The sequence below is a fragment of the Mustela putorius genome, unplaced genomic scaffold (assembly GCF_011764305.1).
Source record: "Mustela putorius furo isolate JIRA1106 unplaced genomic scaffold, ASM1176430v1.1 tig00003909_pilon_pilon_pilon, whole genome shotgun sequence".
NCBI classification, from domain to species: domain Eukaryota; kingdom Metazoa; phylum Chordata; class Mammalia; order Carnivora; family Mustelidae; genus Mustela; species Mustela putorius.
Genome location: NW_025422057.1, coordinates 16,149,384 through 16,221,472, shown reverse-complemented (window position 1 = coordinate 16,221,472; position 72,089 = coordinate 16,149,384). Strand labels below are relative to the sequence as shown.

Here is a 72,089-nt window from a genome sequence, read left to right as displayed (position 1 = left end):
AAGATAAAAAGGTCTGGAGGTGGACGGGGGTGATGCTTGCACAACAATCTGAACGTACTTAATGCCACTGAGCCATACACTCCAATATAACTAAAATGTCAAATTTTATGTCAAAGGTTATGTGTATTTTACCACAGTTTTTTTAAATTTTTAAAAAATGAAGTTTTCTCAATTTTTTTCTTCCAAAGGAACTAGCCTGTTCCTAAAGCTCAACGGCCACAGGAAAGTGTCCAGGAGACAAGGAGCTTCTAAAGCTTCTAGGGCTTTCTCCGCAGTCACACCCAGAATCCACGATTCATGGCGGGTCTCGCCGGCTCGGAATTCCAAGTTGTGTTAGGTCTTTCGTCGGAGAGAAGGAATGAGTAACTGGAAGTAAGGGGAAGAGGAGCAGAGCCTGCTCCCTTGGCCAGCGGGGGGCTCCTACGAGTCCTGAGATTCGAGGAGGGTAAAGATCAGCTCGCTTACTGCTCACTGCAGCCCCGATGTACCTGTGGGGGCACTGAGGCACAGGCACTTCAAAGTCGACTTGCCCGCTGTCACCCATAAGCCAGTAAGCAGGGCCAGGACCCAGATCCTGAGGCCACATTCTTAACCACTGCACTGTTCTGCCTCGGAGGAGGTAAGGGACCCACAGCCAAAGGCGTGAATGCAAATAAGGGACAAGAAGATGAGGACCAGCCCACCTGCGCCAGGGCAGGTGCGCGGATGTTCATGCATTCAACCATGGCGCCTGCTCGAGCAGGCAGTGCTGATCTCTGAACCCATTTTACAGACCCAAGACCTGAGGTCCAGAGACCATTAAGTCAGCTTCCCTAGGTTCCCTAGCCAGTGAACCCCATCCCTACTCATCAATCCTGGTTTTTCCCCAGTTGCTGGTCTTAGTTTGAAAATTACGGGAAAATCAAGGGTTTCTCCGTGTTTTGCTGTTTCTCGGAGGCAGAACTGGCCCAGCTTGCTAAAGCTGTTTTCTGCATTTTTAACTTTAAAATCCCAGCCTTTCCCAATTGTGGGCGGCTGTGAGGCACTGTGACCTCTTCACCTCTTTCCCAAAGATCAAGAGTCAGGTGAGCAATGGTGGCTGGAAGGGCTGTGTGGCCAAACACAGGGAGGGACAGAAGCGACCAAGGTCAGGGTGATGGGCAGTACCAGCCTGAGTCCCGTGTTCTTGAAGCCCAAGATCCTGTTCCGGGTGGAGGAAATTATGAAGCTAGAGGGAAATGTTGAAAATGGGAATCCACCAACGTGGCAGGCTTTACTCAAGATTTTTTAGGCTAAACACTGTAGGAAATAGCAGCAGATGGGGCCACCATATTGCAGGGAGCACTGTGGAACTTGGTCCAATGCGAGGAAACTCATAGGCTCCAAAATCACGTAAACGCTACTGGGGAAAAATGTGAAATAATTTGTTGTGGTTGAGAGCAGTTAAACTTGTCACACACACTAATGAGTTCAGGATACCCAAGAAACAGACCTCCAGCCAAATCTGGCACCAGCCAGAGGCCAGAAACAACAGGGCTTCTCCCAGGAGCAAAATTCAGGAATAACAAGGGCTTGGGGACTTTTCCAAAAGAGTTGTCTTGGATGAGCCAGGGAGGGGGGTCGCTCCCATCAGCCACGATGGCGGGAAGAGTAAGCGCAAGGCTCTGATGCCTGGACAGAATCAGCTATAAAGTCTGGTCGGGCTCCCACAGTCGTGGCATTCCTCTCGGTCCTCCCCGCCAACCTCCACGTCCCGCCCCCCGGCTGCCTTCCTGAGCCAGATGTCCATCACCTCCCATCTGCCGCCAGATGCAGCCCCCCTTTGCCACGGGGACTCCCCTGTTCACAGACCCACAGGGGCTCCCCACTTCCTCCAAATAAATGTCCAACCCCTCAGTTGCTCCCCCACACACTTCTCAGACCAAATTCCCATAGCTTCCAGGTCATTCTCGCTGTTTCCAGGTTTCATTGTACAGTTCCATGAGCATCCCAGAGCAGGGGTGCTGTCTGCCCATGCCAGATTCTCACTGCCTGTTTCCTGGGTGGGTACCGCCAACCTCACGTGCTTCAGAGTCGGCAGACTTGGGTTGGAATTTCAACTCCACCACTTAAGAGCTTTGTGATCTTCGGTCAGCTAACTAACCTCTCTGAGCCCCCCTTTAAAGGGCAAGGACATCTTTCTCATAGGCTCATTTCAAGAATGAAGTAAGATGAAGTATATCAAATGCTTAGTCAATAATTACTTCTCAATAAATGCCTTAAATAAAAAACCCTTCCCCTGCTTATCTGAAAGCCACCCCCACCACAGCACTTGTCTCCCTCAAGAAAGGGACAGGGAGAAGTACCACCAAATACAAGATCTGGGGAGCACTGATGAAAGGTACTGTTCTGTTGGAGTGTCCAGCGTTAGTTATTCCATAAGAAAGAAAGCAGACAGAAAACAGGCTAGAGAAGGAATTTTCAAAGGATTGGATGAAGAGGAAAGAGAAACAAGCCAAAGATAATTATTGATTCCAAAAGAATTAGAGACGTAGCCCAAGTGTTTGGTCTTCCAGGGAGATCATAAAACTGGCTCGGTGTTTGTGCACTTCAGCTACTCCAAGAGAAGTATTATCAAATCCAAGGGCAGTAAATTTCGAATAACTGAGAGCCCATTTGCTTTATGAGGCTGGGCTTGTTCTATTCACTGGGAAGCAAGGGAAATTCCTCTCGCTCTCATCCCTTCAGCCACCCACTCTGCCAAACCACAGGGGCCTGGCTTCCTCGTTACACAGGACCAGCCCAGACGACTGTCATCCAAGCCTTGGTGGAAATTAGACAAACAAAGGTCAGAGCGGGCTCTGCATTGCTAAGAAGGTCCTCACACCCTCCTGTCCACCACCATCTACCCCCAGCTCAGCCCCTCTATGATTCTCCCCTGCCCTAGTCCTCCTGGATGGAAGGCGTTGTCCTCTCTTCTCCCAAAGTATTAACATTTTGAGAAACTTTTTTTTTAAAGTTGCCAGATGCAACCCATGAGTGTTGGCAAAATCCATTCGGTGGATTGCAATCAACTTCTTTTTTAATGAAACAGGAAATAGCATAGTGCACCACACATGGTAATGTCAAGTACCATTCGATGAAACTTTTGTCTTCGTTGTTTATATACAGTAAGTCGTATTTCTTCCTGCGGTTCTCAGTTGAAAATGTTCCAAAAACTGACTTGGGTATCTATGCAAAACTGGTTATACTCTTCATGTTTGAGTCCTTCACCTACCTACTACTGCACCTACCTTAACACAAGGAAAGGTCCATGAAATATTTGTGCACGAGTGAATGAGGAAGTACGGGATAGCTGGAACCAGAACTCAGTAAGAGGAAAAAAGGAAGAGTGTCTTTGGGCAAATTTCTCTGGCTTGTAGGGAAAGTTGGCTCATCTCAGGTCTCTAAGATCTGGATCATGGGGCATAACTGAAGTCTTAATTGGACAAACTATCCACTTAATAGCTTCCCCCCTTCCGGATGTGCTTTATATCGTGTGGACCTAATGCAAGTCTATTTCAGAACTTGGGCAGTGACACGAACAACTCAAAATCAGGAGTGGACCAAACTGCTATGACATGTTTTGCTTCAAGTTTCCAGTGACAGCATGCATATTATAGCAAAAACTGGAAGAGACCGAAATGTTCACCAGCTGATGATGAGGTGAACAAAGTGACCTAGCCATACAGAGGAGCACTCCTCAACAATAAAAAGGAGTGACTTGCTGATTCATGAAACAACATGAATGAACCTTAACAACATGATGCTGAGTGAAAGAAGCCAAACACAAAAGACAACATATTGTATGATTCCATTTATGTGAAATTCCTAGACAAAAAACAGATCAGTGGTTGTCTGGTCCTGTGGGTGGGAGCAGGGATTGACTGCAAATGGGCCTGAGGGAACTTTGGGGGGGGGGTGTTCTATAGCTGGATTACATTGGTGGCTGCACAACCGTATGAATTTACTAAAACTCGATCTGTGCACTTACAATGGGTGGGGTTTTATGCCATGTAAATTACATCGTGATGCAGCTATTAGGAAAATCACAGGTGCTTTGAATGCCCCCCTAACTGGACAATACAGAGAAAACTCCCCTTGTACTTTTCAAATGTGGTTTTATTTATTGGAAAAGGGTCTGGATTTCTCTTAAAGTCAGACTATTATATAGCCTGGCCACTTGCAACACTTTTCCAGGACTCTGGACAGAACATCAGCATCCCCCTGCCTGCTGGTCAGCTCCATGGGCCTTAGAGACCATACAATACCACCCGACATGCGGGGCCCTGCTGATCACTGAGCAGCAAGGATTTGGGGGGGGGGGTGGGAATAACTCCTTTGAAGCCGTGTCTGTACTGTTGTGCTCTTTGGCAGACAGGATGGAGGGTCCTTCCTCTGCTGCCCAAATCAGCGGCAGTTGTCTAAAAGAAAACACCAGACCAGTATAATAAAATTTGTGGGCTTTTGCTTCCCCAAATAACTCATTGGACATTCAAAGTACAGAGCAGTTATAATACTTTCAACCTTGTAACCTAAAATCATACATCTATTCAAAGCTAATGATCAAGGCAGATGGTATTTTAAGAAAAAAAAATTGCTATTTTTCCTTTGTACTGTTGACATAATGAAGGAATGTATCTTAGACATCTGTCACATTGTCCCACTCCTCTTCCAATTCCTACCCTGAAACAGCCCCAAGTGGGCACTACGTCCTGCATAAATACTTGTTGATTTGATTGATTCTTTGTCTGCTTCAGTGACAATGGCCAGATTAGAATTGATGGGACGATTTCCGCAAGGCTGGAATGGAACGCCATGTACACCGTGGTCTCAGTAATTTGATTGATGGTGATGTGTTTTATAATGATCCCTCTCAAATCTCAAACCTCCAGAGCCTCTCAAATCCAAACCAGGAAAATAAATTTTTTTTTAAGCTTCACAATATTTTAGTTCATGCCAAAACGGCAGACTGAATCCAAGTAGGTGAAAGTTATTATAACTTAGAATTATATGACAATCAATTTCAGTTTTGCTGATGGTTAAAACAGACAAGTGCAGAATTCAATTTTTTGTTTGTCTATTAAAAAAAAAAAAACTGGCACCAGAGTTTCTGTGCAGTTTGAAATTCTAATTCAAAATAGCCAAAACATACATGGCTAAATCCTTGGCAAAAGGCACAGAAGACAAACTAAGATGACCAATAAATCGCAACTTGATAGTGAACAGGGGTGACATTTGTGCTATTTTTTAACTTTTCTGCGTATTTCTTTCAAAAACCCATTCCTGGCTGCCCTGGACAGCCATATTAGATAATGGGAGAGTAACACAGATGGTCCCCATCCAGCCCGCTCAGCGGCTGAACGTGAAAATGATCCCTGGGCTCTCTCCACCAGGATCGTCAGTGACCAAGCATGCAGCAAAGGGCCCTCCCTCGCTTGAAGTGAAGACAGCCTGTTAGGGAGAACTTTCTCCATTAAAGGCTTCGAGCCATAGAAACATTCTCTCTGGAGATGAGGAATGTGGGCTAGAAAGAGAGGAAGGAGCCACCTACTCACTGGAGTTCTTCCCCCTCAATGGATGAAGCTCAGGCTCAAAATCCCTTGCTCTCAAAATAAATAATTCAGAGAGAGCTGCAAACAGCATCTCTTTCCACACACCTGTGGTTTATTTCTATCGCCTTTATTTGGTATTTACTGAAAGTCTGCTTTCAGTAAAGTCTGGGCAGCCCTTGTGTAACACACTGAGGTTTGAATATGTCTCCCTTTTGACTGTGTCCAGCTCTCAGTGCTTTGAAATGGTCCTTGAGGAGTAGAATTGAGCCTTTCCATCTTTGTTGCCTTGGTCTCCAGCCCAGGCCCTGGCAGAAAGTATGAATTCAATTAGTGTTGGTAGAAGGGATAGATAGGTGGATAGGCAGATGGGGGGGTATGGGGGGTAAGTGGGTGGCTAGACGGTGGACAGATGGACAGATGGACGGATGAAGAGACAGACCGTCAGTCAATAAGTTTCCCCACTTTTGAGGTCCTACATATCAAGGTGCCCTGGTATACAAGTGTTATATAAATGTATGGCATTATCAGTAAGTTCCAGACATCCATCTGTTTTGATGATACACACGGTGGGAATATGCAGGAAAAAAGTCCCATGCTTCACTGATGCCACATGTAGAAAGCTCTTTGCCAACTGCACTATTTATCACCTGAAAACCACTCTTCCTGGTATCTTACTCCATTTATAGATTCGGCTCAGAGTGTAAGGTTCTATTTTTTGAATTAAAATGTGATAAGAAACATTTCAGTTCCCAGAGTCTCTTCTCTGTCTGTAGGTCAGAAGTTATTGGCTAGAGTCCCAGCATCTCCCTTGAGCTATTGCTTCTGCTGACCAAACCTCCGTAGCCTTCAAATCAAATGATGTCATATTCATTCTGATGTATTTTTCTCTAACAGTGGGCTGACATCTACGTACGTGCCCATATCTTTGATTTCCCAGTGCTACTGGCAAACAGGTGAGCAAGTTTTAATTCTACAGGATGAGTGCTTCACAGTGGGGTTTTGATGATAATACTAATGAAACCTGTGTTGGCATTGGTCGGACTACTGGTAACTACACGGTTTTGTGGTATATTATATATCATGACGTATAATCACTAACAGAACAATGTCTCAAAGACACATTGCACTTCTCTAACAGAAAAAAAAAAAATACGGTGATAATTACTATTCATTAAGCACCCACCCAACACCAGGCACTAGGGAGGGCTCTTGCACATACGAACTTGTTCATTTCAGGTTAGAGTCCTAGGAAGTAATCATTGCCATTTCCATCCTGCTGATGACATAATCAAACCTCAAGGATCTATAACTAGTAAGAACTGCTCAAGGATCTATTACTAGTAGGGCTTAAACCTGGGTCCAGCCTGTGCGTTTTCTACTCTGCCACTTGGGTTACACAGTTCTAAGGAAACCATACTTCTCTTGTTTCCTTCTTTGGCTTATTATTACACAGGATATCGTGGTATTACTCATGTCTAAAAACCACGCTCAGAGTTACTGTGGTTTTGAGTTTAAAAACACACACACACAAGATCAGATGTGAAGATTTACTTCGACCTCAGTACAGTGCAACCTCAAAAAAAAAAAAAAAAAAAAGAAAGAAAGAAAAGAAAACAACCCTTAATCTTTCAAGTGCCAGTTTCCACAAGACGCATATTCACACAGGCTCTGAAATGACTGGGTAGAATGAGTCTAGTTGATTACCTCCAGAGAAATAAGCCTTATCACCAGCTACAAGGCTGCAGGGACAGTGAGACAGGACATCACAGCCCCTGACAATCTCTGCTCATATTTGAGTGTCTTTAATGTAAATTCAGGGCACATTTACAGTGCCTCTGGATTTTGGGTTTTTTTTTGTTTTTAATGGGAGTTTTTAACACAGAGGCAAATAGGAGGTGACTACTGCCAGCTCGCTGAAATCTACGGTTAATCTGAAAGGTCAAAAAGCCTCCTTTGTTCAGCACATGCCATCCCTCCCCCACTCCTTTACAGCCAGTGCGATGGCGGCCCCGCTGTGTTGTGGTGATGCCAAGGTACCAAGATGGCTCTGGGGCTCCTAGAAGGTCAACCTTCCCCGTGTTTCATCACTGGCCCAATGGGCATAGAGCTTGTGGTTTACCGTCTATCTCTGTGAGCACCCAAGGCCAAGGCAGAATGCCCAAGACTGAGAACAAGAGAACAGCCCGTTGCCCAATGCTGCAAGACACCCGAGCCAGCCCGCTCCTCCCCAGGTAGCACGCCTGTGCCTCTCCACACAAAACCTACCAAGACTGCCCCAGGCACCTTCCTTGCCGGATCTCCCTTCACGTCTGTACCCCCTCAAGGCACCCCCTGTACCTTTCCTGCAGTCACTCAGACAGTTTAATCCTAAAACACAGCAAGTAATTTCTTCCTTGATGAATCGCCCCTTTTCCACCCCACCTTCTAACCTGCTCTGAGGTAATTTCCTAATTCTCTTTGACAAGACAGTTTGCTCTTGATGGGGATTAAGGGTTATTTTTAACCTGAACCGCACACAAGGAAATGATGCAATCATTTCTTTGAGCTGGCTGAATGGTTCCTCTTTTTGGGTCTTTGAATTAACATGATCCTGAACTTTCCGTTGTTTCTGGCCTTTGTGAGTACTTTCGAAATCACAGAATAAAGTCCACCGCTTCCAACGCAAAGGGTTGGCGAGCAGTGATTGTTTCCTAAATGACTGGCTTTCTTGTCAGCTGTAGGCCCCGGTGGTAAAAATCAGAAGGATTTTAAGTCATCACACACCCTCGTGAAGATCCCTCACCTCGAAAAAGGTCTCCTGCCTCCTCCTGACCCCCTTCCCAGAGCTGCCTGCAATCTGGAAGGAGGAAGATTCATTAATTCGACTCGACCGCCGCCCCCCACCCCACCCCAGGCTGTTTCCGGAGCATCAAGTTGTCCGAGGCCCTTCTCATCTCTTGTCTAGACCTTCTCAACAGAAGGTAGACGTTTCTCAGTCTATCACCATTTATAAACTATTTGTGCCTTTAAGTCCATACGTTTATATCGGGGTTTCTCAAGCTCAGTGCTACTGAAACGCTGGGCCAGGTTGTTCCTCATTGTGGAGCTGCTAACGCATCCAGAATGGCTCGCAGCTTGCCTGGCCTCTACCTATGAGAGACTGATACCGAACCACACCCCCTCCCCAGCCCAAGTTACAACAACCGAAAATATCTCCAGACATTGCCACATGTCCTCCAGGGACACAAAAACTGCCCCCCCCCCTGGGATTGAGAAACACTGGCCTTTATGTTGTTTTAAATGACAAGTTCCTTCTGGACCGGAACTAACCCAATTTGTACAGACTTCACAACAGGAAGGTGTGGAGAGGAGACTGTTTAATGATGATCACAATCACGAAAAATGGAACGAGGATTTTTGGCTCACGTTTAAAGAAAAGGGAAAATTTTAACAGATGATCAAGTAAACAGTGGAGAGAATAGTCTTGTTCAACCTCCCATTCTGATCGATAGGATGAAAACGGCCATCTCCCGCCCTCTTCTATGAACCGCCCAGAGGAATTACAAATCTGTTAAAAATGTGTAAGAAAGCACTCGTCCCCTCATAGTTAGACTGCTCCCACAAAATAAGGTAGGAGGCAGGTGGAGTGAAACCACGCACAGCAGTGTGAGTGATGGCGAGCCCCGGAGTGGAGAGTCGGTGCCCGGATAAACATTCCTTTGCAATTACTGTTCTGTCAGTCAGAGAATGAGGGCGGCACCCCAGCCCCTCGTGAGCTCTGGCCCTCATAAAGTATTTCCAGTATCTTCCATGGGTGGAAAAGCAAAAGATAGCTATGAACTCATAGATCATTATAACTGCTGCTGTTTTTCATCTATTCAAGTGGCATTAAACTGCTGGGTTTGGAAAAGACAAGCTTCTAAATGGTCTCTTTCTGGCCCGCTCTCCAGACAAAAGAACAAAACCTTTTATCAGCTAATCTGATGAATTACACGGGTTATTTTTATTCTATTTATAAGAGACAAGGCATGTAGGTCCTGCCTGTTCTTACATGCATTGGTTAACAATTCAATTAAACAAATATTTATTGAAATCCTGGGCAGAGCAGCTAGACAGTCACCGGTCACTGCAGTCAAAATACCCAGTGAGTGAAAAGTGAAGATCTGCCCCCTGGGTTTACATTTTGAGTTCTCTAACAATTTGTTGTGTGTTTGTATTATACCCCCATACATACTCGACTTTGTATACTTTAAGTTCTGTGAGTTTCCAGAGAGGTTTAAAAAGGATGGATTTAAAAAGAATGATTCCAGTGGATTCCAAGGTCTGAGCACCCACAGATGATGGAGTAATTCAGAAAGGGTTTATGGACACATGGCTTTTGAAATAAGGATGGGTAATTCAAAGCAATATCAATGGTGAGATTTTTTCCCCAATTATAAAATTAATACATGTTTCTGTTTTTGATTTTTTTTTTTTAATATGGAAACTCAAAGGAAAGCCCAAGGGGAAAATGGTCTCCATAAGCAGTGGAAGGTCAGGACAAAATCCCAGGACCTAGCAAGCTAGAGAAGGCAGAACCTGAGAAGCCACCAAGGATCATGGCGTGGAGGCCCGAATGGCAGACCTATGGAGGAGGGCAATGGGGAACTATTGATGGTTGAATGTTCAGGGCATCCTCATGTCAGAGTCAAGGTACCTCTGAGGTCATAGTGGTTCTGCTCAATTTTCAGATGTGGAGCTAGAGGATTTAAGGTCTGCAGTAACTTGTCCAAGGCCATGTAGCCAGTAGATGAGACAGGTGGGCACTCCCAACCTCCACATATCTCACATCAAGTAGGAATTGAGTGGTGCAAGACAAGGACTGTGATTTAGAACACCACGTGTCCAATTGTGGCAGATATACCTTTGACCCAGTGGAATATATCACAAGATTCCACAGGCACAAGAAAATGATCTTACTTCGTTTGCAGACAGAAGACCCATGGACAGGCCAAGGTCAACTACAAATAGCAGGTGGTTCAGCAGGGCCCTTTGACAGAGGGTACCTTCCATGGCTTCCAGGTACCCAGCATGACACACCACTGCCGAATCACCACCTGAATGAGACCAGGGGATTTGGTGCTTTGAGCAGCTCCCCTTTGCACTCTTTGTGGGGAGTTCATGCCACTGACCTATCGAAACTGTTGTGGACTATCTGGCTAAGAGCCAGCCTGCTCACCAGGTATGATGGCTGGAACTTCAATACTTTCCTGAATACATCTAGGATGTACTCCCAGGTTGCCATGCCCCTAGGCAGGAGTCATGCCAAGAGAGGACAATACGTCAAAGGGAGAACCATGGGTGTGAACAGGGATAATAGTGCCCAGTGCTACAGAAAGGGCATAGTGCACAGGGCAAATGGTTTTGACTTCTGTGGAGATCTGTGAGGAAGTGCTTTTGGATGGCAGTGGTGGGAAAAGCTGGATTGTTTAGGGTTACAGAGGGAAAGAGTAATGACTAATACACTGGGTATGATCTACTCCTCCTGGAAGCACATGGAGGAGGAGGAAAATGAGAAGTGGTAGTAGGATCAGGAAGATCTGTTCAGGGCCAGCGAGATGTGAAACTTTGTCCTTCAACAGCGTCCAACAAATGCTTTCTCTGTTGTCTCATAGATGCCAGGCAGTGTACAAGAGTCTGAAGAGTCACCCATGAATACTGACAAAATTCCTGTCCTCATGCTGCTGATATTGGGGGAAGGGGGTTGGAAAGGATGGGGAGGAGGGAAAAAACACCAATAATGAAAATAAACGTGTAAATATAAATAAGGTAATTTCAGATAATGATGTGAAATGTCAATGACAGATCAATGAAAAAACAGATATCTGTATAATAAGATCAAGATTAGTGGAGTCTGGGGGAGGGGCGGTGAGATAAGGCATCCCTAAGGAGGTAGCACTGGAATTGAAGCTTCACAAGTGATGAGGAGCTGGCATGCAGTTTCTGACAGAGGGGGTGAGCTCAGAGTCCCTGTGGCAGGTCCCGATTCAACCGACAGAAGGGCCAGTGTGATAAAACAGCAAGGGAGAAGGAAGGAAAGGGGAGGCAGCAAACCGGTTACCACAGGCCAGCACAGAGAAGTCTGGGGTGAATTCTAAATGCAGTGGGAAACCACTGGGGAGCTTGAAGTTGGAGGGCTGTGATCTTTTTAGGGGTTTTTTTGTTTTTTTTTAAGATCATATATATCTTTTTTTTTTTTAAGATTTTATTTATTTGACACACAGAGAGAAAAAAAGATCACAAGTAGGCAGAGAGGCAAGCACAGAGGGGGAAGCAGGCTCCCTGCCGAGCAGAGAGCCTGATGAGGGGCTTGGCCCCAGGACCCTGAGATCATGACCTGAGCCAAAGGCAGAGTCCCAACCCACTGAGCCACCCAGGTGCCCCAGAATCTTTTTAAAAAGCCATTCTCAGCCACAGAACAGAGAATAAACTCTAGGGCCAGGAGTGGAAGTTGCTGGCTTAGACCAAGGGAGCACAGGGAAAAGGTGACAAGATGGCAAAGACAGAGTCCATGGCACTTGCCAATGGACTGGATGTGGGGAGAGCTAGAAAAGGGAAAAGTGAGGGTGAGCCCTAGGGCCTCCACTGGAGTCACTACATCATGGCAGCTGGGAAGGCTGGAGGAGGAGTCTAGAGGGAGCAGAGAGTACCAGCTTCAGTGTTGGATAAGTCAGCTGTGAGACGTCTGTATGTCAGGCAAGATTTGAGGTAGACAGTTGGGAGGAATCCAGCAAGGGCTACAGATTTTAGAGTCGTCAGTCTATGGATGTTAAAACAAACAAACAAACAAATAGTTGGATTAAAAACAGAATTACCAGGGTGCCTGGGTGGCTCAGTGGGTTAAAGCCTCTGCCTTCAGCTCAGGTCATGATCTCAGGGTCCTGGGATTGAGCCCCGCATCGGGCTCTCTGCTCAGCAGGGAGCCTGCTTCTTCCCTTTCTCTCTGCCTGCCTCTCTGCCTACTTGTGATCTCTCTCTATCAAATAAATAAATAAAATATTTTTTTAAAAAATAGAATTACCATATGATCCAGCAATTCCACTCTTAAGTATAGACCCCAAAGAATTGAAAATAAACTTGTACACAAATATTCACAGCAACACTATTGAAAACAGCCAAATGGTAGAAACAATTCAAGTGGCCATCAACAGTTGAAGGGATAAATGAAATTCAGAATAACCTCACAATGAAATACTATTCAGTCATGAAGGGGAAGAAAGCCCTAACACTGCAACAAAGTTGATGAACCTTGAAAGTACTGTGCTAGGGGAATACTTCCTTTTATACGGAACATCTAGAATAAGCAAATCCAGAAACAGAAAGCAGATTAGTAGTAGCCAGGGAATGGGGAGTGAATGCTAAATGGGTACAGAGGTTTCTTTTGGGGTGATGGGAGATGTTTTGGGACCACATGGAATAGCAGTTGCACAAGAATGTGAATGTATTAAGTGCCACTAAAGGGTACACTTTAAAATGGTGAAATTTATATAAATGGATATTTTACCATGCTAAAAAAAGAAAAACAACAACAACAACAATTAGGCCATGGGATTGGATGAGATGACCTAAGGAGAAAGTCTCCACTCTGGAGAATGGAACGAGCCCCAAGCATTCCAGCATTGAGAGGGCAGGCAGAAGAGGACTAGCCAGCAAAGAATGTTCACAGGTACAAACCGGGACACAGGAGGAAAAGTGGAGAAGCAGCTCTCCTAGAAGCCAGAACAGAGCTGTGATTCTGGGACAGTCAGGTGGCCCTCTGTGTCGATGTGTGGTTCAGGGGGCTGCTGCCACGGTCACCTGCTCTGAGATGGAACCATCCTGCACTCTGATCAGCACTGCGTCAGAGTGCTCCTATCCCCAGTGTTGACAACACGGTGTCTTGTCCAAATGTCTGCCCATCTCCAACATGGGAAATGGATCCCAGGGTAGTTTTCACCTGGACCCCCTTATTGGGAGTGAGGCCGAGTATCTCTGCAGATGGTGGGGGCCACCTGTCTCTCTTTTGTTGAAAGCTATCTGATTGTCCATTTTCTGTTAAGCTGTTAGTCTGCTCATTCTTTTATTTTTTCCCAACTTTTATTTATTTATTAAAAGATTTTATTTATTTATTTGACAGACAGAGATCACAAGTAGGCAGAGAGGGAGGCAGAGAGAGAGGGGGGAAACAGGCTCCCCGCTAAGCAGAGAGTCCAATGCAGGGCTCGACCCCAGGACCCTGGGACCATGACCTGAGCCAAAGGCAGAGGCTTAACCCAGTGAGCCACCCAGGCACGCTTAGTCTGCTCATTCTTGATTTTTAGGAGCTCTTTGAGTCTCTAGGAGCCAGTCCTTTATACCATGCCTTCTCTTGAAGCTCTGTTCTCTTTGCTTCCTCAACAGAATTCTCTTATAGGTCTTCTCACATCTCCAAGGTCTCATCCCAGCATCCTGGATGTTTTTCTCTGGGGTATGTGGCTTACTTATCCCCGCTGTGCCGCGGCATGTTAGCTCCCCATCTTTGGCAGCCTCATGTCACCACATGTCCTTCTAAGGCATCCCTCCCTTTCTCTCACTGCCTCCGCCATCATTCTGATTACAGCTGTGTGCCAAAAACTCCCTAAACTATGCGTGACAGGATGTCAACAGAGGACTTTTCTGATGCTCAGTGTGGGCTGAGAACAAAGTCTGTCAGGCACCCATGCATTCTAAAGAGAGGGGCAAGGCCATCCATGAAGACCCTGCAGGGGGTGACCCAAAATACTGCACAAGGGCCCAGCCCATCATGACCGTCTTAACCAGAGGCTTGAGTGTTGCTCCTAGGCTCTTTGGAGAGGACTGGCTCTTTCCCACCACCCTCAAACCAAGCAGGAGGCATTAAGAGAATCTTCTGGAGAGCCTGGCTTATGCCTTATGAAATTGAGGGGATACAGGATCAGCTGATTAATGCTAGAAAAGCTCTACATGTGAAAGGCTGGCTTGCTGCCTGGGCCCCTGGGGAACAAGTTCAATTCTCACCAATGCTGTGGTGCCCCCAGTTAATGGGGTTGGTCACAGAAATTGGAAGAAAATTCTGAAAGTGTTGATAGGGCATGACTATTGACTATGTAGGAAGTTGAGAGGCAGACCTGACATGGTAACAGTGGAAGAGAGGAAATGCTGAACAGGCAGAATTTGGTAACTCACGGGGAACTGTCCCTATGCATTCATGGAAAACATCCTTACAAATAATAAAGTTTTTCTAAAAGCTAAACACAGAAAACATTCACATGGTATTATGCATAGTATTGACTTAAGATTTTCTTACAGCAATTGAATTTGGATTTTAGTTTCCAAAAAATGAACGTGTTTCAAAACAGGAAAAAAATAAAATGAGGCTTTATTTTAGAGTGGTCAAGAGCTCTGGCCTTGGAGTCCCACAGCTGGGCTGGAAGTCCCCTCTGCCATTTACAGCTGTGAAACTTTGGGCAAATCACCAACTACACTGAGCCTCAGTTTCCTCCCTTACAACACAAACATAATACCAGACAAGGCCATTACCAGAAGTAAATGACACATCGCAAAGGACACCCTTACAATAGTGTCTGGAGTTGAGTCACTGGCTCTGACCAGTCCCTAGTGACATCTGTCACTGATCATCAGGGAAATGAAAATCAGAACCACAAAGAGATACCCCCTCACACCTGCTAGGTTGGCTCTGATAAAAAAGACAAGCAATGACAAATGTTGGTGAGGACACGGAGAAAAGGGAACCCTGGCACAACGTTGGTGGGAATGGAAATTGGCGGAGCCATTATGGAAAAAAGCATGGAGGTTCCTCACAACATTAAAAACAGAACTACCGTGTGGTGCAACAATCCCACTTGTGGGTACATATCCAAAAGAATTGAAATCAGGATCTCAAAGAGATACCTGTACTCTCATGTTCATTGCAACATTTCTCACAATAGCCAAGACACAGAAACAACTTAAATGTCCTTTGACAGATGGAGAGATAAAGAAAATGTGATAGATAGCTACAATGGAATATTATTCAGCCGTGAAAAAGAAGGAAATCCTGCTGTTTGGACAACAGAAATCTGGAAGGCATTATGCTCAGTGAAACAAGCTAGACAGAGAAAGTCAAATACTGTGGAATCTGAAGCAAAACAAAATAACAACAAAATTTCTTAGAAACAGAGAATAGGAATGTTGATACTGCAAAGTAGGAAAGACTTACCTATGCTAACTATTCAAGGTGATAGATGCTCTATTTTGGTCTTGGTGATCATTCCACAACCTATATGTATATCAAATCATCACATCATATATGTATTTGTCAATTATTCCTCAATAAAGTTGGAAGGACAGAAGGGAGGGAGATTGGAAGGGATGAGTGGGAAACTCTCTAAAGGTAAACTTCTAAGACAGGGTCCAAGTCTTTCATACAGACTTACTGTCCTACATCCCATGGCAAGTGGGTTTTTACAGCCGTATATTACCATTAATACTGTGACAATTATGATACTTCCATCAACAAAAATATAAAGACTCTTTGGCACTCAGAAGTGTCGGCAGACGTTTTGTATGGCCACAGATGATGTTTTCAATAAAGAGAAAAAGAAACAGGAAAAAGAAAGAGAAAGAGAATGCAACATAGATCTGTATCTGTTACACTGCTTTGGAAAAAAACGCATATGCCCTATGATTCTATTCTCAGTTTTTAATTTTGGTTGTTTGGTTTGGTGCTTTCTGACGGATGCTGCTAACTTTACGAAATTTCCAAAGAAAGTTCTCTGTAATGGGTTCTGAAGGAAATTGAGAGGAAAATAAACCAAACTGAAGTATGGAAACACAGCTTGGGAGTTCAGAAAGACTATTTGTTCATCATAAATTCAGTTAAAAATATAGTTGCCCAAACAGATGACTGAATAATACTCAGATGCACAGATTCGAGCTTTTCTTTAAGTGCCATCTTACACAAGATGCTTCTACTGAACTAACCTCGTCATTACAAACACTTGGATGTGACATTTTAAAAAATACCATTTCGTACACATCTAAATTCATGCTGTTTACATAGCGCGCACGTAACAGATTCATCTGTAAGGAGGAGCTGGCGTTCCTGCAACACCGAATGCCGCACTGTGTTAGAGAGATCCTCGAATTGTCAGACTCAGGCGTCGGGTTCCAGACTCAGCTCCTGTCGCAGATGCGCCCAGGACAGCTGTGAGCCATTTCTGAACATCGAATGGCAAGATGAATGCTCAGCGTGAGTTCTTGGACCTTAATCAGGTGGGGCTTTTTTGGGTTTCGTGTTGTGGGCATAAAGCCAGGTTCACTTGGTCCACCGCCACGCACAGGTTAAAATATTATCAGCTCCGTCATCAGCGTCCACAAAGGACAATTAGCTATACCACTTAAGGGTAGATAAGATTAGAACATTCACGAGCTTCAGTTTCCGTAATAAATCTAAGCTGATATACTGAAGGGAGTTATTTCTTAGTCAACCCCCTGCTTGCCAATCGTTTAGGATCTCTCAATCAAAATCATTCCTTCAAGGTCATAAAAATCCTGGTAGTCAATGGATTCTAACTGAATGAGGACCTGAGTGTATCTTGCCTCAAAGGCCAGCTCTGTTCCTCAGTCATAAAGGTTTGTTATGTCTCTCCTACCCAGTTATTTGCTGTCTGTTACCCTAATTCTGGTTCAGGAAAAATAACACCCCTGCTGCAGCTGTGGAGAACAACTGTTTGTGTGTCCACACAATGTCAAAACCACCCGCTGAAAAGTGGTCCACACAACCAGCTGAATGGATTGGCCGATTTTCCCCCCTGAAATGCGAATTATTAACATATCCCCGAATTTTTCTATTTCACTAGCAAGACAATAGTTGAGTTTCTTGGTGTGTAATGCAAACCATAAAAGAGCAGGGCCTTTAACCCCACCTGGAAGCACACAGTAAACAGGGATGTGCCTCGCGTGTATCCTTCCCCCTCCACATGAAGACCCAGGCTACTTACTCAGCACACAGGGGAACTTGATCTGTCCACATTCAGCTGCGGGCACTCGTGACTCTGTGGCCGGCTGTAATCCTACAACAAAGGTCACTGTTCTCACCAGGGTCTGGACGCCACTTAATCAGGAGCCATCTCTACTGTGAACTAGGAGAAGTCATTCTGATGCCCTCTGTCCTAGAAGACATAATAGAATGTTCTGGAACACAGGTGACTAGAGCTTGTGCATAAGGCATCAAACTTTCCTACATACAAGTAGCATCTTGCTCTGGGTTGAATGTGTCCCCCCAGAACCCCCAATCCCTCAGAATGTGACCCTATTTGAATCTCCAAATGTGATCTTTACAGAGGTAATGGAGATAAAGTGAGGTCATTATGGTGGGTCTGATTAATAGGACAGGTGTACTTATCGGAAGGAGAAATTTGGACACAGATAGGCACAGAGGAAAGATGGCAACTACCAGCCACAGGGAGAGACCCGGGACAGTCTCCTCACAGCCCTCAGAAGAAACTGACTGGCACTTCGATTTTAGACTTCTAGCAGTCTAACTCACGCCTCATGGTGCCAGCATCACTGGAGAATGAAATAGTCCATATAAATTCATTTTCTAGGTAACAGAAGTGTTCTGGAAAATATGAAGTTTGGAAATTTTCATACTACTATCTCTTAATAAAGATATTTCTACAATGCACATTCTGTTTCACGGAGGATGACTAAAAAACACCATCTAAACCTTTTATTTTTTTTTTTAAGATTTTTATTTATTTGACAGAGAGAGAGAGAGAGAGAGCCAGCACAAGCAAGGGGAATGGCAGGCAGGGGAGAAGCAGTCTCCCACTCAGCAAGGAGCCTGATGTGGGGCTCAATCCCAGGAGCCTGGGATCATGACTTTAGCCAAAGCCAGCAGCTTAACCACTGAGCCACCCAGGCGCCCCCATCTAAACTTTTCTTATTGGTGTGGGGTCATCAGTGGCTGTGGGTACAGAACACTGTCTCTGCAGTCCACAGCATCCCTCGTTTCCCTGTGTTCGAATAGAAAGTTCCCGAATTTCCTCTTTGCCCTCTACGCCAGCCTTACTCCTTCGCTCCAATATGTGTCTTCTAGTCTGCTTTGAAAGATCAGAAACAAGGAAAATTAGGCATTGAAACTGTTTCTGAAATAAAACTCATAGTTCTAAGTTAGGGTCTAAGAGTCTCCTAGGGGTCGAACCTCAGAGACATGGAAAAGCTTCTTTTGTTGCCTACTTCTTTACCCTCCGTTCTCAGGGGATCAGGTGGTGAGACCCCTTGTACTCAAGGGAATTGAAGGACTGTGATAAATGGACACAAAGTGGGTCACAAGAGAAGCTTCTGGCCTCCTTGAGGTCTTAAGTATTTACCCCATAAAAAGCAGCAGCTTGGATCACTTATATCTGGGGAAACAGACTCCTCTATCAAGAGCCCAGTGAGGCTTTCTTTTGTCATTGTTGTTTCTACACTTGGAATATGGTTATACCATAGGATGGAACTCTCTGGAATGACCTTTCCATGATGCAAAATTAGTTTAGGAAATTCTAATTCCCCAAGCGGAACGATAATCAGATTAAATGACCACAAAGGAATAAACTTGTCTTTGAAACCAAAAGAGTACTGACCAAATTAGATTTTTTACTACATCCTCTCGCTTTTAAAAAAGAACACATTTACTCAGTTATTCAATTTCCACTGATTGGAAGCTGCCTTCTTTGCCACCCTTGGTTTTGCACAGAATGAAGATTTTTCTGCTTTACACCATGATCTGTAGTGATGCTGGTGGTGCCAGGGGGAGAAAAGAAGACGTCGAAGTTATTAAGCATGTACGATAAGCAAAGCGCTATAACAAATGCATCTATGCCCTATCTTACTGACACTTCAGTGCCCAAGTAGGTGGGATATTATTAATCCCATTTAACAGATGACGAAACAGGGACTGAGGTGTTCAAAACAACTTGTTCTGAGTCACCCAGCTACTGAGTGCTAGAACCTGGATTTTAACCGAAGTGGTCTAACTCCAGAGCCTGCATTCTTAATCATTATGGTATAGATAGAGAGGTAAATGTCAAAACTAATCATGAAAATGAGTGTAATCTTGCTTAAATGCCATATTTTGAAATGATGTAATAAAAAAGCATCTAAAACAAAACTGCAGATGCCAGAAATATTTTCAAAATCTGCCGTCAAGACTGGCTATTCTATAAAATACTGATTATTATTTTTTGCAAGGCTAATCATGGGCTTTTAACTTGCTTAAGAAATTGTTTGTATTCTGAGGCACCTCCCAGATGAGGACTTATGAAAACCATACACATGAATATATATGTGTGGGATTTTTATAAGCTGAGACCGTATTGTTATCCACAAGAGAGAGCTATGAAAAGGCATATAGTCTCTATTAACTAGTCATGGGGGGGGGTGAAACATGCATGCTGCAGAGTAACTGGCAGGAGAGAGGAAAGGTAGGCAGTAGGATGAAAATGTTGACAAGTCGGAGTCAGACATTTTCAGAGTAAGAAAAAAATATTTTCAGAACTATGCCAATACCAACCATATTAGTGCCTCACCCCGGCATTTCAGAGAGCCTCGCAGCTCAGTGTGCCTATGACTACCTGGTTTGGAAAAGGTATTAGGACGTAGAATGGCAAAGCAAGTAGAGATCGGTTTTTCATTTTTCTGTTCCAAACTCCCAAGCAGCTTTACTTAGACTCTTAAATAAAATCCCCAAGGCTGTCACAACTTTTGAGCCTTTCATTCTCAGTAAGAGTCTTCTGTGAAATCTTTTTCCAGTTAGAGATTAAAAAGCAAACAAAACAAAAAAACCAAATTGTTTAATTGTTTGGCTTTTCTTTGGTGTTCTTTTTGTCTTCAGAGTTAGCATTCATGTGGCACTTTTGGAAATTCGAACTGAAATGTACCAACAATGAGAATTTCATTTGTGTGGCTAAATATGATTATTCTTGTAAATCTCTTATGCTTAAGCTGATTGGACAACACAAATAAACATTGCATGATAGAATCTCTTCCCTTGTTCAGGGCTTTGTATTCAAAAAATTACTCCATGACCCGCTCCAGACTCCAAATATATCATGCAATTGAATTACGCTGACAAGTCATCAGAGGTGAGCCAAAATCTGTTAAGGATGCAGGTTCTGGTAATTGAAGATTAGCTCAGGAGGCAGGAAAGTCAAGAACTCCCTTTTCCTTTTCTCAAAAACTTAAGCACGTCTCTCTCTTTATGCTTCAGTTTCTCCATATTAAAATGGGGAGGGAAAAAAATCCCATCATTTCTCCACCAGTGTAAAAAGTAACTTCTATTTCAAAGAGGCCTGTTAAGAAGGTCATTGCCCCCTCGGCATTTAATTAGGGGATAATGCGATGGAGACAGAAATCTGTTATGAGATAAAGGTCTTTAACAGGTTTTATTCAAGGAGCTGCAAAGCTGACACACTGTGGAAAATAAATGTCACGTCCAAGGGTTGATATTTATTTTCAAAGCAAGAAGACTGGCCATACTGGTTGTCAAAACCCAAGTAGCAGCAATACTGTCTTACTGGCGTCTTCAGCCTCAGCCCTTGCAAGGCAAGAGACCTGCCATGCCTCTCTATGTTGAGTGGGTCTGGGTGGGCTTTTATATAGTACATAAGTAATGAGTAAGTTAACTAGAAGAACTATACAAACTATACACTATACAATAGTGTATATAAACGATACAGTATACAACAAAGCTATACACTAGCTTCCACAAGAAGTAGAAGAACATGTGAAAGAAGATCCTCGTTTGGGGTCTCAAAGTAACGAGTGAAAAAGAAATGTAAATGATTTGGTCAATCACCTGGACGGAGGCAGAACCGACAACTAGCTTCTTCCACCGGTTCCCTTTGTCAGTTCCGCTCCGTTGGATGACGCAGATGCTATGTTCCACGGATGAACAGAAAACACAGTGTCTTCTTCTATCTGGGACAATCTACTGCACATAAGCTTTTGCAGTGCTTTCTCTATTCCACGGGGATTTATGAAGTATCAGCTACATGGCCGGCATAAATGGGAGCTAAAATGTTTATTTGACAGAGATCACAAGTAGGCAGAGAGGCAGGCAGAGAGAGAGGAGGAGGCAGGCTCCCTGCTGAGCAGAGAGCCGATGTGGGCCTCAATCCCAGGACCTTGGGATCATGATCTGAGCCTAAGGCAGGGGCTTAACCCACTGAGCCACCCAGGTATCCCAGCAGCTAAAGTGTTTAAAAGGCATCATTCCTACCCTTCAGAAACGTAAAACAAGGACATACAGGGATTCTTGTTGTTACAAACTCCTCAGCTGGTGACGACATAATTGTTTTATCTGGAAGATGGTAAAACTCTGCTAGAATAAAGCCTAGACTTTTCCATCATTAGCACTGCTTGCTGTCACCACAAGCGCTGGACTTGGGTCCACTGAAGGATGACTCCTGGCTAAATAAATGCTATTCATGTGTAGCCATGAGATTCCTACCGCCACAGCACCTAAATGTAAGCTATCAGCTGGCCAGAGATCCATTTTTATTCATTATATAGCTGAATAAGAACAAAATTTTTGAGACTTAGCTCTAGTTTTATATTACATTGCCTTCCTTCCCCCCCCCCGCCCCAGGTTACTAGTCATGGTCCTAAGTAGTTGACCTGAGGGGGAAAAAATCCTTTACAGCTAATATTTCACAGCTGAAATACTTTAAAGGAATTTATTTCAGAGACTCAAATAAACAAATACTTAAAAATAAAAAAGAATAGTGCTCATACTAAGGAAGGACACAAAAAAAGGGGGAAACTTTTTTTTAAAAGATGATATGCCAAAGGTAAAAAGCATTTAAAAATAGTCGACTGTTATCCAGCCTCTGAGTCATATTAATATCGGGTGTGAGAGAAGAGTTCAGCTGATAAAAGAGAAGCTGATTTAAGTGAATGGACTTTTCATACGAGCAAATTCTGACCCCTTTCGTGCTTTGAAAGGTCATGAGGATTGGGCAAGACTGAACTTGTTGCAAATATACGGAGCTGGGTGTAACTTCAAGAACCCTTCATGTTCATTCACTCATTTAATCCGTGCACAATCGTGCGAGGGGACGAAAGGTCTGTCTGTTTTAAAGACGAAGCCGTTGTGGAAGGTCAAACTGAAAAGTGACAAAGCCAGGACACAAACCTGGATCTTCTGCCTCCCAGGTCTGAATGCTTTCCAATACATCCAGATTTTGAAAAATATTGTTACTGGCTCTAGCATTGTTCAATGTAGTCATGAGACACACCAGGAAGAGGAGGAGATGGCAAAAAGGGAGGAAGTGGGAGAGAGGAAAGCTTCTGAATTTTCCAAATAGTCCAGGCTTTGCCATGATTACACACTGTCCTCATTCTTATCACAGTGGATGGAGTTGCTTGTCCCTGTGTAAATTGTGGCTGCAAAACCGGTATGTGACCTTAAGTGCCAGCCACGGGTGCAGGCTGTGCTCTGGTTAATTACCCTGAGTGACAGTTTCAGCAGTAGCATTGCCTTATGGGAAGAGCTGTGTGTCTTTCTTCTGAAGCAGCCACTTGAGCTCTGATTAACAAACCCTACCACTCATGATCAGCCTCAAGGCAAATTTTGCTAACTACTGATTTGATACACTTCTTGGGGCTTTACTTGGAAATCCCCCCAATTCCTTTGGCCCACATTCCAGCAGTTGTCTGGTTAGGTTATACATTATTATTTTTATCTCATTTACTAGCAAAATCAACTCAAGAGTGGAAATGTGTTGGCCAGGCTCACGGCTTGCAACCATAGGTGGCCATAATTACTATTAATCACTGCTCTAGAGAATGTGAATTCAATCTAGAACTTGAAACAAGATTCAAGTCATCAGCTAGCTATTCTCCCAGAGCAAAATGCCTGGATATGTAGAATCACAAATGAAGGCTAAGAGAAAAGGTAATTCACCTTAAATATTTATGAAAATTAGGTCGTGCTTTTTATTGATGTGGACTTGTGTGATCCGTTTGGAAAACTTATTACCTATGTCCGACTTTATTCATTACTGAGTAGGTATGATATAAATTTATCTCATGAGCCTACCCTGTATTTACAAAGTATTTTGAAGTACTCACATGAAAAAATGGACTGGACTACAGGAATATGAAATATTACTATACATTCTAAGCATGAGGGAAGATTGTAACTCCCAAAAACAATTGTTTCTCATACTGGTAAATAATGAGATTTTAACAAATTAAACAGGAAATATATATGACTCAAAGCTTTATGTTAAGTAAATATTAATAAAGGTAAGCTAAAGTTAAGTAAATATTAATAAACAGGAGAGATACAAAAATGTACAGGATCCTGGGTCTCAGAGAGCTTACAATCCGACAACAAAAAAGAAAAACATATAAAAATTAAGTAACAAGGGGCACCTGGGTGGTTCAGTGGGTTAAAGCCTCTGCTTTAATCTCAGGTCATGATCCCAGGGTCCTGGGATCAAGCCACACATTGGGCTCTCTGCTCGGTGGGGAGCCTGCTTCTCCCTCTCTCTCTCTCTCTGCCTGCCTCTCTGCCTACTTGTGATCTCTGTCAAATAAATAAATAAAATCTTTTTTAAAAATTAAGTAACAATATAAGAGGTGTCAAAGGCAAATATTGTTAATTACCTTGTGAAATGCAATTAGCAAAGTAACTACTGTAGGCAGAGGATGGAGAGATCATTTCCAGAAACAGTGGGCAGGGATAATTGTAAAATAAAAAACTTATCAACCAAATCTTGAAGGCTGAATCCACTGAAACAGAAATGGAAGAAGGGATTCTTAGTGGAAAGAACCCAATGGGAAAGAGAACAGACCAAAAAAAAAAAAAAAAAAAAAAAGAAGAGTATCGATCCAAAAAAGGAAAAAGAACGCAGAACTGCAAGTTAGGGTGACAAGAACAGTTCTACAACAAGACAGTGCTGGGAAGGCCATGTGGAACTGGACCTTGAATGCCAGGTTGGGGAGGGAAGGTTTCTGAACACAAAAGCATCTTACTTCAAAGCAGCGTTTTAGAAATATTAATTTGACGATGGGGTGCCAGGTTAAATGGAGCTGGGAGATTTGGAGGCTGGGAGATCAAAGAGAAACCACGGCAAGTGCCAACACGGAAGTATGGTGGTGAGATGGAAAAGGGAGGTGGGGGTGGGAACTGTGGAGGAAGAAGCCCCTCCCTCTCCGGGAGCTTATTAGCATTTGTTGTTGGAGCTTTCTGTTGTTTCATAAAGTACATCAAATCTGTGGGTTCCAAAGAACTGATTCATTTTGACAGTTTCTAGGAAGGAATTGGGGAAATGGCGGACTTACTAATTTTGAACCCGCAACACATAACATCTGTATGAGTGGATATGGTGACCCTTTTCTTAATCTATATCCTCATCTAAAGACCAAAAAGCATATCTCAAAAGTGTCCCCCCCAAAAGTGTCATGACATGTAGGATTTAAAGGAGATCTGAAAACATTTTATTTTAAAAGAAAGCTAACTCAAGTTGAACATGGGCTGTTCCAGACTTTTCCATAAATACATGTGAAAGAAAGCTCCAAGAATGCCAGCGCCCCCTTTATACCTGCAGCCCTGTGTTGGAACTCCCGATAAAATAACCTTCTGGTTTGACAATGAGATATCACCTCACACCAGTCAGAATGGCTAAAATTAACAAGTCAGGAAATGACAGATGCTGGCGAGGATGCGGAGAAAGGGGAACCCTCCTACACTGGTGGTGGGAATGCAAGCTGGTGCAACCACTCTGGAAAACAGCATGGAGGTTCCTCAAAATGTTGAAAATAGAACTGCCCTATGACCCAGCAATTGCACTACTGGGTATTTACCCTAAAGATACAAACGTAGTGATCCGAAGGGGCACGTGCATCCGAATGTTTATAGCAGCAATGTCCACAATAGCCAAACTATGGAAAGAACCTAGATGTCCATCAACAAATGAATGGATAAAGAAGATGTGGTATATACACGCAATGGAATACTATGCAGCCATCAAAAGAAATGAAATCTTGCCATTTGCGACAACGTGGATGGAACTAGAGAGTATCATGCTTAGCGAAATAAGTCAAGAGGAGAAAGACAGCTATCATATGATCTCCCTGATATGAGGAAGTGGTGATGCAACATGGGGGGTTAAGGGGGTAGGAGAAGAACAAATGAAACAAGATGGGATTGGGAGGGAGACAAACCATAAGTGACTCTTAATCTCACAAAACAAACTGAGGATTGTTTGGGGGAGAGGGTTTGGGAGAAGGGGGGTAGGGTTATAGACATTGGGGAGGGTATGTGCTATGGTGAGTGCTGTGAAGTATGTAAACCTGGCAATTCACAGACCTGTACCCCTGGGGATAAAAATATATTATATGTTTATAAAAAATTTAAAATTTAAAATTAAAAAAAATAAACTTCTGGTTTGGAATATTTGTGATTTAAGGTATTTATTATCCAGAAATTTGGGGGAGTTTGAGGTACCTCTGATTGAGTAGGGGGAAAGAGTTTCAAGAGAGTTTTGTGACAATTCTAATCCCATGCCCTCGTGCACGGTACGTTTATACACATACCTATGTACACAAATACATGTATCTATACATAATGTCCACAGATACACAGACATGTATACTGGTGGTAATGTTATTGGCATCCCGGCCTCTGCACCGAACCTCTGCAACCACATTCTGGCTTTATCGCTCACAGAAATGCAATCCCTTGGCCCATGATGGGCACTCAGGCTTGGCACACACTCTTCCAGTAACACCTCTTGACAGAAAGATGGCGAAGGACAGAAAGCCTCCTCCCCGCATTCCCTACACCTCACTCCAGGGCCCAGCACTCGGAACCCCTTTTCTGGGCCGTGTCAAATTCAACTCTTTCCAGGCCCTTGGCTATTTTGAGTCTGCCTCTTGAGGGTGGCAACAGAAGGAAGCCTGAAGGGGAGACAAGTTTGCAGTGACAGGTAATGAAGCCTCTTGGGAGCTTACCATAAACTCGGGGTGCAGTCCCTGTTCCTCCCCCTCTTCCCAGCCGCCCCCCTCCTCTCCTTGCTCCCCCTTCTCAGCCTCCTCCAAGTTGGCAGAACTAGGCTGACAAGTCTTGGCGCATGGGGTGAATAAACAAATCACCCACACCCACTCCCACCGGCCTTGTAACACTGATTGATCATCCAGTTTGGGCCTGAAGCAAATTTTATGTTTGGATTTCAGTAAGGGAAGGTGGCTAACACTGCTTAGTTTTATAAACTGAATAAGCCTTGCTTTTAGCTCTTGACTTGGGTAGCTGTGACAATCAGTCTCTCTCCGAAGGTAAGAATATGGGTTTGGTCCAGATGTCGATGCTCCCCCCAGACCCTATTCTTTTTATTCCGATGCGAGAAAGGCATGTGAGCGGTGTATAACGTTTTCGTGCACCCTTACATGGATAATTAGAAGCTGTTTACTTCTCCAGGATTCCATTAAATGCTTTTCATTTTCAAGGCTGAGCTGAGGACGTCACCATGGCCCGATTAGAGAGGGGGCTTGCAGTCCCGCTGCTGCCAAGGAGGCTGTTCCCTACATAGAATCCGCCCACAGCCGGGCTAACAACTCGCCAATTTCACACGGATTCATTCGCCAACTCAAAAACCCTTGATGGAACTCGAAATGCTATAGGATATTCACCCCCTTGAGTATTTACATATTTTCTCCTCTCATCCCTCCAAAACTAACCCTAGAGTTTTCCGAATCTGGGAACTTGGGCAAAAGGAGAAAGCAACCGAGCAGCCCCAGGACTCTGAAATGTCAGCTCATTACGTCAATCAAAACTAACAGTACCTTCTTGTTTGTATTGACCCAGCTCAAAATATAAAATCATGTGAGTAATAAAACACAGAATACAGGTGCTGTAACTGAATGTGAAAAGTCTGGGACGTAATTAAATGTGTTCTTTGTTCTTGGCGGTGTCATTTGCTCTACGTTAACATTTGTGTTTCCTTAAGCCTCTCTTTAGACTATCCACACGCGCTGTTGCATCATACTCACATATTCATTAGCCGGGGCTGAGGAGTGTGTGATTTTCCACCTGGTCCTCAGCGTTAGCTGTCAGATGCACAAACCTTCGCTTCCTTTCTGCGTCTACTGCACCGGAACAACAGAAGCTCCTTGCGAGAGCGCCCAGAGAGCGTTCTGTGACAGCTGAGGGGCTCTTGCTCCGGCAAGGCGCAGGGCGCTCTGCTGGAAAGTTTCCTCTAAGCACTAACACCCGCCTCCGATCCCCCGAGCTGGCAGGGCGCAGGCTGGCTGGGTCCCCTCTTGACGGGGGAAGGGTTTTACACACACTCTGCAGGGCTGTGAGATTCGAGAAACAACCTCGCCGCCAAACTCCTCCAGCCCCGGCGGACAGACTGTCCAAGCCGCTCCGGGCGCGGGGAGAACGCCGAGGTCCCCTCCCCGCTAATGGGAGCGCGCGCTCTGCTCCGCAGGGAACCTGGCACAGGAGGTAGAGGGGACTGAGGAGTGGGGGGGCCCGGGAGGGAGCCCAGCGCGGGAGGCAAAAGGGGCGCGGGAGGGAGCGGACTGCGGGAGAGAGCGGGGGCTCTGCGGGGACGCGGTGGCAGCCGGGCGCAGTAGTGGGGTAGGGGACACAGGGCCCTGGAACCCGAGGGCGCTGCAAGGGGCGCGCCGGCAAAAACCAGCGGAGGCGGGGGCGGCGCTCGTGCGGCGATCTTCCCCGGACTCCCCCAAGCAGCTGAACTGCCGGTGGGAGGGGGGCGGGGGTGTGGGGAGCTGGGATTGGGAGGGGGTGTAGGGGGAACTAGATAGGGGCGTGCCTTTGCCCGGATTGGCTGCAGGAGCCTGACGCGAGGTCCCGGGGGTTGGCTAGGGGGAGTGGGAGCGGGGGGGGGGGGTGGTGCTGGGTGCCGGGGCCGCGGGCTCAGCGCGCTCAGAACCATGCTGAGGTCCCGGCGGCTGTTCCAGCAGCGGCAGCGGCTCCAGCAGCAGCGGCGGCGGCGGCGGCGGCGACAGCGCACGGCTCGGGCGGGGAAGGCGCCCGGCGCCCATGCCTCCGGCCCCGCGCAGCGGCTGCCCTGACCTGGCCGCGACCTCCCTCCGCGCGCCCCGCCGCCCCGGGCCCCTGGGGTGTTCCCCCACCACGGCCCAACCCCGCCACACCCCCCGCCCCCGGCCTCCGCAGCTCGGCATGGGCGCGGGGGCGCTCGCCCTGGGCGCCTCCGAGCCCTGCAACCTGTCGTCGGCCGCGCCGTTCCCCGACGGCGCGGCCACGGCGGCGCGGCTGCTGGTGCCCGCGTCGCCGTCCGCGTCTCCGCTGACCCCGACCAGCGAGGGCCCCGCGCCGCTGTCGCAGCAGTGGACGGCGGGCATAGGCCTGCTGATGGCGCTCATCGTGCTGCTCATCGTGGCGGGCAACGTGCTGGTGATCGTGGCCATCGCCAAGACGCCGCGACTGCAGACGCTCACCAACCTCTTCATCATGTCCCTGGCCAGCGCCGACCTCGTCATGGGGCTGCTGGTGGTGCCGTTCGGGGCCACCATCGTCATGCGGGGCCGCTGGGAGTACGGCTCCTTCTTCTGCGAGCTCTGGACCTCGGTGGACGTGCTGTGCGTGACGGCCAGCATCGAGACCCTGTGTGTCATCGCCCTGGACCGCTACCTCGCCATCACGTCGCCCTTCCGCTACCAGAGCCTGCTGACCCGCGCGCGGGCGCGGGCCCTCGTGTGCACCGTGTGGGCCATCTCGGCCCTGGTGTCCTTCCTGCCCATTCTCATGCACTGGTGGCGGGCCGAGGGCGACGAGGCGCGCCGCTGCTACAACGACCCCAAGTGCTGCGATTTCGTCACCAACCGGGCCTACGCCATCGCCTCGTCCGTCGTCTCCTTCTACGTGCCCCTGTGCATCATGGCCTTCGTGTACCTGCGGGTGTTCCGCGAGGCCCAGAAGCAGGTGAAGAAGATCGACAGCTGCGAGCGCCGCTTCCTCAGCGGCCCGCCGCGGCCGCCCTCGCCCGCGCCCGGGCTCCCCGCGCCCCGCCGCCGCCGCCACCACCCCGCTGGCCAACGGGCGCGTCAGCAAGCGGCGGCCGTCGCGCCTCGTGGCCCTGCGCGAGCAGAAGGCGCTCAAGACGCTGGGCATCATCATGGGCGTGTTCACGCTCTGCTGGCTGCCCTTCTTCCTGGCCAACGTGGTCAAGGCCTTCCACCGCGACCTGGTGCCCGACCGCCTCTTCGTCTTCTTCAACTGGCTGGGCTACGCCAACTCGGCCTTCAACCCCATCATCTACTGCCGCAGCCCCGACTTCCGCAAGGCCTTCCAGCGCCTGCTGTGCTGCGCGCGCCGCGCCGCCCGCGGGAGCCACGCGGCCGCCGGAGACCGGCCGCGCGCCTCGGGCTGCCTGCCGCGGGTCCGGCCGCCGCCGTCGCCCGGGGCCGCCTCGGACGACGACGACGACGACGACGTCGGGGCCGCGCCGCCCGCGCGCCTGCTGGAGCCCTGGGCCGGCTGCAACGGCGGGGCGGCGGCGGACAGCGACTCGAGCCTGGACGAGCCGGGCCGCCCCGCGGGCGCCTCGGAATCCAAGGTGTAGCGCCCGGCGCCCGCTGGCGGCCCCCCGCGCGCCCCGGGAGCAAGAACGCCCAGGCGCCCCTGATGGCTTCCCGGGGAGCGAGTGGGGGGGGTAGCGGGAAGCGATCTGTGTTTACTCAAGACCCAGAGCAGGTGAACTCGAAGCCCGCAAACCTCGTCTGATTCCTCCAAGGCAAACACAAAAGCCACGGACCGTTGCACAGAAAGGAAAGTTTGGGGAGGGCTGGGAGAGTGGCTTGCGGATTCGTTGGGTTCTTTTTTTCCTGTGTGTGCTTTGGCCTCCTTTGGTGTGTGCGTGTGATGCATCTTCAGTTTTTTGGGGTGTCCTTTTTTTTCCCCCTCCAGGTTTTTGACACTTGCTTTGAGTACTGGGTGGTGGAAGGGAGAAGCATAAAGGCTATCAACTTGGCCTCCATCCCGTTGCAGGGAACAGGAGCGGTCCACGGGAGAGAGAAGGGGGAATGACAGTTGCCAGGACATGTTCCCTTTGCTTTCCAGAGAAATTTCATTTGACTTCCTGAGTAATGATTTTTCCTGTCCTTAAAGCAAAGGGAAAGGCTGGATGCAAAAATCACGTTTCAAGAAATTTTAAGCTATTCTTGGAACAAGCCTCACCTTGCTTTCTTTTTGTAGGGCAAACCTGCTGTCCCCAACGCGCCTCGGTGGTCGGGCTGAGGGATTTCTACCTCACACTGTGCACATTGCACAGCAAGATAGAAAGACTTGTTTATATTAAACAGCTTATTTATGTATCAATATTAGTTGAGAGGACCAGGCGCTGAGCCTCTATGACATGTGACCCTGTCCATTGAAGACAGGACAGAAGAAGAAAAAAAAAAAAAAAACCCAAGAGGAAACAGTTCAGATTACTGCACACATGGGTAAAAAAAAAAAACAAAACACAAAACAAGGAGTGATTCCAAATACCGTTTTTGCACAGTGTTAGGAATTGTAAAGTCCACACAAGATATTACTTGCACAAAAAGAAATTAAATATTTTTTAACTGGGGCAGGGGCAGATCTTAAAAAACAAAAATAAAATTCGAACTCGACTTCTGTTGTCCGGTATGTTATTGAGCTAATGATTTATTGGAAAAATACATTTTTATACTCTTTTATCATGGTACTGTAACTGTATCCATATTACAAATATAATTATCTTAAGGATTTCTATTATTTTTTTATGTCCAAGTGCCCACGTGAATCTGCTGGTAAAGTTTAGCACTTGTGTGTAAATGGTATTTTCTCTGTGTGTTTTACCAAGTATTTATACTTTGGTGCGACTAACTACTGTGTGAGGGATTGGTCCATGTGCAATAAATACCAATGAAGCACAATCAAGGTTATGTACCGTGTGTCTGTGAGGGGTCAGTGATAATGGAAGAGACAGTTTGTTTTGTTCAAAATATAGGCTGGGTTTCCCATAGAGCTCTTTTAATAGCTTTTCATGACTCAGTAACATAGCAAAATGCCTCTAGACCAAATAAGGCGTGCACCTACTGAGAGCTGCAGACTTGCCCTAAATTTTCACAGCCGGATTCAAGGTATTCTAGACTACTTATAGATGTTTTCAAGATCCCATCTGCTGCACTTGACTTAAGAAGTAATATGTGGGATTGTGTATCTTTAAAAAAAAAAAAAAAAAAAAGGCAATAGAGCCAGGTAAATCAATTGCAACTTTGCACAGAAAACGCAGGAGAAAATACTCCTTGAATAATGAGTTGCCTGCCTGGAAAAGAGGTAAGTGGCTTCCACAGCTTGTTTTTGTTTTCCAGTAGAAAATCACAGTCTACAGATGACGATCAGTGTGTGCAAATTCCTTCAGTGAACGTTTAGAATGGAAAGTGCTTGTATGCTTAACACAAAAAATGTATGAAAACAGCTTTTTAAGCCAACGTTTTTTTTTCCTCTTACATAATTATCTAGACCATTTTTCCAGAATCTGGGGGTGGGCAGGTCACAGGGAAAGGCAGATGTGAAAAAGTTTGACACCCCCCCCCCCAAGCAAAACTGTGACATTCAAATGTATGGGCTACTTTTCGTAAAATTGATTTCTAAAGAAAGGATAGTGAAATCCCATCGTGGGATTCATTCTGCATTCTCCTGTAAAGTTTAAATCTTTATCTGTTTATTTTTAACCAAGCATTATATTTCATGATTGTACAGCAAAGAAACCAAAGTGAGGATTATAAAGTTTTGACTCCCTACTGAACTTTAGCATGAAGAAATGAATCTCGGCTAAGAAAAGTGAAGACTGAATATTCTTTTTTTTTTTTTTTTTCTTTTGGCAATAGAATATTCTAAAGACCAGGAAACAGTCTTTTGAGAAAGGTTAATGATATAGATGTTTTAGACCAGCAGAAGGTTGTATGAACAAAAGTGGCTATGAAGTTTAACCCCCTTCTCCAGGAAAAAGAGAAGGAGAGGAAAGGAAAGAGAAAAAGGGAAAAAGGGAGAGGAAAGGAAAGAAAAAAAGGTGTTGGGAGGGGGAAGATGGCAAAACTTACTTAAAAATACAAAGAACAAAGAAACAGTTTGGAGAATATAAAATCTATCTCAGGATGAAATCTCACTTGTTCCCCAAGAAATAAATAGAGCCCACTTCTATCCTCACTTACCCCATGAGTATATACGATGCATTTTGTTAGGGGTTTTGTTGTTCTTCACTTTAATTTATACTAAAAAATTAACAGACAACACCTACAGTGGCATCTGAAAAACCCTCAAGTGCCAGGGTAATGCTTCCCTCTCCTGACTTCCTTGTTATTTTGTTTAAGTCCTTGCGTCTAAATAAAAAGACATCTTCCCAGCCCCATTTCCCAGGCCCATCAAACCTCAGGTCTTAAAATCGTGACACTCCTTTAAACTTTAGTAAACAAATATATATAATGTAACTACTTGGTCAAAACTGTTTAGTGAATTACAAGAACCAACTATAATCTTGAAACCAGTTGGTACGTATTTGTAGGAAATAGAAAAATATTTTTCTAGAGTCCCCTGGTACTCTGAGCATTATAAGGATTCCGAAACAGACCAGTGGGTGACTTCCGACTCTCCGTGATAACTCCTTTTTGTTATTTTTGAAGACGACAGACATTGATTTATAACAGAAATGCAGGAATCTGGGCTGTCAATCCCAACCACTGTGGCAATGGGAGGAGAGAACTGTCAATCCTGTTTAATCTGATGAAATGATACACTCCAGCAACGACAGAGGACAGCAAAGAATATGCAGAAAATCAACCTTACGCCATAGGTTTGTGTGCAACAAATTCCAAAGGCATAAACCTTAAAATTAACACAGTGACCTTCAGTGTGATCAAGATTCATTGATTCGCTACATTGGAAATTATGTTGAGATTGTGCAAAGTTCTCCAGTGCGTAACAAGATATCCCAGCATCTATAAATGCTCCCTCCAGCGCAGAAACATGTAATTGGTATAGAATATAGCTGAATCCCTTGGTGAACTTGCCTAGATAAAACTTTGCAAATGGAGTTTATTTTTTCAGTCTATGCTTTCTTTGGAACTGGAATTATTAATAACTTCTTTTTTGGGAATTACTAATAACTTCTAAGTGGCTATTGTGAAGCCTTTCCTTGGGAAGCACATTTTTCTAGCTTCTCTTAATTTGCATTTTGAACATGCTAACTTCCTCTGGCAATGTGTAAAATTGCCAGACGGAAATTCTGCACCCACAGTATCAGGATGATATAACCATTTAAATTTTTAGCAAGAGCTTCTAAGCAAGGGTCTAAAGGAAAATTATTAAGTTTTGCTGCCATATGTGAAAAGCTTTAAAAGAATTTTTTTTTAACAAAGTTGGACCCATTAGTTCTTTTGAAAGAAAAACATAAATTAAAAAAAAAAAAACCTTAGCAGTAATTCAAATTAAGCACATTGGCACAGATAATTTAGTTTTATTTTGTATGTTTCTGGCATATTGTGCTGAGAAATACTAATTCTTTTGAATCCCTGCCAATTTCCTACTAATCAAAATGGAGAAGATATGCACTGTTTGGATTATACCTAAAAATAGTTGTGCTACAGTCACATCAGCAAATGGGATTAAATTAATTTCTCTTTCTTCCCCTTCACACATACCCTCTATATTATTTAAATTTCCAACAAAATCTTGCTCCGGAATCTCAGAATTTGTAATTCAGTGTGTCCCAAACTTCACTGCTACATTGCAAGGATTTTAAGCAAACTCCACTAGACTTCTTTCTGAGAAATACACCTCTCCTGAAATCTCTGCTTTCACCTTGCTTTCATTTGGAGAGTCTCTATTAAATAACCCTTAGAAGGTAATCAAAGAGGTGACAATACTATAAATAGATACTTTGTGGATTAATTTACCTTCAGCAGAGTCTTTTTACCCTTTTGTGGGAGGAGAAAGAGAAGAGATTCTGAATCAAAAAAATTTGGTCATTTGATGGAGGAGTGAATAGGCTTCCAAGTCCAATTGCTCTAAAGACAGACTGGAGAAGCAGCAGCCCCAAAGAGAAGTTTACCCGATCACGTCATAGTTAGAGCGTGACCTTTACAGTAATGCCAGCGGAGCCCAAGACAGCATTGGAAATAACCGTCTACACCCTATACACCTTTGCCTTCACTTGCATGTCCCGCAAAGATCACTCAACATCCATCGACCTTCTGTACCTGAAGCCAGTTCTTATGTGGGACCCAGCACACTCACTAGTCCTTCTCTTGGGCAGTTCTTCAGTTCTTCTCGAATGAACCTGAAATATCTAGAACATCTAGTTCTAGATAAATTGTCTTCATGGAAGTATTCATTTCTCATAAATAGTTTCTTACAGCTCTGGTTTTCAATATATCTCAATACACTGATTACAATTCTTTCTTCTCTCTCCACATTCCCTTGCTCATAGCTATTAATTAGTATTAGCAAGATCATGCTATAATTTTCTTCCAATTTATGCCACAAAACTTACCTTTGATTCATTTTAAATGTCTTAAGTTTGGATTTCTTCCCGAGAATTTCAGTATTGCTCATAATTACGAGTGGGAAAAAAACATTTTAACTATTGTTTGCACATTTCCTATAAAAGGTCTTCACATTGAGTGTAAGGTATGGGGCTTTCTTAGGCTTTGTTTTTCTGTTTTTCTTTATTTTTCACTTTATCTTTTTAAGATTTTTTTTATTTATTTGACAGAGAGAGACACAGTGAGAGAGGGAACCCAAGCAGGGGGAGTGGGAGAGGGAGAAGCGGCCCTCCTATCCAGCAGGGAGCCCAATGTGAGGCTTGATCCCAGAATCCTGGGATCATGACCTGAGCCAAAGGCAGACGCTTAACAACTAAGCCACCCACACGCCCCTATTTTTCAGTTTCTAACCACAGGACCTTGTCAGTCTTTCAGTCTCCTGACTGCAAAGGATAACATTAGTTCTACCTTTAACTATGTGTAAATCAGTTTTCCTAGTCCTTGTTAGGCTAGCATGAGTAAATTTCTATTCTTGGAGAGCAAAAACTTGTTCAAATAGATGGCCCAAAGATTTTGGCTGCTCTGGCTGGCCACTGTGGCCAATGACCTTGGGAAAGTGGGTTGGTTTTCCTGCCACTCAAGTTCACTTCCCACAAAGCCAGATCAGTAGCCTTTGTTTGTGAAACCCTTTGAGATAGGAGTTTATTGCTTTGCAAAGTCTATCATTTCAAATACTTCCTCCTAACTTTCTTTTCCCTTTCCTTGCAACTCCACCCACAAAAATCCCTGGTTGTTGGTGGTTTGTTTTTTTTTTTTTTTTTAAGTGAAAGGAACGGCTAAGAAGAGCAAAATAAATATACAGTACCCCATGCATCCAAACAAACGGTCCTTCCCTTTTTATCACATTTAAAGTTCTACAGAAACCCAGAAACAGCAGCTGAATAAAATAACCTCACCAAACACCAGCTTAAAAAAAAACCTGTTTGCCATGTGCAAAGCAAAAATGGTTGTTTAATGATTTTTCACTCACAGCCACTTTGAAGAAAAAAGTAAGTCAATTTGAAAAGTTGTTCACCTCCACAATTTTGTATTGTATTGAGTTGTAAATGCTAAAAGCAACTCTGGATTATTCTCTTTTTCTGGGCATAGCAATGCAGAGATGAAAAGTGCTGAGAGTAAGGGGAGTTTGTCTTTTTGTTTATCTCTTTTGTGGCTCACAGAATATTGGGTTTCTTTGTTCCCAACTTCATAAACAGTGACAGACCTACGGGAACTTTACGGACTTAACATATCTGTTACATTAACTGGAGGAATTCACCTGCAATCTTGATGTCCTTGTTAAAAACGCTTCTAAAGAGTAAACATTAATAGATGTTCCAATGACATTTTCTGCACTCCAGGGATTTTTCTAAAGCCATTAAAGGTAACATTTTAGTAAGACAGTCCTCTTACAGAATTCCTTGTGCTTAAAGGATTCTGTGATCAACCCTGAAATAATTTTTTTTTTCTTAAAATAGGCATACTTAAGAAAAACTGAGCCACTAAGAAAAATTCCAGACTCTCTGATGTAGGAAGGACTTTGATATATCTAGTAAACAGTATCACTACACCTCCATCAAAGAGCAGACCACTGAAATTGATGGAATTCAGCTTAAGATTTAAAGATTTGCCCCACCATTTTATAGCCTGTCCTATCAGCAAATATTTCCTTTGTAGCTAACACAAATCCCTCCTGCTGTGTTGACTCCCGACCTATCCCCATGGAATTTCACAAAGGATGATGATGCATCCACTATTTTCTGTATAAAAAGCTTTCTGATGATAAATATGAAAAATAGTGACCCCCTTCCTCAGCTTTCTATGCACTATTTCCATGCCCTCTTACAAACTTCAAATTCTTTCATTCTTCCTGTTGTTCAAATGGGACTCATCTCAGCTCTGGGATTCCTCCTCGCTTGAGGCTAGAATGAAATACAGCACAGTAAAGTGTTATTTGTGGCTCCTGGCTGGGGACATCAGTGTACTGTCCTTCCTAGAATCATACAGCTAATTTTTTTTTTCAATGTCACCAGAGCCACAAAATTCTGAAGATCTGAAAAAATACTGTACAAAGCGACAAAGTGTAGAAGGAAAATTAGTAAGTCCTTACAGTCCATGCATAAAGCATCTTTGTGAACACAGGACAAAACAGGCAATATAAATTTTTCTTCAAACAGGCAATCGGGAAAACTCCCTCCCCAAAAGGCAAATGTTTACAGCTCTCTTGGAATCTTTTGAGTAGGAATATACCTAAATGGCTAAATAAGTTTCTTTACATTAGTTGTACTCAGGACACACCAGAGCTATTGAGAGGATTTCTGTCATCAGTCTTCCAGATGTGAGATATGATGATTCAGACGCTCTCGACTGTTCTTAAAAGATTGAGCGCGGGGCGCTTGGGGGACTCAGATGGTTTGAGCATCTGCCTTTGGCTCCGGTCATGATCTCCAGGTCCTGGGATCGAGCCCCATGTTGGGCTCTCCGCTTGGCAGGGAGTCTGCTTCTCTCTCTCCCTCTGCCTCTCCCCCTGCTGGGCTCTGTCTGTCTTTGTGTCTCTCTCAAATGAATAAATAAAATCTTAAAAAAAAAAAAAAAAAGATTAAGGGTACTATGCACTGAGTGAGTGTGCTGTATGGGAAGCAAGCAGCCTAAGACTCTGAGCCTGTCCCCAAGGCACTCACTCTGGCTGGGGGGATTGGACCTCCACATGTGGCAAATGACAAAGGCCCTCGAGGCAGGCGTGGCTGAGTGCCAGTCACATGGGCCTGAGTCCAGGCTCTAAACCGGCACTATCCAACAGAAATACAATGCAAGCTCTATGTTTAATTTTATGTCTTCTAGTAGCCACATTTTTCTATTTTTTAAAAATTATTTATTTATTTGTTTATTTATTTATTTATTTGAGAGAGTGTGCACGTGCACACGAGAGCACCGGAGGAACAGAGGGAAAGTATTATGTGTGGTTGATTCTGTGATCAACCCTGAAATAGTTTTTTTTTCTTAGAGAGAAAAGCACTGTGCACCGCAAGAAGATCTGACATGACCCTCTATTTCCTTTGTACATTCAGATTTTTCTTACAGACATAAAGAATAATATCGCTAAGAAAGGTGCAAACCTCCAGCTGGTGTGCCTATGAAGCCGACTCTGCCAGGCATCACAGGAAACAACGGGGTTCTTCCCCAATACTTCCAAGAAATGACTTTATTTCTAGAAATGGCACATAGACTGTTGGAATGATGGACCTTGACATCATAAATTCAATGAGCATGAAGGTGGTGTACTGTATATTACTATTCTTTAAAAATAGGCATTTCACTACAACTGTTGACTCGGAACGACAGGGTCTAGACTCTAAGTTCGGTTGTCAACGTGTAAAATTGTTGATTTACTTGTCGGGTATTGTATTCTATCCGAAATGGGATTTTCTCCTTTCTAACTGAGAGGTCTATAACCCTTTTTCTTGCTGGACTCCAAGAGAAAAAGCCCCTCTCCCTAGCCTCTGGGGTCTCCCTGGACCCCAACAGCCAACAGAGCTAAGAGAACCAATCAGATGCCACTTCACCAACACACAGATTTGTTTTAATTTTACATTTGCATATCTATCCTGTAAGAAATCACCTTCTATCCATAAGAAAGGATATTTGGAGCAAACAAACAGAATGGCCCTCTCCAAGTCTGCATCTCCCTCTCAGGGCTTTTCCACATGAAAGGGATTCACAATCATTGTCTTCCCATTCTTAACACAAGAAATAGAGCTCCTGTCAAACCGTTAGCTATTTAAGGGAAATTATATGGATTCTTGCCTTTTGACAAAGCATTGGGACTTTAACTGGTGTTCTTGATGTATATATGTACTGAATATTGCAGAGTTCATTTAAATAGCATTGTATTTGCATTACCATACCAGGATGATTGCTTGTGTGAAACTCAGTGCTGAGGTTTGGACTGGGGAAGACTGGGGAAGTGGACAGCAATGCAGAGAGGACGACCCCCACGAAAGGCATTTACAGACCCTTGGCCTAAACACTCTGCAACTTATTTGGTAAGAATGCATTTCTCTAGATCAGCTCCTGAGATGGATATATAAAATCCGAAAGCCAGTTTAATAATTTACAATGCAACTGTCACAAGGCCTCCTATACCTCCCTGAGTATGATGAAATCTTTTCTCATTATGCCCAGGGAAGATAATTATAATCAAAAGGTTGCTTAGTGAGCAGAGGGTCAGAACAAGGGAAGCTGGTTGCAAAACTTAATATTAAGGCCATTAGGCTAAAATTTACCAATGCATCCATTTCTGTGGTGGGCTGGAATATTGGAAATCTGCTGGCTTTAAGATCTACTCTTGTTTCTTTCCTCAGCTGGGCTTGGATGGACACCTGCCTACATGTGACTCTGTCTCACCGTTTTCCTATCACCAAGGTCCCCACCTTCCAACGGATACATTCTTCCTTCATAGAAGTTAAGATACTTAAGCAAGTCACTGTCAAGTCTTACTGATCTACCTGTCTTTTTACAAAGACAGTCTACCTCTACTCTCACCCATTATTCCTGAATTCGTGGAAGGTGCGAGTGGGGAGGACATTTTGATGGCTCCCCTAAAGCACTGAGATGGAGGCATATTCCCCACTAGAAAAGCTCTTGTTTCTGTTTCTCCATTATGAGAACCCAGGTGTTTGATTCTACTAGTCTTGCGAAAAGAAATAGCATTGTTTCCATTTCATTCAATGATACAGAGATATAGATAGATACGTATCTATGTATCTTGCTCTAAAGAAAGAGATTAGGCAAAATATATGGGATAAGTCCACAAACACTTATTGGAGGCACTGTGGGGCCCGAGGTGCTTTGCAACTCTTGAGCATTTTTTGTTTTAGGAAGAGAGTATGGTGCATATGCATACACTGTATATTACACAATACCCTAAACAGGGTCCAGGTCAGAATTTTTAAATCAAACACTAATGTTTCTGCAGTGAAATGTTTGATCATTCATACTAAGTGGGCAAATAATGACTATAAATAGCCTCTCGCTAGTTCAGGTCAGGTTTTGCTGCCAAAGGAGTCCAAGTCAGGTCACATTTACTCTCAAATGATTTATGGAAAAACTATCCTCAGAGCTTTCTGGATCATGGAATTGAGAATGAGAAACTATGGACCTGTAATATGGAATGTTCCCTTGTAAAATGGCATCTAATTTTCAGGGAAGGCAGTGAAACATATTAAAACCTACTAAATATGACAAATTGATTAATTTATGAGTAAGAGTATTCAATAAATACTTGCAAAAGGGGTAAGAAACACAGTTACTGAGACAGTGGCAATTTCGGGGAGATTTTAAATATTTTAATTATTTATTCATTCATTCATTTTAGAGAAATAGCACATGTGGGCCCACAAGTGGGAGGGGGAGAGAAAAGCTGACCCCCCACTGAGAGCAGAGCCTGACTCAGGGCTCCATCTCAGGACTCTGAGATCCTGACCTGAGCTGAAATCAAGAGTCCTGACTCCTGCAGAGAGATTTTAAATAACTAAGGCTGCATCCTATTAGCAGATCTTAAGAATGGTCAAGGGCAGGGGCACCTGGCCCGGTTAGTCAGGAGGGCATGTGACTTTTGATCTCAAGATCACAAGTTTGGCCCCACATTCAGCATGGAAACTACTTAAAAAAAAAAAAAAAATGGCCAAAGGCATGATGGTGATTGATGGGCAGTTTCTTGGCAGCTATTGGCAAATTTTTTGGAAATAATAACTATATATATAGCCAATCTTGTGCTTGTCTGCTTATCTACATGTCTACATCTACCTGCTAAGAAAGTGTTCTTGATCGGGCGCCTGGTTGGCTCAGTGGGTTGAGCCTCTGCCTTCCGCTCAGGTCATGATCTCAGGGTCCTGGGATCGAGTCCCACATTGGACTCTCTGCTCAGCAGGGAGCCTGCTTCCCCCACCTCTCTCTGCCTGCCTCTCTGCCTATTTGTGATCTCTGTCAAATAAATAAATAAAATCTTAAAAAAAAAAAAAAAAGAAAGATAGTGTTCTTGATGAATACACAGCTGATTCCCAAAAAATCTCAGAATTGGAAGAGACCTTTAAATCACTGTAGTCCAACTACCTGTTAGAACAAAGAAGCTTCTTATCCTTGAGCCCCTCTGAGATTATAAAGAGAAAAGAAAAAAAAAGTTGTGATTTTTACCCAGAAAGATGCACATACATAAAAAGTGAAAAATGTCACAGTCATTGTCAAGGTCTCCTGACCTTGGTCTCCTGACCAAGGTTAAGCATTTCTGCCTTAGATGCAAACCATATTTAAAAAGAAAGCTAATGTTTTATCATTTCACAGCAATCAGTACCCTGGAGGGCTTCGTTCCCTCATAAACTGACTGTGGTCATATGTTTTGGTGGCTTCTGTGACATCTATCTCAACTTATGACTCTCGATACAATATTTATAAGATTAAAACTTTTGAACTCATTGTGACCCTTTCTCTTTATCTTAAATGTTGAAAAAACATAATGGCATTTTTAACTTTCCTTTGTGTATTTTTACATCCTTATCACCCATAATTCAGACGGGAGAAAAACAGAAAAAGAGGTCCTCTACGGAAAAACATAAAATTTTCTACTAGTGCATGCATCAGGCATCAATTTTCAATGTGACATTAACTGGGAAAGGAAATGATGAAGTAAATTTTCTAAGTGTTGCGCTGTCCCTGGAGAAAAGATTTATATTAGTCTCTGGCTTCAAATCATGATTTAGATTTGTCAGTAGCAGTCACGCCATTTCTCCTTTCTGATGATTTTAGAAGTCTGATAGAAGAGAACTCGGGGTGTGCTGCCATATACACTTCCTTCCACACACTTATCTGAACAGTTCACGAAAAACATCCTTTTCAATCTAAGGGTCTCAAAGAGCCTCGCTCCCTAACACCAGCACCTTGGCACACCTGCAGAAGGCACGCATGAACTAGCCTCGCGATCCCACTGCAAAGGCTAACTTCCTTTTTCACGGGAAGTTAAGCGAGCAATGGTTCCTGCCAGGTGTGTGCAGAAAAACTTCCCTACAGCCTCTCTCCATTTAGTCTGGTGAAATTAAATATGAACTGTCCTAAGGGCAAGCTGGATCCCAGCTGAAATCTCACCCTGTTGCTAGGCTCCGTCCAGCAGCTCAACACACTGTCTTCATGAGCATAGAAAGACGATGCAGGGAAAAGACCAGGTAGGTCAACAAAGGCACCAGAAGGCCAGGTGACTGGTTCCTCACCCTTCCTGCACGTATTCTCCTTATCAGGCTTGGCCCTGAGCTTGGGGAGAATGACAGAGCGCTCTCCTTAGGTCAAGTGGCCACAGGATGTGGAGCATTTTCCTTCACATCGCTAACCTCAAGGACCACTTCTCCACTCCCAGTAGGGCAAAAACTCTCAAATCAAAATTAATGTCACCGTTCCTTTGTGGCTCTTCCATGTCAAAAATATGCCATGGCTGTTAAAATACACGAAACATGATAGGAGCTCGAAAACATGATGCTAAGTGAACAAAAACAGACACAAAAGCCACATATTGCTTGTTTCCATTCATACAAAATATCCAGAGTAGGTAAATCCACAGAGACAGAACAGAAGTAGTAGCTGCCAGAGGCTGGGAGGAGGGGGGAATGGAGAATCCTTCATGGGTAGCGGGGGGTTCTCCTTTTAGGGTGATGAAACTATTCTGACGCTGGAGAAAAGAAATGGTTGCACAACCTTTTTCCTCTAATTTAATTTCTCTCAGCAGTGATTTGTAATATTTTTAAAGATTTATTGATTAACTTGAGAGAGAGAGAGCAGGGGAGGGAGGAGCAAAGGAAGGTGAATCCCAAGCAGAATCTCCACTGAGATCCACGGTGGATCTCTTGACCCTGAGATCTGAACCTGAGCCTGAACCAAGAGTGGGGCACTCAACTGACTGAGCCACCCCGGAGTCCCATGTTTTGTAATTTTTTTCAAGTCATCCCCACAACCAACATGGAACTCAGACTCATAACTCTGAGATCAGGAGTTACACACTCTACCAGCTGAGCCAGCCAGATATCCCCCGTACACAGCCTTTTTAAATGTATTATATGCCACTGATTTGAGCATCTGAGAATGGCTAAAATGGTGAATGTAAGGTTATGTGTCTTTTACCATAGTAATAATTTGATGGGGTCCTTTTCTACTAGGTTTGCAATTTATTTAGTTAGACAAAACCATGTAAAACAAACATTGGGGAAATAGTCTAACAAAAGAGAATGAGAAGGGAAGGAAATTTATTCTGGCTTTAAAAATAGTTAAATTTATTTTTATCAAAGTTGAGAGCAAGTAACAAAGAATCTTAATCTTCACGAGCAAATGCGATTCCCTCATTTCACAGATAAGGAAGTTGAGGCTTCCATGGTAACCTGGCCTTGGAAAGCAGACATCGAGATTTGAATCTGATTCTGTAGATGTATTAGCTGTGTGATTTAAATGCACTTACTTAGTGTCTCTGAACCTCAGGCTCCACATCCATAAAATGAGATTGAAAGTACTTGGTACTGTACTTCCCTGAAAGTCCCCAGAGCATTTGTTGACACAGCAAAGCCACATTTATTAGAATGTACTGCGGTCAGGGAGAACACCATCTTGACAAATCTTAGCAGCGTCTCAAAAGGGGAAGTGAAGATGGATATTTATAGGGTTTTAGGATCTGGTTCCAGTGATCTCCAGCAGGTCTTTGAAGGTGGGGCTGACTGAGCTGGGCAGAGTTATAGTACCGCGTGTACGGTTGATGGGCACAACAGAGCAAGGGGACTGAAACAAGTCTTAACAAGTAAACTGCTGTTTGAATAGCAAGCTGTTTGCCTGTTGCCTCTGGTAAACTGATCTGTGGGATTTGGAAGCAAACTGTGCAGTTATTTATTGGTTTACAATCTTACCATTCCTGACGGAAGACTTCCTGGAACAAACAGCTAAGTCACATGGACATGGCTGGTCTCAGTTCCAGGTTCTAAGAGTTCTGTTATGTTTGATGTCAGAGTCATAGCTGACTCGAAGCTACGATGGTCATTCGTCAAGCATAAGCCCACCCAGTGTTTTGATTTTCTCCTAGATGCTCACCATCATTCCCACTAAAAACTCAGTTCTAGATAGTGAATCTCAGCCAGAACCAGAACCAACCAAGTCTTCCACATTGCATTCCAGACTCCTTCCTGCCAGCCATGACTGGATAGGGTACCACTCATCCTAATTAATCCAGCCCCAGTAAAACTCCCAAATCTTTTCACCACTCAGAACAAAGCAGCAGCAGAGTTGAGTGGTTACCAGGGCAAGAGACTGAGGTCCTAAGTTTGCTGTCACTTGATCTGTGACGGGAGGCCAGTGATTTACCTCTTCAAACCTCGCTTCCTCGTCTGTTAAATGAGGATGACCACACTTGGCACTCAATACATATCAGCCCATGTTAAAAATGAGTAAATCCATAGGCCCAGATTCTAATTCAATTTTGTTTCTAGGGTTGAACAAAGATGAAGTTCCTTTGTTTTGTTTTCACTCACCCCTTATCTTCTAGGAGGACCTGGGAGTGGTTCTCAGGATACTGAGAGAGCCTTTCCTGTGGACTCCTGAGCGTGACCTGCTCAGAAGAAAAATATGGAATCTCAAAGGACAGACTGGTCCCGAGGGACCCACAAACAGATTTTGGGGCTAAAAGACAGATTTTTAGATTTTTCAGGCAACCCAGAGTTTGGTTTGATGACCTGAACTTAGTCAAGCCTAAATTCACTTTTACTGCTTGTTTCTTCTCCTTTCTAAGGTGATTTCCATTACCTCTCCTGGGCAGAGCTGTTGACATTTTGAATGGCTCCATTTGAACCTGATTTATTGCCTAGGGGTCAAGTACAACTGTTTTTGTTTCAGTATTTATTTATATAAACTAGCAGTTTGTCTGACCTGTAGAATTACCCACATTCATATGGCAGGCTAAATCTTAACATGAGAGTATTATGAATAATTCCTATTCTAGGCACTTCCAATGAAGGCATCAGGAAAAAAGGCTCCTGAACCAGGGACTGGGACTGGCATGGCATAGAGTGGGTACCCCTCCCACTCCAGTGAGTATCTTTTTTTTTTTTTTTAAGATTTTATTTATTTATTTGACAGACAGAGATTCCAAGTAGATAGAGAGGCAGAAAGAGAGAGAGGGGGAAGCAGGCTCCCTGCTGAGCAGAGAGCCTGATGCGGGGCTCGATCCCAGGACCCTGAGATCATGACCCGAGCCGAAGGCAGAGGCTTAACCCACTGAGCCAGCCAGCTGCCCCCTGCACAGTGAGTATCTTAACCACAATACTGAATTTGTAAAAAGACTACTGGTTGAACAGGTAGCAGTGAAGATCCTTTCCTAGCTCTAATTAATTGTAACTACCTTACATTTAACCATGGATATGTTCCTGAAAGTTCAAGTTCTCCTTGAAGGAAAACTCAATTTTAAAAGAGTTAATTATATTAACTTGTTTTTCTATCCAGAAACATGAACTCCAACTAGAAGATGGGTACTATCGTAGGTAATAAAAACACACAGTTGCCAATCCTGGCCCCTGGTGGAAGAAATGGACAATGTTAGTCTCCAGCTGAATTATGCAGGGTTTACCATGAGACCCCCACCTTCCCCAAGAGGAAATAGATCCCCAAATGGGCAGAGACGGTCAAAGAAACCATCGCCACAAGGTTTTAAGTTAGCTGGAACTTGGCTGATGAGTGGATTTTGCCAAGATGAAAAGGACATTCCAAGCAGTGGAGAGAACTTTCCAAAGGCATGGAGGCAAGGAAGAATAAGCTGGAGGCCAGAGATGGCAGGAAACTTTCCATGGCTGGGGCATAAGGCCACCAAGGCTAGCACATGGGAAAGGATCCATGGCACACAGGCAGAGGCTAATACATCTTACCAAGAATTCTGAACTTCATTCTGAAGAGTAGAGAGAGTCACTGAAGGTTTCAAGTAAAAGAACAACTCAGACTTGAGTTCTATTACATGTAGTCCACCAGAACACAGAAGACTGAACTGGTGGAGAAAGAACTAGAGGAAGGGACATGAGTTCAGTAAGCGTCAGTGATGAGACAAGGCCATAACTGCAGAAAGGAAGAAAAGCCTATTTCCAGGCTTTCTGGACAGGGGAGGAAGTTCGGGTAAAGAGAGTTAGATGTGTGGTTTGAGGTTCTTGAGTTTGATGTAGATACCCAGGGAGAGATAGCCACCAAGCAGTTAAGAGAACAGACTCATGGCTCAGCATTGGGTCAGGCAGAGAGATGTGGGGATTGTTGACCTGCCTCCAAGGAGGTGTTAAAAGTGAAAACACTCTCATAGCACCAACAAAAACACAACAAAACAAGCAAAAGAATCATGATGGGGAGGAGACAAATGTTGGGGAAGGAAACAGTCATTTCTGGTTTCCTTAGATTGTTTTCCAAATGACAATATTTCTTATATCATGACCGATAAATGTTTCTCCTTTATAGCCAATGCAGACATTATATAGGAGCAGGTAGAAAAATATAGGTTCCAGAATTATTAAATATAATGCAAGTATGAACATGATGTGTCTATCTATGCACATGTCCATGCGTGTGTGTGTGTGTGTATCTTCTTTCTACATGTGTATATACATGTATATATCCTTCCTCATTCTAGGAAAAGCTGGTGCATCAGCTCTGAACCAGGTGAGCTGCCCATGAAGAACAAGGAAAAAGTTATATTCTCTTCCTTATAGTTTGTTTATTGTCCAATTTATGGAGGAATTTCCCCTACATCATTAAAAGAATGTGTTTGGCACCAAGGACTTGGTATCAGGCAGACAACATATTTCTTACTTTAGAAGTGCCACTGGTAGAATAAAGAGCCTGAGAACCGGAACTGCTGCCAGAAATACCAGGGTAAATTCACCCACTTCCAAGAAGGTCACTCAGTTTCAGAACAGGGTGCAGGCAGATTGAAGCAGATTCTTGGCACCCACCACTGCTGTGTCTGTCCGTTGCATAACTTATGGCTCTTAGTTCCCTTGACCGAGAGCGCTGGTGTTGACCGGGCATTTTCTGTTCCTCTCTGTTATACTGTTTTCCAGCCATGTCAAAATAATCTTATATTAAGGTGACCTTCCCTAATAAGTCCATCTCCCTTCTGTTTTTAATACCTACCTGTTCAGAATCCTATTTCTAATGAACAATGGTAACTTAGGAGCTGTTATCTGACAGGTTTTAGATGTTTGTTAAAAATAGGAGTCCCAGACATGTAGTCATTAGACAAAAGAAAACCGTAAACAATCAGGGGAGCAAGTGACAGCAGACATTAATTACATCGGAATTCATGACTCCATCTGAGCTGGGGAAGAGGGATCCAGAACCAACAGCAAATCATTAGGAAACGGAGGGGGGTTTGCCCTTAACAGAAGCAGTTCTGACCCACATGACACGACATCACATTAATAACAAGTTATGCTCCTTGTGTTTTGGACCTGTTCGAGAATGGAAATTAGGAAAAGAGGAATACTTCAGGAATGATGCACAAATACGAGAGCATGCTTTAAAAAGCATCGCTCATCTTTCTTTAGTGTTTTTATTTAGCACAACACTAACTGCCCTCACAAACGATGTCACTTGATCCGAGAGAGCCCTGTGAGATGAATGTTATCCCATTTCATGGATGAAGAAACTAAGGCTTAGTGAGGTCAAATAACTTGCCCCGGCTGTGGACTTGGACGGTGGCTGTACAGGGCTTTAGGAACCCCTGCCCCGTCCTCCCAAGCTCCCCCTCTCGTCTCCCCGCATTCAGTGCTCCAGATAGTCTCCCATACACGACACCAAGTGCCCTTTAATGGACACAGAAGTGGGAGCACCACTTCCCACCACCCCACAGGATTCTCTGATTCTCCCCCTGCTTTGTCAGGTGGGTGGTGGCAGCTTAGTTTTGGTTAAGAAAGTAACTCTTCAGGGTGCCTGGGTGGTTCAGAGGGTTAAGCTCAGGTCATGATCCCAGGGTCCTGGGATTGAGTCCCTCATCAGGCTCCCTGCTCAGTAGGGATTCCGCTTCTCCCTCTGACCCTCTCCCCTCTCGTGTTCTTTCTCACTCTCTCTCTCAAATAAAATCTTAAAAAGAAAGCAAGCAAGGGAGGAAGGAAGGAAGGAAGGAAGGAAGGAAGGAAGGAAGGAAAGGATCTTCCAAATGACCCTGGAGCTGGGGAATGAATATTACAACTAATCGGTCGGCCCCGTTCTTCCTGCCTCAGCACCGAACCATGATGCCCTGGGTAACGTCCAGAGGCACAAGATCCAAGAATACACCTGCATTTGTCGACTGAAGATCACACTTTTAACATCAGTGGCAGCTTCTGTTTTACGCAAAAAGACTTTTTTCCTTTCTCATGCATGATGAAATATGTATTTTTTTTTTCTGATCTGGACCCTACATAACTCATTTCCATGGCCCCCAGTGTTTTTCCACAATTTCCCCTGATTTAGGAAAATTCAAATTTCCACATCCTCAGAACCCTAAGATGTAAACTATTTAATGCAATTGAGCAGAAAACAATTAAAAAGCAGCCCCAGGTTCATTGGATTACTTGTCATTAACAACTGTGCGCACACAGGGAGGGGGATAGAGTCCTGGCTAATTGATAATCACCCAGATATGAATATAAAGCATCCCTGAAAAGCTAATTGTGAAGTATTTATTAAAGCTTACCCATATGCCTGTGCTGAAAACTAGAATACAAAAATATTTCTGAAGAACTTAGCACTCAAAGGAATAATTAGCAGAAAATGTGACCCTGTATGCACCCAAGTGTTAAAATGTGCAGAATGTGATTCAACCAATCAAAGGCCATTAGATAACCATGTTTTAGATACACACCTACAGTACAAGAGAGTTACTGTTTCCTTGGTTAAAAACCCAATAAACAGCCCCATCATTTCTTTTAGAAAGCTATGACATAAATCAGGATTTTTCTTTCTGGCATTTAGGTTTTCCTCTTATTTGAAATCCATTTTAACATCTTTGACCTATTTAATAAGAGGTGCAGTCATAATGGCCACAAATAGTACTTTCCAGTGCAAATAAAAATTGTTATCTCATTACCTACTTGCTCCTTGGAAGTTTTTTCAAAAACGCATTTTCGAGGATGATGCTGTTCTTAAGATTTTACTTTTGGAATCCAAATAGTGATAGCCCGCTCCCCTCCATCCCCTGAAATGCGTCTGCTGGGAGCCCACATGCCACAGTAAGGATTCTCAAGATATCCTAGAGAAAAGACTTCATAAACTTGACAGCCAACCTCCAATTTGAAGAAAAGAAGGCAAGTGCAGCTGGCCACAGGGAGGCCTTCTAAATTCCTTCTCCGGCTTGTAGTGCTGCTGAGAAGTTTTTCCATGAAGCAGTCCAACCCGTTGCCGCAAGACCTGTTTTTTTTGTTTTGTTTTTTTTTTAAAAAACAAGTCGGTAAACTAACTAGAACTTCTGTCCAGTCTGGTGACTCTGTATAAATGGGTGCAACTTTAACTTGACACATTCATTTCTTTCTAGAAAACAATTTATATTCAGAGAATCATGGAGTCCCAGAGTGACAACCACCCTAACAGTTACCCAGTCCAAACAGTGATCTCACGCTTGGATTGCTCGTTTTGAAAGAAGTCTGTTTTCCAGAGCTGCTGAGCTGAGGCCCCAGAGCTAGATATTTTGCATGTCCCTGTCCCCTCTGAGCAGACCATTTCAGACGTCATCTCAATGGTGATCACTCCTGCTGGGTAGTGTGGGGAGATTCTGAGTGCTAGGTTTGGGAGATTGTGAGGACAGAGGCTTTTCTTTTAATCCTTTGTATTAAAAAAGATACCAGTATTACTAGTCCCATCTTCCATACGAGAAGACTGAGACCCAGAGACTAAGGGAGGTGAGCTTGGATCCAGGACAGTTAGGTTCCAACACCTGTACTCCTTCTGCATTTGTTGTACCATAACACACTACCAGAATATTTGGACAAACCCAAGGAAAAAATAGGAGGAAAAAAAATGCCTTTTAAAAAGAGATTAAGACGGGGGCGCCTGGGTGGTTCAGTGGGTTAAAGCCTCTGCCTTCTGCTCAGGTCATGATCCCAGGGTCCTGGGATCGAGCCCCGCATTGGGCTCTCTGCTTAGCAGGGAGCCTGCTTCCTCCTCTCTCTCTCTTTGCCTGCCTCTCAGCCTACTTGTGATCTCTGTCAAAGAAATAAATAAAATCTTAAAAAAAAAAAAGAGAGAGAGAGAGATTAAGACGGTTTGTTAATAGGATGAACCAGAAACCAGTTTATTTGTGCTCACCCAATAGTCCCAGGTATCTGTTTCTCCGTGTTTCTATTTATCTTTTATCCATTAAAAGCAACAACGATAAAAAGAAACTTCTGAAAGTTCCCAGCATGTGTGTCATTTTATTATAAACCTCACCTAAATATTCAAAGGTTTGAAAAATTCCACTGCGAGCCAACCACTCACAAACTAGGATGTGTATTTTCAAATCGAGGGGCTGGAAAACTGACGGGAAGAGAATGACTTACATGACCTGGCAGAGAGAGGCACAACAAGACAAAAGCTCAAAAATCCAGGGCAGTGGGGGCACCTGGGTGGCTCAGTGGGTTAAGCCGCTGCCTTCGGCTCAGGTCATGATCTCAGAGTCCTGGGATCGAGTCTCGCATCCGCATCGGGCTCTCTGCTCAGCAGGGAGCCTGCTTCCCTCTCTCTCTCTCTCTCTGTCTGCCTCTCCATCTACTTGTGATTTCTCTGTCAAATAAATAAATAAAATCTTTAAAAAAAAAAAAAAATCCAGGGCAGTGGTTGGCAGAGTGTGTCCTTGCAGACATGCTCAGACAAGATGGTGCAAATCAAGGGCTCTGAGTAGGACAGCAGAGTGTCTAATTCCTGACCGGGGTGAGGTTTCTGACCTGGGCAGTGACCAAGGGCATAGAGAGAGCCCTGGCTTGGAACGCAGACAGAAGCAGGGGAGAGGCATCTGATGTCAGAATAAAGGCCTGATGAGCCTGAATCTAGATGAATTGACTAATAGGGTAGAGACTTACTTGTAATTACTTTTCTGTATTTATTCTGTATTCCCAAATCCCACGTCAGAGTGCAGGAAAAAAAGAATATACATATATATCTTTTTACTATGAGCTGTTATGTCAATTATGCAGAAAATACAGGGAGGAGGGATTCCAGAGAGGGAAAGCAAGCACACAGCAATGAAAGGGAACATCCAGGGATACCTGGGTGCCTCAGTGGGTTAAGCATCTGCCTTGAGCTCAGGTCATGATCCCAGGGTCCTGGGATCGAGTCCTATATTCGGCTCTCTGCTCAGCGGGGAACCTGCTTCTCCCACTGCCTCTACCCTTACCCTGCTTGTATATTCTGTCTGTCTCTCTGACAAATAAATAAAATCTTCAAAAAAAAAAAAAAAAGAAAGAAAGAAAGGGAAAATCCAGTCCACATTGGGCGACAACTACAGGTTATCAATAGCCACACCAAGTTTGTATTTGAGGGGGTCCGATTCATTCTCATCTAAGAATTCAGCAAAGGGACCTTACAAAAAGGGTCAGACGTGATTTTCTATCATTCAAGTTTGTATTTGTTTTTTTCTGATTATAACTGCTCCGTCCACGGTTGGCACACTGGAATTGACTTATACTGAGCTCAACAGGCTTTTCCTTGTCCATAAAATTTTACATTTTATTCAACAGGAAGATAAAGACACTTAAAAAAGTAAATATTACTAGGATTGGGTGTCTACATACCACCACCTACTAGAATTGATTAATATTAGTATCTGGACACCAAAATCTTTTTTTTTTTTAAGATTTTATTTATTTATTTGACAGAGATCACAAGTAGTAAGAGAGACAGGCAGAGAGAGGGGAAGGGAAGCAGGCTCCCTGCTGAAGCAGAGAGCCCGATGCAGGGCTTGATCCCAGGACCCTGGAATCATGACCTGAGCTGAATGCAGAGGCTTTAACCCACTGAGCCACCCAGGCGCCCCAGGACCCCAAAATCTTTTAAAAGAAAAAGACAGGGGCGCCTGGCTGGCTCAGTCCGTGGAGCATGGAACTCTTTGTCTCAGGGTTATGAATTCGAGTGTTATGTTGGGTATAGAGATTATTTAAAAATTTAAAAATGTAAATTAAAAAAAAAAAATAGAGCTGAACCTTCTTGGCTTCCTGCCCAGTACCACTGTCTGTTCTCCTTCCCCAGAAGCGACCTCTGTGCTGTATTGATGAGGTATCTTCTCCCAGGTTTTCTACCTGTACTATATATAAACACATAGAGCACAGCCTATTGTCTTGTTACTTTGAAAATGTCATAGACATTATATTATAGGCATTGTTCCACAATTTGCTAATTTGTAGGTATTATTCTACGATTTTCCAGCCAGTATGTTTTGAGATCTGACATTCTACATCTTACAGAGTCTCTGTGGCTACTAGTCGGGAGAACTATTTTTATAAAGGATGATTCACGTAGGGAAAATGTTCCTGTTAGATAGTAAAAGATTAAAGTGATGAAATATTTTTTAAAGATTTATTTATTTATTATTTTAGAGAGAGAAAGAATGTAGGTGAGCGGGAGTAGGGGGGCAGAGACAGAGAATATCAAGCAGACTCCACGCTGAGCATGAGCCCAAGGCTAGACTCAATCCCAGGACCCTGAGACCATGACCTGAGCTGAAATCAAGAATCAGACATCCAACTGACTGAGCCACCCAGACGCCCCAAAAGTGATGATATTTATGCATAAGAGAAAGACATTAAAGTCTTTTCAAAAGGCACCCAACTGCACCTTGGAGGGTATCATGCAGATCTCTGATCTTTCAATGAGAAAGCACAACATGTTAATGAATTGCAATGAGTACTGACCAGTCAAAATACTTGTGTTTTTATTTCAGGAAGCTCTTTTATTCAAATCAAAGTGCTTTGCAAATGAAAGAACATTTTTTTCCTCCCAGAATTATTTCACCTGTCACCCCACAAAGTTCATTAAAGTAGAAAAAGAAAGACTTAAGTTCTCCCCTTTTTATGGACTCTCTACTTTCCTTCTGTTATGGCTTTTGCCTCCATTTTCTCTCCTTATGTCTTGTCACAGTTTTTCACTTCCCTGCTCTGAGAGTCTTTTTCCATCCCTCAAATTAAGCAGAGTAGTGGTCTGGAAAGAGGCCTCATTAACCTTATTTTTGTGTGTGGGTTTTCTTTCACTATTTCATTGCAAGACAATCTTTTTTAAAAAAATCTTGGGGCGCCTGGGTGGCTCGGTCATGATCTCAGGGTCCTGGGATCGAGTCCCGCATCGGGCTCTCTGTTCAGCGGTGAGCCCGCTTCCCCCTCCCTCTCTCTCTCTGTCTGCCTCTCTATCTACTTGGAATCTCTGTCTGTCAAATAAATAAATAAAATCTTAAAAAAAAAAAAATCTCATGCAAGCTGAAATAGAGCACAACAACCTTTTTGGAGTCTGAAGGTCTGTGATGTAAATGCCCAAGTTTGTTTTTAAAAGGTTTTCATCATCCATTGTATAAATATACACATTTACATAACTTCCAAAACATGCACTTTGAAGCCTCAATCCCTTCCCCGTTATCTCTCAGTAACTAGTAAATGTGGGATCTGCAAGCTTGGACCCCAGCACGTCACTCTGTCATTTTCGAATTCTGTGAGAGCTGGAGCTCAGAGGGTGGACTTAGCCCATCTGGCTTCCAGAAAACATCTTTTGGCATGTCATCTACTTATGGAGGGAAGAGGATTCGAGCGTTTTGATAAATTTGGCCTCCGTGGAACCACACCAGAGGAAACTGATGTGAAAGGAATGTCTGGAGGCATTAAACTTTCAAGTTGTCCTTCCAGGTAACACTCAGCAATTCCATCTAGGGTCCACTTTTCTTATCTTGCCCCCTAACTTCTGGCCGAGGACATGGAGATTTCAGTGCAAGTCAGCTAAGACAGCACACACTGCCCCTTGGAAATGGGGGGGGGGGGCGTGTTCCTTGTATTTGAATCTCTTCCCATGGGCTTAACCTGCCCTGGTTTGGAGCAGAAGAGCTCAGAAAGAGAAGAAGACTGATTATAATTTTGGTGAGTTTTGCTTCCCTTTGGCATGGTGGGGAGAGCTCATGGACGTAATGTCAGTGGTATCTCCAGCCTCAGGTATGCACCTACGGCTGAAATCAAAGAACACGGACATCCAAACACCCTTTGGTCCAAACCCTCTATGAGGTCTTGACTGGACCTGTTACCTGGCCCTCTCTAAGTGTCTCCCAAGAAGAACCAGTTGTATCTTTCACTTCAACAGTGGAGGTCATATACTCCCAGCTTGCCTATCCGGCAGAAGGGTCTTCTTTTGATTCTTGGTGACTTTCTGGTCTACTATACTGAAATTGTTTTAAATGTTACCTTTTCCTATAGCTTCTCTTATTACAGTTTGTTGCACTGATGTTTTTAAAAAGTGTTTTAAAAAAATAAAATGGAGAATAGTAAGGATAAGGGAAGAATTTCAAATGAGGGGGCGAAATGCCAATTTCGCCCCGCCCCATGAGCTCTCCCTTACTCAGCCCTGCCCGCCTGTCAGCGGATCTCTCATTTCAGTTCCAGATGGTCCCCTTGACCTTGAAGACAGCCTTCTGGGAGAGTTCTAAGTCTCACACCTAAGATCATTATTCTTGGCAGCTCAGTAGGGGATTCAGGCTAAAATACTCCCTCTGGGGAGCTGTAATCCCAGCCCTGAAGATGGCTCAGTGGGACCCAAGACATACTCTTATCTCAAGATGAGAAAGCTTACCAATTAAAATTCTTGATTTCTCATCCAGAGAACTTTCTCACACTGAGGTGATCGGGAAGAATGCTGGATATTCCCTTCTGTCCTTCTAGATCCACTTTCCACTCTTCTTCCATCCAAAGCTGGCCTTTTTAAAAGGCTCGATGTAGGTGAAGGTAAACCCTTAAACCACAGCAGGGTTACACTGTCCTGTGTCTTGTTCCCAACATCACCACCACCACCACCATCACCATCAAACACTTGTTAAACACTTGCTCTTAGGAGAAGCCCTAGAATACAAAGAAGTGTAAGATGTGGGTCCTGCCCAAGATGTGTCTCTGATAATATCTGACCCCTAGACCACATATATTTGCATTTAAAAATAGGAGCCTGACCTGTCTGAGGCCAGTTAATGGGCTAGAGCTTGATGCTGAAGGTTTGTTTTTATATGTAAGGCAAGGACTGTCTGCTTTCTATAGAGGCTAGATGGTGTCCAGGCCATTTACTGTATTTAAGGAATACCTAAGGAATATTAAATCACAACGTCTGGCCTTTGCTATGGAAACAATATTTTACCACTTGTCTTCTGCCCATTTGGCTAAGAACAGTGTGAATTTTTAGCTTGGAAAAGATTGAGAACTATAGTTATTTTAGCTAACTTAATTCTGATAATATGGCACATATTTTTCATGTTTTCAAATTAATGCACATGGTAGTATCTATGGATCACATGTAAAAAATTTCACCCCTTTAGGCAGACCGTCCAGGGAGTTTGACAAAGGCATAGAGCCCATGTAATCACAAAGCATAAACAACATATCCAACAGTTCCGTCACCCAAAAGATTCCTCTGTGTCTTTGTGGACAACCCTTCCCCCCACCTCCAGCTCAGATCTACTTCCTGTCCCTACAATTTTGCCTTTCCCAGGATGTCATATAAACGGAATCACCCATCTTTTGGGGACTGGCTTCCTTTATGGGAAGCCGTGGATGTGAGATTTGCCCTTGTGGTTGTACGTATCGGTAACTGAATATTTTTTATTGTAAATTAGTGTTCTGTTGTATGGACAAACCCAATAGTGTTTATCCATACAAAGGTTGAAGGATATTTTGGTTGTTTCTACTTTTTTGGCAATTATAAATGAAACTGGTGTAAACACTGACACACAGGTTTTTGTGCAAATGTAAGTTTTCGTTTCACTTTTATAAATACTTAGGAGTGAGACTACTGGGTCACATAATAAGTGTATGGTTAATTTTTTTTTTTTAAGATTTTTTTTTTTTCATAGAGAGAGCACTCCAGAGTGCATAAGCAGGGGGAGTGGTAGGCAGAAGGAGAGGGAGAAGCAGACTTGCCTCCGAGTGGAGAGCCCGATGTGGGGCTCGATCCCAGGTCCCTGAGATCATGACCCGAGCCACAGGCTTAATGGACTGAGCCACCCAGGAGTCCCATATACTTAGTTTTTTAAGAAACTGCCAAACTGTTTTCCAAAGTGGCTGGTACAGCCATTTTGCATTCCCACCATTTCGACTCAGGTCATGATCTCACAGTCATGGGATCGAGCCCCGCATCCCACTCCATGCTGTGTGGCGTCTGCTTCAGATTCTCTCTCTCCCTCTCCTTCCGCTCCCCCCCCTACTCGCTCATGCCCTCTCACTCTCTCTCTCTCTCTCAAATAAATAAATAAAATCTTTTGAAAAGTAGAATGACAATTACTTAAAAAAAAAAAAAAAAAAGACTCCAGTTTCTCAGGGTGCCTGGGCAACTCAGTTGGAAGAACATACAACTGATGCTCTCAAGGTCATGAGTTCAAGCCCCACACTGGGTTCAGAGATTACTTAAAAAATAATAAAATCTTAAAAAAAAAAAAAAAGACTTCCAGTTTCTGGATATCCTTGCCAACATGTCGTATTGTCATTTTTTTTTAAACACTAGCTATTTTTGATAGGTCTGGGATAATGTCATTGCAGGCTCAGTGTGCATTTCCCTAACGACAACGGTGTTGTGCATCATCACACTACAACATTTTTAGTTCTAACCGTCCCACCCAGCAGTAGTTCTCAACTGGGGGGCAACATTTGGCAATATCGAAAGACATTTTCTACTGGGGGTAGGCTGCTGGCTTCTGGAGGGTAGAGGCCAGGGATGTTGCTGAATACCCTACAATGTATAGGACCGTCCCCCACAACTCCAAAGAGTCACCCATTCCAAAATGTCAGTAGTGCCAAGGCTGAGAAACTCCGCACTTAGGGGTTACGGGCCACCCTGAAGGTTATGGGAGCTCATCAAGTTATATTATATTATACTATATAAAATGGGACTTAGAAAATAATTTTCCAGGGGTGCTGGGTGGCAGCTAAGCATCTGACTCTTAGTTTGGGCTCAGATGGTGATCTCAGGGTTGTGAGGTCAAGCTCCACATCATGCTCCAATCTCTGCTTGGGATTCTCTCCCCTCCTTCTCTCTAAAATAAATAAGTAAATCTTTAAAAGAAAGGAAGGAAGGGGACGCCTGGGTGGCTCAGGTGGTTAAGCAGCTGCCTTCGGCTCAGGTCATGATCCCAGCGCCCTGGGATCGAGTCCCATATCGGGCTCCTTGCTCAGCAGGGAGCCTGCTTCTCCCTCTGCCTCTGCCTGCGTCTCTGTCTGCCTGTGCTCATTCGCTCTCTCCCCCTCTACCTCTGACAAATAAATAAATAAAATATTTAAAAAAAAAAAAAAAAAAAGAAAGGAAGGAAGGAAAGGGAGAGGGAGAGAGAGGAGGGGAAAAGAAAAGAATCTTCCAGTGGATATGAACCTTTAACTGCCAGCATACCCTCAGGGTCCAAGATTCCTGGCCCTTAGCTTGTTACTTCTTATAATACGCATTCTCTCCCAGGTTGAGACACACACTCTTGCCAACTTATGTTTTTGGCCTTCCTCTGACCCAAATAAACGTCAAATGCTGTGGTTAATCCTTTGCATTCATTTTGGTGGTCAGATTTTGTATTATTAAACTTTGGCCCAAAGAAAGTTATATTTGCATCATAAATCCTTGAAAAAGATTACAATTTGTGACTAAAAAGGCAACTCATTTACTCTCTCTGCATCTCAGTTCCTCTGCCCTGCAATCTGGGAATCAAGAGAGGCAGGTGATTGCTTAGGCCACACTGAGGCTTTGGTTCCTATCGGAGACTATTAGGGGTTACCACTGTCCAGCAGCACAGTGAAATCGTTCCCCTGCCAACTGCTGGCACCCAAGGTATATATTTACTCTTGAGAACCCTTGCCTCCAATCATGAGCCCCCAGGAAAAATTTTAAGATAATTCACAGATAAACCAGACCAAAATTCACACGATTCGCCTAGCAAGAGTTTGGCTTCCTTTGAAGAGTCCTTACAGAATCCTGTTGTTTTTAGATTCGGGCTTTTTTTTTTCAAATTCAGAAGGAGAGTTCTTTCCAGTCCCTATCTGTGGTCCCAGAAGTTTATCTTCAGAATGGGCAAAGAAAGAGCAGGGAGACAGAAAGGCAAGAAGTCACCTACTTGCTACAGCCACACATAGCTATCCAATTCTTACCTCAATTTTCCAACCATGACTGCACAGTAATAACTTTTTCAACTCATACGTATTGTGTGTCTACTCTGTTCTCGGCCCTGTGCCAAAGGCTTAGGTAGACACCAAAGAAGATGGAAAAATGGGCTCTTCCTTTCTGGAATCTGCCAGACCACCACCCTCGAATCATCAGCTAGCCAAACAAAGCCCAGACTGTCAACTCCTGCGAGGTTTGTGTCCCAAGAGCGGACACTCTCACGCAATCGGGCCTAAGTCAACATTGTGTTCAGGACATGAGGGAGCACAAGCAGGGCTTCTCAAACTACTTGTGAAAAGGGACCAGTTTTTAAGCTTCCGATCCCCTGGAGACCAATATGTTGGTAAAACAGTCACAATGTGCTTGGATGTCACAACAATGCCAGATTATTAAGCAAGTTTTCCCAGGCTTTATCCTCATTTCTGTGGTTATCTCATTGTAGGTCGTAAAATAAAGAAACAAGATGGAAAAGCCCCCGCAGACCAGCACTGGTCCACAGACGGCGCTTCAGGAGTACGAGGGAAAGAGAGAAGAGGGGCCGCCGTACCTGAGGTGATCCAGGCTGTGAGCCCACAATTCACATCGATTCCGCTTCTCACGTTGGGCTTGATGACCTAGGAGTGAAGAGACTGAAATGGCTCCCCATCCTCAACCTTCACCCAGATTTGATCTTGCTTCCCAAATCCTCCTTCTCCAGAGTCTGTTTTCTGTTTGGGCACAGGAGGGAAGGAAGAAAGGCAGAAATGGAAGAAAAGCAGGTGTGGGGTTCTGGGGTGGCTGACACCCATTCCGAGGGAACTGCCAAAGTGGTGTTCCCAGAGGCACACCCTGGCTCTCCCCATCTTAATGTGTTCTAGTCACCTTGTTCTTACTCCGTGTGTGAGTTCTCATCACCCCACCGCCCGCTGAACTTGTAGACTGACACATCTCATGCTTCCCTGACTAGTCACCAGGCAGTATCTGTCATAAAATATCACCGTCAGGCCGCTCTCTGAAGACATGCAGCCACTGACCTACAACCTACTGGCTCTCTAATTAGTGTTTCTAGCTCACTGAAGCAGCCAGTTACAGTGATCAGAAACCACTCTCCTCCCCTTCCATCTCACCCCCGGCCTTCGCCAGCCATGGGTACCCTAAGGCAGCTGTGACTCTCCTTCCTTCTCAGTCTGGCCAGCTGCAAATCGGTGACCTGGACAGGAGTCACCGCCTCCTGTGAGCAGCCCTGGGCATTCAGCTCTGCGTGGAGAGCACTTTATTTTAAGAACCAGAGTATGCTGTCATGGCAAGAACTCTTCTGCAATTCAGGATGAAACTTCATCACAAAACAAATTGCCTGGCAGCTCTAAGAGATCAGTATTCTGAATTTTCTGGCCAGCCAGGTTTGGATCGGGCCATCTCTTCATGATGGCTGAGAAAAAATGATGTGTAAAAGTTTCTCTGTCTCAGTACTTGTTTGGATGGTGCTGAATATTTTGCAGGACATGGCAGCAGAGAAATGCTGCTAAGGGAGCCCTCATGGGAAGCATTCTTATGACAGAATGTAAAAATCAGACTTCAGTCCCTGGTGCAGTGGATAGAGTGATGGTATTATCTGTATGGCATTTTTTTTTTTTTAATTCCTCAAGAAGACAGGAAATTCATTTGACCTAGAAAGAAAATTGTCATAGAGGGGGACCAAACTTCATCCTTCCTGACAAGGTGGCAGAAAACTCTGAGTAAACAATATTAAAGTTGAATGATATTATTTTGAGAAACTGTTACTGGAATTGCCTCTTGGCGGTTCTTCCCAACTTTGGTCCCTTCCAACTTCAATCTACCTTGCATATTATATTAATCTTCCCCCAATACTCCTCTCCTGTCCCTCTTTTGCTCATGAATCTGCTACAGGGGCAGCCAATCATTTATCTCAAGAAGCCACTGCCTGATAGAGCAGAAGGAATCTCCACCATTCCACACAGTCTACTGATTTGCAAAGTGGTGAAGTGAGGGTCCAGAAAACATGATCTGCTCACACTCACTCAGCTAGTAATGGACAGAAATAAGAACTAGAACTTCAAATGCAGGGCATGGTTGTTTTGTTTGTTTGAATTAATTCTTCTGATAAACTTTCAAAGCACAACCCGATCCCACATTCCTACAGAACATCATTTCTTGGCCCGTGTTCCCATCTCTGCCTCACTGCTATGCACAGACCTTCCCCTTGGCTTATGCCGGGCATTCCGCCAAAAGTTTCCTATCTCCCACAACCCCGCCCCGTCCCGTGTTTATTCCACCCACTTCCCTGTGAAGCCCGACCCCAGGACTACTGCTTCTTACCTGGCTCTTTGGGACTCGTTGGCTGTATTTCATCACATATGCTGTTGTTCATTAAGTGTTTCTTGGGTCTTGTCTTCTTAAATAGCATCACAGAGTCATAGGAAATTCGAGGTGGAAGATATCTGGAAGTCATACAATTTAATCCCATGACACGACTGTCCTATACCACGGAGTTGACCAGCTCTCCCAGCTCACTGTTGAGAAGATAATACCAACCCCAAAAGACCATTCCCAGTTAGATAACTATTTGTCAGAAAGCCCTTCCTTATGCTGAAGCAAAAATCTCCCTCCCACCCATCTCCACCAAAAGTTCCTTGGGATGACACAAAGTAAATCTAATCCTTCTTCCATACAGCATCTTTTCAGATGCTTAAAGTCAACTTTAGTGCATCTTCCCTTCTCTTGGCCCCTTCCATTCCCCAGAAGTCTCTCTCTCTCTCTGTCCAACCAATCCCATTCATTCCATTCTGCTCATGGCATGGTTTTGAGCATGCAGATTGCAAGGCTCTTATATTTTGGTCAAAAATAACTGAATCCCCAAAAGTCAAACATCAGAAATTAGTTTGCTGAAGGCAAATAGATTGGCCTAATCACCTCCCTTGTTCTAAATATTATACCTCTTTTAGCATGTCCTGCAACTTAACTTTCTGAAGGACATTATCATCCTACAGATCCACAGGGAGCTTAATAAAACCAAGATTCATTATCAGGGAACATCTTCGCTCCTTGGTGTGTGTTAGATTTTTGTAGAATGCTTTGGTTATTCTTATTCAAATAAGCCCTTCCTTCTTCACTGAATAAGTCATTATTAAATTCCTGGGTACCCTGTGAGAAAGAAAGAAGGATCTGACGCTAGTCCTTCATCAAAAAGTGCGTATAGTCAGTAAGGTAAGACTCTCATAAGTAACTTTATTCTAAGGTAAATGTTCACGTGTTTTCAATGAATTTCTGTTATGGAATCATGTACACTTGGAGAAGAAATGGCTCCCATCCAGGGGGAAAGAAGATAGAAGACTTTGTGGAGAAGAGGTAGGGTTTGAATACACTGAAGTGATGGGAAGGAAATTCTCTGGGACTGGAACAGGATGGGAAGAGATATAGATGAAAGTGATCAAAGGATAGAAACCAAAGGTCAAAGGTCTAGAATAGAAATCATGAGTTTCACTGATACCCCAGACCAATCTCAGTGCTTCCTTGCATTTCTTCATTCTATATTTGCGCGGCCCTTTCTTTACCACGCAGACTCTGGCTCCTAAGATACTGACCTATTTACTCATGTGTCCCATTCCACACCTGTGTCACTACACAAAATAAATCTACTAAAAGCGGTTCGAGACTTGTAGGCAGCTGTTTCTCCCCTCCTGGACTGAGGGTATGTAGTCAAAGTATGGTGTTTGAAAATGATTTGGGTTCATTCTCTCCCTCCCTTACCTCTACTCAGCAATGGTTGTTATTCCTTTGAAATACTGTTGGGCTTATTTGTTTTTATTTACACTTGCCTTCTGTTTCTTCCCTCTTATCATTCTTGACTTTTTTTCTCTTAATATATAGAACATTCATGTTCTGAACCAGAGACTCTTATCTCGTGTTTCTTTAACAGCTTCTACACTGAGTAAACCAGATCATTCGTAATAGGCTGTAGTTTTTGATTGACTTCTTATTGAATAAATAGATAGTTGAAAATTGTGAATAAGACACTCATTCTTGAGGGGTTCTGATGGTGAACCTCCAGAGGTCCTATAAACCCACGCCTTTGACATCCCATCATGGCAAAGCCTGGAATGCCCAAAAGGCCTCAAGCAAACCAAGGGTGCACTCCCAGAGGGCAGCCCTAGGATGTCCCAAAGGAAGGTACTCCATCTGGGGTGCCATTAGGTGTTCCCCTGGGGAAACATGTCCCAGGATCTCTCCCAATGTCCTAAGCAGCTGTTGAAAGATTTTTAGAAGGGGCACCGGCATATCAAACCACCTCAGCTGACTGCTATTTCTCCTACTGTGGGCAAGGCTGCAGGAAAGAAGAAAAGGTTAAGACCTCTGTGAGAGGTGAAGACAGATCCGTGCATGCACTGCCCATGTTGGGGGCAAACAGGGCACCCATTTTTGAGAAACCTGACAACTGAGGCTGGATTGGCCTCTCCATGGAGAAGAGATAAGAATAATATGCTTCATTAAACAAATCATTTGAGGAAAAAGGCTCTAGTTTAAAGGGTCTGTTTCATTTTTAAATTATGCTTTTTAATCGTTATAAATGTAAACATTAACAAATCAATTAAGTGATTGGCTATAATGTGCAAGCACAGGGTCCAAAGACAAAAGGCCTGTTTGAGAGCTCGCGGAGACTATACTTCGAAGTTGCAAAGCTCTTTCCCACCCCCCACGAAATTCAGAAGCATGTCCAGCCCCTACACATAACCTTCCTCCTTCCCTCTCCACCGGAAGGGGGAAAACACATGCAAAGTCATCGGTGGCCTCTGGCAGCCCTGTATGGTGGGTTCCCAGGGAGGGACTCAACCCAGGAGCCTTGGTGCTCCACAACATGAACCCTTCGGTAGTTCAGACGGGACCCGGGCCTCTTCCCAAAGCCCTCGAACTCTCTCATTGGAGAGAAGAACGCACATAGGGAACTGGGTAAAGTTCTCTCCTTTGGTTGAAAATTCATTTCTGACCTCCTGGTGCCCGTGGAAGGAAAAAACTCGTGGACATCACCCACCCTTACCTACACCTGGTGACAGAAGACCTCCAATCCAGAAATAAACTTGAGTCACAGGGAGATTAAGTGCTTAACCCTAACTGTGCCATACTACTTTTCATCCTTGTATTCCGGGCCTCCTTCAAAAAAACCCATAAGAGGGGCGTCTGGGTGGCTCAGTGGGTTAAAGCCGCTGCCTTCGACTCAGGTCATGATCTCGGGGTCCTGGGATCGAGTCCCGCATCAGGCTCTCTGCTCGGCGGGGAGCCTGCTTCCTCCTCTCTCTCTGCCTGCCTCTCTGCGCACTTGTGATCTCTCTCTGTCAAATAAATAAATAAAATCTTAAAATAAATAAATAAAACCCATAAAAGGATTCATTTATCAACCCCGGAATGTGGGCAGAGCAAGGTGCTACACGCAAATGTAACCAGACCTGTGACACGGTGTGTGACACGGTGTAACCAGCTGGATCCCGCCACGCAACAGACATCTGGACACTTGGTGGCTTAAAACAACGACGCTGTTTGTTTTCTTAGGATCGTGTGGGTCAGCCGTTTGGGCTGGACCTACCTAGGGCTTCATCTGCAGGCCCGACCGGAGTCACTCAAGCCGTGAAATTCATCTATCAGGTGGTTCAGGGGGGCTGGGTGGCCTAACGCGGCCTCACATCGCGTGTCTGGAAGCCGGTATTGACCGTCAGCCGGGCCACAAACAGCCAGGCTTCTGGGACTGCGCGCCATATTTGCTGACAGCCCATTGGCCAAAGCAAGTCATATGACCAAACCCAGAGCCCCGCCCCCCTCTGTGGGAGGAGTTGCTAAGGACAGTTACTAGGGTACTCTACCACCGCTGGTCTTGTCAGGGAATCCGCTGTACGAGTTCACATCAAAACCAGAGTTCAAGGCTTCCCCTGGGCTTCTCCCTGCCCGAGGCCAGGACTCTTCCTCCACCTCACACGCTAGTCCCCTGTCCTGATTAATGTGTCCTGTCAGGCTCGGCTACTCAAGGATCTGCAAGACTTAGAGACCGAGTGTCCGAGCCTAGCACCCCTGTGTTCCTGGCCAAGAATCCCCCTTTTGTTGTTGTTGTTGTTTTGTTTTAACAGGCTTAAAAACATAGAAGAATAAAAGATGTAGCTGATTATTAAAAATCTAAATAATATATAAGAATAAAAATGAAAGTGAGAGTACCTCAACCCTTTCTACATAATCGACTCTTCTAGATTTTTCTTCTGAAGACATTCCAGCATTATCTGAGCTCACAACTGCTTCTCATTTCTGCCTTAAGACTTCGGAGCTACAGGAATTCTCCGGGTTTGCAAAAGCAGGCAAGGGATCGAGTGGGTTTTCCAGCTTCTGCAGATGTTCTCAATCTTCTGGTGACTCCCTCCCAACTGGCTACTAAGTCCACATTTGTTTAACTCAGAACGCCTGAGCAGGGAGTCACTTCCATCCCTCTGGAGCTCATTCTCAGGAGGCTGGGGACAGATTTTGAGGGCTGACACAGCACTGAGTGATGCTGCTGCATCCACATGGGATCAGGCATGAGTTTCCCGTAGGAAACCCCGAGCTGTAGCAGCCGGAAGGGTGTTTTAAGGCACTACATGGGGAGCCTGATGGAGACCAGGTCTCTACAACCTAGGGAAACGTCTTCCTCTCAGATTCCAATTAGGAATTTATTTCCCCCACCAAATGCTGCAGAGTTAACTCCTCCTTTTGGCATAATATATGCAGGGTGGTAAAGAGCTCGACAATGCATCTTAGAGCAAGCCAGCGTGGGACAGAGCCCCAGGAGCTCATGCCCCCAGGGGTGGGAGACAGCAGGGACAGACAGGCTGGTGGTGAGAAGACTGTCCTGGGCGGGGGGATTGATTTATAACTGGAAGTCTATTCCTCTTAATCATTTTCACCTATTTCGCCCATACTTGGAAGTTACAAAGAGAATCGATCTCGAAAGTTTTCATCACAAGAAAAAAGAATATGTTGTAACTATGTAAGATGACAGATACTTAGCCAGACCTATTGTGATGATGATCATCTCATAATGGACACAAATGCTGAATCATGATGTTGTGCACCTGGAACTAATATAATGCTGTGTGTCCATTTTGCCTCAATTAAAGAAGAAAAATATTGCTGTATCTCAACACACAACTAACAATAGCTAATATAATGCAAATGAGACTCTGGTGGGAGCAAAGCTCCTAATGACAACTTGCATCTCAAAAGCTTGAATAAAACAATTCCTTGAAATGTAAAAAAAAAAAACAAAACAAAAACAAATCACCGTGAACAAGGACAAGGGCCAAAACCACAGACGATGACCGTGACCTCTCAGACCAGCATGAGACCTACAAAAAGGGAGCAGCCGCATACCCTGGACCCAGGCAGAAAAGGATCCAGACTAGAGCAAAACAGGTACTTTTTTTTCCCTCAGCTACACCAGAGGATTTTCACCAGTTCCCTGTGCTCAGGAAATTAATATAATGATCATCTAGGTCAGGAGTGCAGGTACACATGTACATAAGATGCATGTGTGCAATCTATATTTTTCTTCCATTAATTGCAATAAACCACAATTCTCCATTAATCAGGATGGTTTCCAGTTATTCTTATGGGATCTTTTTTATTGTTTTCTTACAGCTGCAGATTAGAGAACTCCTGCAGGTAGTGTGGGGGTTGGGGGGATGCGGGGCGGTCGCTATGCAGATGCTCTCCAAATAGTGTCAGCAAGGTGCTGCTGGCCAGAGTGGGTTGGGCCCGGGCAGGCCTCACTCTTTGCTTGAATCTTGCTTTAATAGGTTTATTTCCGCCTGTTCTCAGGACATACTGTACTTCCTCATTAGGTCTGAATTCACCCTTTCTAGGAAGATCCTCATTCCCTCACCACCTTTTTTTATTTTATTAACTATAGCAGTTCTGAGTGTCTTTCCCTGCCCCTTTCTGCTTCCATTTCACTCCCTTCTATTCCCCGACCTATTTTTTAAAATAATACTTTTTTGTTATTAAACTTGTCCCATGATCTCTTTTTTATTTTTCCTCTGGGTTCTGGGAGAATTTCTCAATTTTATCTTCTCCTTCGCTGAATTGAAATTCTTTTTCTTTTTTTAAAGACTTTATTTATTTGATAGAAGAGGTCACAAGTAAGCAGAGAGGCAGGCAGATAGAGAGAAGGAGAAGCAGGCTCCCTGCCGAGCAGAGAGCCCGATAGGGAGCTCCATCCCAGGGTCCTGGGATCATGACCTGAGCGGAAGGCAGAGGCCTTAACCCACTGAGCCACCCAGGGGCCCCTGAGTTGAAATTCCTATCCAGCACCACCCTCCCTCCTACCCCCGGGGGTTGCAATGTAGCAATCGCAGTTCCCACCTAGAGATCTCCCCACCTGCTCTTGGACACCTCCTCTCCAAGATCACCTTGGCCGTTGTCCCAGCAGATGTGTCTTCTTGGACCTTATTCGAACTCAAGTTAAACCTTTTTTTTTGCACTGAGTTTATTTCATTGTTTGTTTTGCATGTTTGCTTGATTCCTCCCAAGAGCTCTTTTCTTTAGAACTTGGAGTCGTCTGTGTCACATGTATCCTGAGTCAAGCCTTCCAGAGACAGGTGGATGTGCCAGTGGGAGTGGAGGTACAGTCTTTCTAACATGATGGGGCCACCTGTTTGATTTCTTTTTTTTTTTTTTAAGATTTTATTTATTTGACAGAGAGCTAGAGAGGGAACACAAGCAGTGGGAGTGGGAGAGGGAGAGAGAAGCAGGCTCCCCACTGAGCAGGGAGCTCAGTGCAGGGCTAGATCCCAGGACCCCTGGGATCAGGACCTGAACCGAAGGCAGATGCTTAACAGACTGAGACACCCAGGCGGCCCCCACCTGTTGGATTTCTTACACAAGAGGTTCTCTCTGGTTTCTCCATAATCCAGCAGCTTCGGCAGAGAGCCCGGTGGGGGCTGGGGAGAAGACTTCACCTTCGGGCCAGAGACCCTGTCCATGAGTATAGCCACACACACGCTTTGCCTGACACCGCCATCCTCAGAGCAGCCACCCCAGGGTCCCTGACCCTGCCTGGCACCGCTGTCCACCCCAAGTGCTGGTGCAGGAATGTGCTGTTCCCCAAAGGCTGGGAAGGGTCTATGCCTCTTCCATTTCCCAAAGAAGTGGCCCCTTTACTTGAGTGTGTAGTAAGATGCGGGTGGGAGAGGTCACACTAACCAGTATTCTTAGGGAGAGCACTGTGTTTAGAGGAAAGAATTTGATGAGCTGCTTGGCAGAGTGGATGAAACGCCGGAGACATACTCTCAGCACTGAAGGGGATGGCTTTGCTGGGGACCATGAGGCAGGGAGAGGAATTGGTTTTGCTCCTGAGAAGTAAGAGGTCAGGGGCGGAGGGGGAGCAGAGAAAATACAAGGAGGAAGGGAAGACACAGAAATGGTAAGACACCCATGCACTGGGCGCCAACACCAGCCTCATCGCCTTCACTCACATCTTTAGTTCAGGCACGGTTTCTTAATATCAATATTATTGACACATAGGACCAGATCATTCTTTCTTTCTTTTTCTTTTTTTTTTTTTTTGACAGAGAGATCACAAGTAGGCAGAGAGGCAGGCAGAGAGAGAGGAGGCAGCAGTCTCCCCGCCGAGCAGAGAGCCTGATGTGGGGCTCGATCCCAGGACACTGGGATCATGACCTGAGCCGCAGGCAGTGGCTTAACCCACTGAGCCACCCAGGCGCCCCAGACCAGATCATTCTTTGTCGTGGTGGGCTGTTGCATCCCTGGGCTCTACCCTCTAGAAGCCACTAGGATCCCTCCCCCAGTTGTGACAACCAAAAATGTCTCCAGACACTCACAGATGTCCCCTGGAAGGCAAAGCTGTCCCAGAGGCAGGGGCGGGAGGGAACCAACCGACTTAAGACCACTGAGCTCATGACATGCCTGTTCTGAGGGAATACTCTGTGGAAAGTGTTGATGAGTTGGAGTTTCTGGCCAGACTGATATGGGGCCAAGCAGGGGTGGTGTGGGACCCCAGGGGGGAGAGACAGAGGGATCGTGAGAACATAAACCCCAAGAATTCACAGATATGGCAGGTCAGGCTTTGAAGTGTTTCAGACTGGGTTCTCCGGGGCAGGGAGTTTGCCCACGGTCTGCCTTACACAGTCAGCCCCACACGGAGTCATCCCTTCTTTAATCTGCTGGAGTCTGAGCTATAGATGACAGAATTTCCTCCGTGTTCCCGGCACATGGCCGCCAGTCCTCCGTAGTTTCCAGCTCTAAGGCAGGCGGTTCGTGTTTCTTCAGTGGGAATCTGGGAGAGGCTAACATCACCCCACCTGGGCGTTGTCCTGCCAGCCAAGTCTCTATGCCCATTTTGAGTTTCCTCCAGTAGGCAGAGATACCACGAGCCTTTAGGTTGACACAAGTGCTATGTGTCTCACACAGGAAGGTGGGCATTGCTCACTGGCATGTCAGATATTTCAGGCAAAGGCGGAGCAAAAGTTTAGGTGCTTCCTTCACTATAGATGTGTCCCAAAAGCTTGGATGGTCAAATTATTTATTTATTTATTTATTTATTTATTTATTTATTTATTTGCCTAGGCTGATCAATACTTAGCTCCTAGAGGCTTCCATTTCCCATGTGAGCACTTGGACTACTTTGTGCTTCACGGTGCCCACTTTTCTCCATCATATACTAAGATCCTTAGGATTTCCTTCAAATTCCTTCCCTTTCTCCTCCTCTGCCAGATTCCCATTCTCTACCAGAATCCTAAATGCATAATGGTAGTTAGTGATTCGTAGGTGTCCTCCCTCAACTACAAGAATTGCTCTAACTTCAAAATCCCATTTTAAAGATTAAGAAACTGAAGTTCAGAAAAGTTAAGTAACTTCCCTGTTGTTTCTCTCCGAGGGACTCAATAACCTGACTACAAGCCCTTTCTCTTTACGATATTATAAAATGATGTGAAAGAGAAGAGCTGTAACGTGTAGGTTTAGGTCCTACATACATTCATGGAAGGGGAGTTTGCTTTTAAAAACAGGGTTGTTGGGGGCACCTGGGTAGCTCAGCCAACTGAGCTTCCCACTCTTGATTTTGGCTTGGGTCATGATCTCAGGGTCTTGGGATCGAGCCCCACATGGGAGTCTGCTTGAGATTCTCTCCCTCTGCTCCTCCCTCCTGCTCTCTTTCTAAAATAAATGAATAAATCTTTAAAAAGGGAGGGGTAGTTGTTATTTTCAAAATTCTAGCCTTCAGGTAGATCTCTAAAGGTAGAATATGGGGTCAAAGGTAATGAACACATTTTCGCGGCTCACAGTACATATTGCCAGAGTCCCTTCTTTTGAAATGTTTGCCACTTGGACAGGTGAAGATATGCTATCTTTTCATCTTTTTTTTAAAGATTTATTTATTTATTTATTTATTTATTTGACACACAGAGAGAGAGATTGAGATCACAAGTAGGCAGAGAGGCAGGCAGAGGAGGAGAGGGAAGCAGGCTCCCTGCTGATGAGCCCGATGTGCGGCTCGATCCCAGGACCCTGAGATCATGACCTGAGCCGAAGGCAGAGGCTTAACCACTGAGCCACCCAGGCACCCTACTGTCTTTTCATTTTATTGTGCATTTTTTAAAAAGATTTTATTTATTTATTTGAGATCATAGGTAGAGAGGCAGGCAGAGAGAGAGAGAGAGAGGGGGGAAGCAGGCTTCCTGCTGAGCAGATAGCCCGATACGGGACTTGATCCAGGACCCTGAGATCATGACCTGAGCCAAAGGCAGAGGCTTTAACCCACCAAGCCACCCAGGCGCCCCTATTGTGCATTCTTTCGTTACTTCCAAGGTTGAACATTCGTTAACTTTTATTGGGTGTGTGCACTTCTGTTCATGTCCTTTGCCTGTTTTTCTGGTGTACTTTTTCTTAATATTTTATAAAGTCTGCTTGTAAAAGAAAACTATTAACCCTTTATCTTAGTGTCAAAATATTTTTGCCAGTTTATCATTTGCCTTTTTATTATTTAGTGTTTCTTTAGATACAGGAGAATTTCTTTTATTTTGTGGAAAAATCTCATTCTTTTTCAGAACAATTACTTCCATTGATGTGGTACTTAGAAAATGTTCAATTGTGACATTTTCTTCTTCGTTTAAAAGGCTTCATGTTTTACTTTTATGCTAATCCATCTGTAATGTATTTTAATATCTCCAATGAGGCTATAACTTCAATCTCTTACAAATAACCAATTTCTCTACCACTTTTTGAATAACTCACACCTTCCTCCATTAGTTCCTTATGATCTATTAAATACAGAAATGTCCTGGGGTCTCTTTAAGGTTAAGTGTTCTGTTCTGTCTATCCATTTATCAATTCTTATACCCAGAGCATAACATTTGAAAGCAGCTTCCGGATCTCCTTTAACATTTAAGGCTCCTTTCTCTTCCCGTTATCTTTTCCCCAGATTTCCTTACCTCTGTTGGCATGTTAATTTCAAAAGAAGTTTAATGTGTTATGCCATTTGTTTTAAGAGAAGCAAAATACAGGCACCTGGGTGGCTCAGTGGGTTAAGCCTCTGACTTTGGCTCAGGTCATGATCTCAGAATCCTGGGATGGAGTCCCACCATCAGGCTCTCTGCTCAGTGGGGAGCCTGCTTCTCCCCTCTCTCTGCCTGCCTCTCTGCCTACTTGTGATTTCTCTCTGTGTCAAATAAATAAATACAATCTTTAAAAAAAAAAAGAAAAGAAAGAGAGAGAAGCAAAATCCCATTGTTTCCATGGAGGCTGGTTAGTTTTCACTACCTGGAGTTCTCCCAGCCTGCCTCTGGGGCTTTTCGGTGTCCCTGCCCCTCCCCTTGCCCAGAATGCCCTTCTCCCCCCCCCCCCACCTTATCACCTGGGTGAACTCTGGCCACTGTTCATCCTTCTGTCTCCCATCCTCCTTTCCCTGTGGTCACCCCCTCCAAACTGTGAGCCTCTTAGGAGCACAGGCAGAATCTTGTCCTAATCCTCTGCCCTGCAGTCCAACTTCCAGCAAAAGGACTGAATGAAAGAGAAGGTTTAAAATGAGGTGGATGTGGGAGGCTCACTTCACCCTTGATCTTGAGCGGACGCTAGAGTGCCTTTCTGAACTCAGAACCACCCCCCCCCCCAGGCCACTTCCTAATCTCCAGTCACTTGAAAAGCCTTCCATCAAATCCGTGCCTTGCTCTCACCTCCCGCAGAACGGCTGTAACACAGCCCACGTGAAGGGATATTATGAGATGGTTTCTGTGAAGGACCCAAGTCGAGGGCTTATGGAACTGAATCTTAATTCTGACAGCACGAAGTGTGAACAAACATTACCATGCTTTATTGCTCCAAATCTGTTGCTGAATTCCTTGTTTCTGTACGAGTCAGAAGCCCAATAAACAACTTCTGCAAGGTTCCAACAAACACTTTGTCATCCCGGAGGTTCTGAATGATCCGTAGTCTTTCTCCTGATCCCAACCCCAACCCCAGGAATATACTTTCCGTCTAAAGCATTAAACCTGAAAGTCTGTCCATACCTTTTAGGGTCATCGGAGGCATTTAAGAAAAGAAGAGATGCTTGAAGTCATATCCGGAGCG

General features: G+C 44.4%; 1 protein-coding gene and 2 long non-coding RNA genes across 9 annotated transcripts in view; 1 reads left to right on the top strand and 2 right to left on the bottom strand.

Annotated features, from left to right (window-relative positions):
* Positions 1-27,603: 27,603 nt before the first annotated feature.
* Positions 27,604-30,273, top strand: ADRB1 (adrenoceptor beta 1). The gene is given in 2 exon segments (XM_045068790.1): positions 27,604-29,576; positions 29,578-30,273. Coding segments are annotated over 2 exon segments (1,542 nt in total). The 5' UTR covers positions 27,604-28,608; the 3' UTR covers positions 30,152-30,273.
* A 5,721-nt stretch (positions 30,274-35,994) lies between these two features.
* LOC106006974 lies at positions 35,995-64,246 on the bottom strand. 3 transcript variants are annotated; one of them, XR_001181391.2, is made up of 4 exons: positions 64,075-64,246; positions 60,816-60,937; positions 59,047-59,206; positions 35,995-37,057 (listed from the first exon to the last, which is right to left on the bottom strand). It is a non-coding gene; the product is annotated as an uncharacterized LOC106006974 (long non-coding RNA). The 3 variants fall into 3 exon arrangements; XR_001181390.1 differs by lacking the exon at positions 35,995-37,057 and having other exon boundaries at positions 58,908-59,206; XR_001181393.1 differs by lacking the exon at positions 35,995-37,057 and having other exon boundaries at positions 58,908-59,113.
* A 7,366-nt stretch (positions 64,247-71,612) lies between these two features.
* LOC106006972 overlaps positions 71,613-72,089 on the bottom strand; it is an 8,001-nt gene continuing 7,524 nt past the window's right edge. For all 5 annotated transcript variants that reach the window (XR_001181383.2, XR_001181387.2, XR_001181386.2 and 2 more), the window contains one exon: positions 71,613-72,089. This exon is cut by the window's right edge and continues 1,047 nt beyond it. This is a non-coding gene — a long non-coding RNA (uncharacterized LOC106006972).